The following is a 71,663-nucleotide window of genomic DNA, read 5'->3' as shown; positions in this document are numbered from 1 at the left end:
TTATAAGGCCAGAAGGGACTATTGTGACCATGTAGTCCATGATAACCTTATTTTGTGATCCCACCAAATGTCATAAGATAAACAATGCCTGACTGGATCAGTATTTGAATGGGAAACTCCACAGAACACCTTCAGTTATGCCAAGTAGTTTATCTGGAAAATGAAAACATTATAAAAAGAGAGCATTTCTATTGTAACAGGGGACAATGATTATAGTCAGATTTTTAAACACTGGCCTCAATTTTTGCAGGTGCAATTTTGCACACTTGATGGTTGTTCTGTCTTACCAAGAAGCCATGCCACTGCTCACTGAAGATTGACCCTTCCTTGAGGCCTTAACTTCCTTACTGAGGTACAGTGTATTGTGCTAGGAAGAGGGACAGCCTGCAAACCTACCAAAGACAGTAAAGACCTGACCTGAAGAAGAGCTCTCTGGAGCTCAGAAGCTTCTCTCTTTCACCAACGGAAGTTGGTCCTTTAAAAGATATCACCTCACCCACCTTGTCTCTCATATCCTGTGACCAACACAGCTACAACAACACTGCAAAGAAAAATAGAAAAAGGAATTTCTGGCTCCTGAGACTATTTGGAAAACCTAAAACTGGACACCACCATTATGATTAGAGGGCATATTCTTTCGATGGATGATAAGGTTGTGGCTTCACCCACTTCTTTAAAATGCTTCCATCTTCCCATAGGTATGTTATTGTTCTAATACTTATTCTACTTAATTTTAGGCCCTTAAAACCATATTAGGTCATATTAGGAATTATTCTTAATATATATACATTTAAGCCATATTGATATTAAAGAACTCCATTCATATTGGCCACAGTGAATTGTCTCTGCTCCTACATGAAAAAATAATACAGTAATCCTTTGTTTGTGTTCCCATTAGGCCTCCTCTCCACAATATGTTTATTAATAAACGTACAGTGGCTTCCTTTTTCACTATTGGTACCTTGAAGGACATAGTGACAGACAGATGGTCTCTTGTTTCTAGATCATTCCATTCTGTGAGTAATCGCCCATTTAAACTGAAAGGCTTGATACAAAATATTTTTTAAAGCTGACAAGGTTTGTTGACACAGTCATATCCTCCTACTTGTGTATTAATGCAACAAATTTTGTATTGTGGCCCATTATAAAAGGTCAGCCTTTGTCAACATTCCTGGTAAATTTGCCAAAGGCAAGGATGTACTTCTTAGCTTCTTATCAAAATCTAAAACCAGATCCAAGATAGATTCTAACTCATTGTAAAACATTTTGGAATACCTTGAGCACAAAAAGATCTGTATAAAATATACTCAATAAAATCAAATTAAATAAATAATAAATTCAATAAATTCAAAGAAAATCTAGTATATAGTATATCTTCTCCATTAGCACAGCTGGCAGAACTTCTTTAATCCAACTGATTAGCAATACAGACAGTTCCTTATTCAAATTACAGAACAAAAATTAGTGCTTGCAAAAGCAGGAATGCTGCTGACATCAATCTAACAAATATCGTGTGCTAATATTTTGTGTATACAGTATTTGTATTTGACATTGGAGTCAGGACTAAACCAACATATATTTCTATTGTTGTGTATTTGTAGTAATAATTAATGAAGAGTCCAAAAGTGAATTAAAAAGGTAATAATTATTAAGAGAAAGATTAATTATGCTAAGTTTAACTGAAGTGGCAGGAACAAGCTGGAAGAGAGAACCCTTACATTCCTCAGCTGAACAAACTCCTGTTGGCTGATCACATTTTGAATCATGATACTCTATTTAACTGCTTGTGGGAGCAACTAGTAACAAATTAACTCTTTTAAGCAGGTCACTGTAGCAGAGCAGCCGCCTCCTGAGTGCCCCATCAAGGCCAGGGGTGGCTCTGCAGCACCCTGCCTTTGTTACCCTCTCAGTGAGGTAGCAATATGTTCACTTTAACAGCCTATAGAGAGAACCCAAACACTCTGCATCAGCATCTCTTTAATGGTGCCTTCTGGAAAAGTACTTAAACAACAGTTTGCAGGCTCTTACCTCAGAGCCCAGGCTACATTTAGAAGCCCCTAAACAAAAACCTCTCTGAGTTGCAGCAACAGCTCCTTCTTGTGTAAGGACTCAGGCTTAGTCAGGGTCTCTTGGATACATTTACAGAGCAAGCAGAAACCAGCCACAGCAAGTCTCCGAGCCCAGGTCTACAGACTCAGGCTCATGGTGCTTGCCATACAGCACTAAAACCAGTTGTGCAGATGCTGTGGCTTGGGCAGGAGCTCAGGCTCTGAAGCCCACCCCCTCCCTGGGCTTCAGAGTCCAAGCCTGAATGTCTACATGGCTATTTTTAGAGCTCTTGGGAGACCCAGGAGTCTATAACCTGGCCTCTGAGACTTGCTGCTGCAGTTTTCTGCTTGCCGTGTAGACTCATCCTCACAGGCCTCCCTATCTGGAGACCTTTGTAATCCCTGCCTTCTGTTTGTTCAGAGTATCTCTGTCAGGCCTCCCCGCCTACAGAGCTCTATATCCCTTCTCTCGCCCTTTGGAGCTCCTTAAACATTCACCTATCCCACAACTATGAAGGAGGCATCAGAATTCTCCTTCAAGATACCCACCTCGTTTACTGAATAATTAATCAAGAAATATTTTGAAAAATATCTGGAAAAACTGAGATTATTTTTATTACAATGTAATTTGGATGTTGTAAAGTAATCCTATGGAAAACACCATGCAATTAAACCCTCAACATCCAAGTTATTTTTGAATAATGGCAGTATAACAATCTCTTTCAAGATAGTTTCAGAAAACTTGAGTGCTAATTCATTCTACTATTTTTGTAACAGAAGCACTGATTTGGTACCACTTGCCTAGAAGGATTTAAGCTGTGTAAACTCAAAAGCAGCAAAATATATATTTTCCCAGTGTCTGGTGTATGCAATTTAAAATAGAATAGTGTAACACTCTAGAAGATGCACTCTTCTTTCAATCTGTGTGCACACAATCCTGATGAAAGTTGTGTTCATGCATCAGGAGCAAATATAATCCACAATTTCAAAGAAATTTCTCCGTCCCTATTTTATGGACTAAAATATACTTACAGTTCAGTGGGACAGATATTGTGCATATTTGGCACACATTTTTATATTTTAAAAATATATTTTTTTTTCATATGAATGTATTATTGCTCTTTTTCTTCATATTTAGGCTCAGTTCTGCTACCATTGAACTCTGTGGCAAAACTTCAGTTTACTTCAGTGGGATCAAGATTGGGGCTTTATAAAGAAGAGAGCTGAAGTTTAATTATTATTAGGCTGTCCCCACTGCCTACTGTGTTATAGCTTGATATATATTGTGATGGGGCAAGGCCAGATGGCTATAGAAAAGTAGTGGGAAATATATTAGCTCCAGGCTAAACAAATCCCTGGTACCAGGATAAGTGAAATGGCAGCTGCTCCAGGTCAATTAAGACACCTGGGGCCACTTAAGAACTTTCCAGAAGGCAGGGAGAAGGCTAGGTTGATTGGGACACCTGAAGCCAATCAGGGGCTGGCTGAAACTAGTTAAAAGCCTCCCAGTTAGTCAGGTGGGGATGCATGTCAGAAGCTGTGGGAGGAAGTTGCGCTGTTGGAGAGGCTGAGTAGTACACACCATATCAGGCACAAGAAAGGAGGCCCTGAGGTAAGGGTGAAGTGGAGCTTGAGGAAGTGAGGGCTGCTGTGGGGGAAGTAGCCCAGGGAATTGTACGTCATGTTTCTAAGAGGTCAGCTACCATAGCTGATACTATTAGGGTCCCTGGGCTGGAGCTTGGAGTAGAGGGTGGGCCTGGGCTCCCTCCCCCACACCTTCACCCCCTGATTAATCACTGAGACTGGGAGACAACAGAGACTGTGCAAGAAAGGATAACTTCACCTCACCTCCCTCACTGGCTTATGATGAAAATGGCTCAGTAGACAGTGACCCTTGTCTCTAGAGAGAGAAGGGTTACATGCAGGGTCATGGTGAGCCTCTGAGGCTAGCGAAATCCGCCAGGAAATGTGGGACCCACGGCGGCAAGGACAGAGCTTTGTCACAATATATACAAGACATAACACTGCAGGCTATGGGGACTCTTTGAGCTTTGTATGGCTAATATGTAAAGAAGCAGTCCTTATTTTATTTATTATTGTAATAATTTATTATTTATTCAGTTCTTAGCATTGTGATGATGCCTAAGAATCCCAGTCATGGATTTGGGCCCCATATTGCCAGGCATTATATAAACACATAAAAAGATGGACCCAAAACAAAAAAAAATCTGTCTATCTGTATATATAAGAAAGAGTTTTTGGACAGATTTACGCATCTCCTCCAAAAAGAAACCACTTCTCTCAGCCTAGGTGAGACATTTAAGACTGGTGGTTGAATGAATCATGAGAATTGGTTATCTAAAGTAAGTCATTACAACTGAAAAATTATGTTTATATGTACATCTGGGATATAGACTAACTGAGGCATCATCTTTATATTTTTGTCTCCATATAAAGATACTTGTTGGAAACTACACATATGTATTGGAGAGTTATACCTAGTCTACCATATTAATACAAGTATAGAGCCAAATGCTGAAGTTTTTACTCCATCATTACTGAGTCCTTACTCTGGCAAAACTGGAGTTTTAACTACATAAAAATGTAGTAAGAACTTCAGGATTTGGGGCTCATAGCTTCTATTAAAATGAAGTAATAGATGGCACAAAGATGCCAGGATTTAAGCAGGTTAGTGACAAAACACCAGTGTACATTTTTACTGTAATTAAGATGATGATGTATTACAATTTTTTATCCCCCAATTATTTTTCAAGGTGCTATGTAGTAATTTTGAAATGAATACTGATTCACCCAGGTTGCCGAAGAATAAAACCTTGTAATGTGTTTGAGTTCTATTTTCAGAATAATAATATATTATCAATCTCAGGATCCAACATCGGAAATAAGGGCAAGATTATTCTCATACCATAATTGTTCACAGACATTACTTAATATAAGAAGAACAATCATGGCCCTCATTAATATATTAACCTATGGTCAGTCTAGCATCTAAGCAGGCATTGCAATGTGCTGTATGAGGCATTTAGGTTTAGAAGTGACCTTGAATTTCTCAGTTTCCTCATTAGTGTTGGTTGGGATCGTTCCATGGCTACATTCCCAGTCTGCATCCGAAGGGTGCTGGTCACATCAATCTTAAACACTGGTCCATAGAATAATGTTTCATGTTGGCTTTGAAGAAATCTAATCATTCTGCTTAATCACTTCTATTTCTTCCTGAAGTCTGGAAGCTAGTAGGCTGAGTCCTAGTTTTACATTCTTTTGAAATTTAGCCACAGTCTTTTTGTCTGGCATCAGAATCCCACACAAATATAGGGTGTCAGATACTCATGACATCCAATCAGATATGTTGTATCAAAATTCACTTTTAGCATGAACTAGGATAATTTCCATTTGCACTCAGGCCAACACTTCTAAAGAAAAATTAGAAGCAAGTTTATTTACATATTTAAATATGCAAATCAAACCTGACGACTATGTTGTTATTTGTCTCTTCAAGAGAGTGACTTTCTCGCTGAAATTCTTGCTGAAGGATGGGAGAAATTGAGCTCAGGTATGCAACATTAGGGTTGGAGTAGGAAAATTTTGCATCCTTCTCTGAATTGACAATAATAGAGATGTGCTTGTACTAAACTCTTAGAGTCTAACACCACTTCACCACTACCAACTCTGAAGAAGTTACGATCAAGTTCAGTATCTGAACCTTTCATCTCAGACCTCTCTAATAATAATAATTCTTGCACAGCACTTTTCATCTTCACGGTGCTTTGCAAAGATTGTCTAATCAATCCTTGCAATATTGCTATGAGGTAGGTAAATGCTATTATAACTATTTTACACAGGAGGAAATTGAACCAAGGAGGTTAAGTGACTTGCACACAGCAAGCCAGTAATAGAGTCAGGATTAGGATTCAAGTGTTCCTGGTCCTATGCTCAGGCTACTAGACCAAACTTCTATCAATATTGCAGTGGAAATGGGAGGAAACCATGATGAATTAACACAGCAGCTTTAACTAACACTGAACCAAATTCTGTGTTTTGTTCTATTTGTGTGGATGCCTAAGAAAGGAAATGAGTTCTGTATCTATATAGTTCACCCCTGGACAGATAACCTTTATCACTTGTGGCCACCTTCTGCTATACAAACAAATGTGTGTAAAGCATACAGACATAAATGTCCATACATATGCAGACCTCTCAAGTACGCAGGAATATTACACCTGACTGATGAAAGTTATTCCACCTGAAAGCTGGAATAACTCACATGTAGAACTCAGCATTAATTATGGGCATGGGAATGTTAAAATACCTCTTTGATCTTTGTACAGCTGACATGTAGAGGAGCACTCCTTATTTTATTTATTATTTATTCACTTCTTAGACCCCATTTTAACATTTTAAATTATTTATATTCTTTATGTCTTTTTCTTCCATTTTCTCAAGGGAAAGATCCCTGTTGACTTCAGTGGGCTTTGGATCAGACCCACGTACTGTACGGTTTAATCAAGATTCTGGAGTCAAGTTGATTGGAGAAAGGGCACAGCATTTTTATTAATGGCATGAACACTCCACTCAGTCTGAGTCTGCTCAGGCTTTCTGGGAATACGTAGTTCACACTGGGCATAAGAAACATAGGCTTAAACATAAGCATAAACAGCCAGCTCCATTCTTATTTGCATAGTCACTCCTATGCTGGTAGCATGATACTTACCCTTATATGTGTTTTTCTTATTTTCATTTTAAAAACAATTAGAGGGGTTATATTCATTAGATAACAGTGACTGTTACTGGTTTTCATTTATTTAATTAATGTATTCATTTCTGTTTATTCTTGAGTTTGCTTCCTCCCCCACTAAAAACTGCCATGTCAAAATTACAGCCATAGTTATAGTTTAATGAAAATAAGGACTGACACTGAGGGTGAAATTGGGGCAGAGAATGACATATCCTATGTTAAAATAAATATGTTTTACAAATATGGAGAGAGGACAGAGGGAAAAGGAAATGTCCCTTGTTAAATATTTACCACTTGAGCTCTTATGAAAACCACACTATAAGTGACAAAATAATATGATAAGTGTTCCCAGGGGTAGGTCAACTTTCAGCTTAGAGTTAAGTCTCCCAGAGAGGGAAGAATTATAGTTCTTGGCACGTACACATTAATTATATAAATTTCATAAAGGAAATGCAAAGTCCCATAATGTGAGATTCTGATTAATGAGGCTATCCTGATTTACTGTTGTGTGTTTTTGAACTGTGATATTTAAAAATCAGCTAATTTAAAAGCTAGTTTTTAGGTACAACCTTACTATTCCTACATAATTTCTCTTAATAAAGGAAAGTCATTCTGATTATACTTTTCCAGTTGCCCCATGTCACATATTAGATGATCTATTTATAGTTTGGGGCATAATAAAATAGAAATTGTAGTGGATTGGGGAAATGGGTTCCTACCTTCCTCCAACATATTTACGATTTTTGTCTGTCTTCTAACTATTCATAATAATACTGTGCATTTCTATAGCTCCTTCCTTCCAATGAAATAAAACAGTTTTATAAAGATTAATGAATTTAGATTCATAATGTACCTCATGCGGTAGGTAAAGTGCATTATCCCTTTTTTACACAGGAGGAAACTGCAGCACAGAAAAGTTAGATCACTTCTCCGAGGCTGCATAGGCAGCATGTGGCAGGGCTGGGAATAAGGCCATGGCTGAGATTTTCCAGAGTGACCATCAGTTTTGAGTACCTCAGTTTTCACTTATCTGACTAGAGAGACCTGTTTTTCAGGAAGTGCTGAGCATCCAGCCTCTGAAATCCAAAGTTCCGGGCAACCTTGACATACATTTAAAATATGTTATATTACTGTAGCACCTAGGTGCCCCAGTCGTGGGCCAGAGTCCCATTGTGCTAGGCACTGTACAAACAGAATAAAAAGACGGTTCCCACCCCAAGGATCTTACAATCTAAGTATAAGACAAGAGACTACAGATGGATGCACACAGAAGGGGCAGTGCAAGGAGTCAGCCTGATAGGCAGTGGTCTCAACACACCGACAGCCTAACTGTTGTCAGGAATAAAAGTTACAAAACAGAACCATTCAAAGCAGCCACACTTCTCTTTCCTTCTACCCTACCATACATCATTTAATCTCCAGTCATGTGACCCAGTTTAAAACCCCCATCACACTTTCCCATCACTGCCCACTGAAACAGACAGCGTTCATAGCACGTATAGGTCAACAAATTGAGCCTGTTTTGACACTTTATTTGGGGAGAGCATTCCAAAAGAAAGGGGCTCTTACACAGAATGCTCTGAGAGCATGACACAGGGACAGATGCAACCTCTTGAGAATGCAGGTAGCAAGCTAGGCAGCATGTGGATCCCATTGATAATATATGCTGCTATGAGAAGCTCTGGCTATTTAGATAATTTCATTCTGGCACAAATCCTTCAACTTAAATACTGTAGTTACTCTGACACAAAGTGGTACTCATGCATATTTAGAAAGAAGCAGCCCTTTTCCTCCACTAACGCTGCTTGAGCCTTTTCCTATGGTTAGAAATATTAAGAGGTTCACAATGACAAACTAAAAAAAGAGCCAACATCTACCTATCTTAGGTAATTACATGGCACCATCACCATGCCATCTGGTATGGTAGTCAGGAGAGAGTAGCAGAAGCCAAGGTAAAAGGAAAACTCTCCTTTTCTAGAGATCAATCTAAAAAAACAAAATCCACAAAAAGTTTCAGAGAAAGTTTACTGATGAAGAAGACCTCAATAGCAAGCACAAATACACAAGAACAACACATCTGTTAGAAGTCCTTTCCAATGAATCATGTCATCATGTCTCTGCTACTTGCTGTCTGTTGCTTGTGTCACTATCCATATGAAGTCCACCCCCAAAAATGCTCCCACAATTTGTAATGCTGCTCTGGTTGCTAATCTGAGCATGATGGTTAGAAAATATGATGGGTGCTTATGCATGGCAAGAAAGTTAGAAAGGGTAGTGAAACTACTAAGCACAAGGGAATTTTTAATCACTAGTAGTTCAATTTGCAAGGGACTGCCATATTGTCCATACCCTAATGCACTGTGAAATCTATATTCACTAGCAATAGAAGTTCATCAACAATAGTCATAAAACAATGATCCACAGCATTTTAGCAAAGTATTTGAAATATGTGCATCAATTTATTAGTTCAAGCATGCTGTCAGAGTTGTGCAAAACTAGTGAATTAGTTCATGAAAAAAATACTACTTTGTTTTATGCAATGTTAAACTTAATTGTTGTTGATGTTTGAATTTGTTTGAAATTTTGCTTTTTTTTAAATTCTGACAAGGTGGCTATTTTAGTTTTACAAACATAATTCCATTTTTTATTTTTATATATATATACATTGCCAAAGCTAAATGCCCATTTTCATTCAAATTTCTGAATGTAACATATCATTCAGTCAAAATATGCCTTCCAGACTTTGTATTGAAATATGAAGTAAGGAAAGGACTCAAATATTGAGTAGTTTTGCTTTCTCTGAGACTCTTTTGAGAGATGGCATAATCTGTGAGAGTAACTATTCATTGGAACACTTTACCGAGGGTCGTGGAGAATTCTCCATCACTGACAATTTTTAAATCAAGGTTAGATCTGTTTCTAAAAGATATGCCCGAGGAATTATTCTGGGAAAGTTCTATGGTCTCTGTTATACAGAAGGACAGACTGTATGATCACAATTTTGAGTCATTACTAGCCCCTGAATGCCAAAGCACGACAAGACAGAAGGAGGGTACAAATTTTAAAGAGATGGCTGGAAAAGGCATCAAATGTTTACTCATTCCTTATCAGCTATATTAGTCTAGCATCCCAGGCTTCTGGAATACAGATTATTGCCAGCAAAGCTACTAATAGGATGCAAATCGCATAGGAGTTTTGCATGCATGAGCAGAATAAGAATGAATTTGCGCATAAAAATATAGTTTAAAATATAACAAAGGAAATGCTTGACAAATCAACAGAACATCTTGTGCCACTGAAGGAGAAATGTATTATGCATAAAGGCCTTTCAATCTTGGAACAAGAGCGCTGCGTTCTGAAGCAAGTGTCACGTAGGACGTATGATGTAATGACTAAAAACGGGAAAATGCACAGAAGGGACAAAAATCATCTTCTGGAAATTAATGAGACATTAAAGTTTCAGCCAGAACTGGATACAAATATTCATTCAGCACTCGCCTGGACAAGACCTTATAGAGATGAGCCAGGAGTCCGGGTACAAAGAGTCCACTTGCAGGATACTTGCAAGGGATAAAAATAATACAAAGCTGGCAATTGGTCTTCTTGTTGGCAGTCTCAGCAGTGGCACCAAGGGCATGGATAGTGAACTCCTCTTTTATTCTCAGGCTCTCTCAAATTAGAAGAACAGGCCCCACATGTGGGGTTAGATAATGTCTAGATGGAACCTGAAATTCCTCTCCCACTTTTTTTATTTATAACCTTGAAAACAGAAAATGCAAGATTTCTGTAAAAGATTTCTTGCATGCCTGAATCAGTTCTAACTTAATAAGGTAACTAACAAAAAGCAGCAGGGTTTTCCCTGCAGCGATTCCACCCAACTACTGGGGCTGCTGTGTGTTGGAACCAAATGCAAAGATAATTGTCTCTCTTCCCCCAATGTCAGTTCTTTGCTGGAGCCCTGTAAGCCTGGAGAAAGCAGCCAGAAGGCTCGGGGACAGAGGCTCAGGAAGGAACAGCTGGGTAAAACAGAAGGCAGGGTCTGCGGGAGTGAATCCTCATTCAGGATACCCTACCCCTCCAGCTCCCCCACATAATCCTCTAGGCTCCAACCTCAAGTTTGCACTACCTCTTCCGTTATTAGAGACCTTCATTTTTCTGGTCTGTCCAAGCTGTGCCTTTCACTACTATTCAACCCATTTAAAAAGGGGGGTACAGAATGCTACCAGGCTGCTGCGGCCTGCCCCCGCCGCGACAAGGGCCACGAGCCACGCGCGACAGGCCCGCCCCGCTGCCCCCTCCCGGGCCGCCCCAGCAGGTGGCGCTGCTGCCCCAGGCCGCGGCCCAGCGCGCCGGAAGCGGGCGGCGGCTGCCTGGCCGAGATGGCGGCGCCCAGGCGGCGCGGAGCCTGACGGTGGGCCCGGCCGCGGGGAGCATGGCGCGGGCGGCAGGGGCCCGGGGTGGCCGCGGCGGGAGCCGGCAGCCGGGCAGGCTGCAGAAGCTGCGGCTGGCGGTGCGGGAGTTCGTACAGGCGGCCGGGGGCCTCTCCCCTCCTCAGCCCGGGGTCCAGCCCGCGGGGGGCCGGGGCAGGAGGAGCCGCCGCGAGCTGAGGAAGGAGAAGCGCAGGCTCAAGCGCAGCCGCCGCCGCCGCCTGCACCACCAGGAGCCGGCCGCCGGTGAGGGGCCGGGCGAGTCAGGGGCTGGCCGGGGCGGGCAGACGCAGGGCGTGGGGCAATGCCCCCTCCCCGGCGCGGCCCCGGCCTCGTCGCCCCGGGGCCACCAGCGCCGGCCGCGCCCCCGCGAGGCAGCGAAGCGGCTGCCCCAGAAGGGAGCCAGCGCCGCCGCGGCGGCCTCTGCGCGGAAACGGGCCTTGCTGGCGGCCAACGAGGAGGAGGAGAAGGAGATCCGGCGGCTGGAGCGGCGCCTGGGGCTCAGCAAGCGCAGGAAGGCGGGAGCCTCCTCCCTGCCGCAGAGCTTCGCCCGGGATGGGCTGGGCTACGTGCTGGGGGCCCTGGAGCCCGAGGCCACCCTCTGCGGCCTGTATGAGGAGAGCAGCGAGGAGGAGGAGGCGGCGGCTGATGAGGGGCCCCTAGATCTGGATGAGGGGAAGGATGAAGTTGATAAGGAGGATCTAGACCTGGAGTCCCTAGATGATGATCAGGAGGGGGAGCTAGATGGGGAGGAGGAAGAAGAGGAGGGGAGGATGGAGGACACTTTAGAAACCTCAGGGGAGGCCGATATGGAAGGAAACTGGGAGGATGAGCGGAAAGGAAGCAGAAAGTTGCCCATGTCTCTAGAGGATTGTGGCGACCATAAACCCTGCAAAGCCAAGACCTCCAGAGAAGAGCAGGTACGTTGGGGGCAGGTTTTGCATCAAATAGCTTCAGGCTTTTCAAATACAATTTTGCACCCTTCTCATGAAGTTTCACTTCGGATCTGAGTTTTGTAAGGGATTGGAAATTGTCCTGACGAAGACATGCTATGTTCAGTAGACTGATGAACTGAGGACAATTTTATGCTATGTATTACAGGGTGACGTTTCCTGATGCTATGGGGATAGGGCAGTGCCCTGAAGCATGAGCATTGATAAACCTTGAAATGTATATGGAGGTTCTTGTTATGATTTTGCTATCATAGTTTCAGCATACCAGTAGGCCTACAGAAGCTAGCAATGGAAAAGACCTATCAGACCATTTATCCCATTGCTGACGGAGGATGTATCAGATACAGTATTGAATTGTGCATTTGTGAACACAGATGGTACATTTGGGGCCCAAGCACGCTTTTTGGAAGGCTTGCATAATTTCCATTGAGTTCTTGGAGAATTGGGACCTTGATTTGAGTTGATCCTAAGTGATAAGCTGGTGCATGTTTCTTTTTTGGATGCTGTTCAAGTTAGCTCCTTTAGCCTAATTTTGTACTATGGGTGTTGCATTACAATTACAAAAGCTTCATAGTGATTAGAAATAAACCTATGGTATACTTAATAATCCCATTTCTTATATTTAATTAAAAGATACTTTCAAATGAATATGAATTTATTTTTAAATAAGATTTTTTTTTTGTAACACGCTGCCCTATTTTCATGTTTTTCTCTTTTGATAAGAGTCTTTGCCATAGAGCTATGATGTATGTTCCCCCTCCAGCGAGAAGAGTTGATGAGACAATGGATGACAAAAAGAGGGAAGAACTGGGAAGACTGAAGAAAACCGTGAAAGGACTAATTAACAGGTAATATAACACATTAAAGTTGTTTAATTATTAGGCTGTGTTTACAGCAGCCACTGCTGAAGCCAGAGAGGGGAGTGGGTATGAGTTCTTTCTTGCAAACTGATTTTTTAAAATAAAAGTCAAATTTTGTGCATGCCATCTTTGACAGTATCTTTTTTTATTCTCAATTATTTTGAAGTACATTTATAGAAGTTGAAAAATCTATCAAAGAAGATATGTATTGATTGATAAGTGAATTTAAAACTTTGAGTTGAATTCCACAAATACTATTAGGTGTTGTAGGCCAAACATAATTCCATGGACATCAGTGGGACTATGTGTGGTTTAAAAAAAAAAATTGTAGAATCAGGCCCTTAATTTGTACAATCTGCACATGAACGAAGTAAGAGCATTAAAAAAAATACTATTAAAATTGCTGAGCCTTGAATCTCAGGAGAAGTGTGTATCTTATACTACTGAAGAATAGGTTTATAGCAATAATTGTGCATTACCATATATTTAATTGTGGCTTTTATATAAAAACATTCAGTTGACATTAATTTTAGTCTGTGCCTGTGGTTCTCAGGCTGGTACGCAGGCTATGATCCATTGGTATGCAGAATAAGAATTCATTATAACTACACTGAATATATTACAAACATGAGGATGAGTACTTTTAGATTTTAGATATGGTATGTTATGGTCTTTTGTGCATCTGACAGTCTTTTGCTCATCACCGCTTAGCATCATCAACTTTTTGCAAATACTACTACTTCATTTTTATATACAGTATCTCCTGAGAAGATGTGAACTAAATATTTGGGTATCTGAATTATTCTGATGAACAGGAAAGATCCAAAATCTGTTTCAAATATTTGTCCCTTTTTTCTTTTTGAGCTACTAGTTGAATAAAAGATTAAAACATTAAAAATAAAACATTTGTTGTTTTGGATTAAAAGCAATATTAAATTGAAAAAAAAGTGGGGATATATACTCAGAAAGAAGAAATGGAAAGCTAAAGCAAACACTGAATTTTATTTCCCAATAGGTTGAGTGAACCAAATTTGGCCTCCATAAGTGGACAGTTGGAAGAGCTATACATGACTAACAGTAGAAAGGACATGAATGAAACTCTAACAGATGTTCTTATGAATGCTTGTGTTACTGCAGCCGTAATGCCAGTTAGATTGATGATGGAGCATGTCCTTTTGGTCAGCATTCTTCATCATACTGTGGGAATTGAGGTAACTTTTTGCCTGGGCTTGTTTTATTTTCTAATCACGTTGCACAGTACTTTCTATGGTGCTTTATCCAGGTTCTTTTCTGAATGTGTGGTTTCTGAAATTGTTAGAACGTAAGTATATGGTGTCCCTGAAATTACACCTCACTATATAGCAATATGGGCTGACTTGTGGTTGCAGTTATGGTTTAGTAGGCTCTCGCAAGTGACAAGCACTTATGCTTGTTACTGCATCTGAATGAGTAATTTCTTCTATAAATTATTGGTCACCTTTATAAAGTGTAACATATCTCATTGAGACCATTAGTGCCTTATATTCCTACCTGCATCTATCTGTATGTTGAAAAATTTCTTAAAGCTACTATTTTTTCTATCTTTAACTACAATTATCCAGTCCTGTTCTATGGCTACTTTAGAACATCATTCTTGAGTCCTATATATCCAACTACAGAATTCATTAAAACCATTTTAGAGTAAAAAAATCCACCTGCATCTGAGGAACCCCACTAAAGCCCGATCCTACATACACTTACGCATGCATGTGAGTAGTCCCACTGAAGTCAGTGGGTTGGCTTGCAGCTATAAGTGTTTGCAGGATCAGGGCATTTGACACACACCAAGCAACTTTTTGAGGATTGGTTGTATTTTCAGGCTTGACAATATCGGGTCAAAATAAACTTAAGCTTTGTCTGCTAATATGAAGGACATGTTGGAACAGGTAATGTCAAAGGGAAGTTATTGCAGGAGTTTAGATAATTTCACTGAAACTTTTGCCAAGAGACAATGAGCTGTTTCAGGATGCTGTTCCCATAAAGCTTTATTCTGATTCTGTAATGCAGAAACATAATTGAAAGAACTCATATAAAAGATATATTCAAGTAGTTCTTGCGTCTGTAATGTGTTGACCTTGATGAGGTGGAAATATTTCTGTATTAGCTGTTCTAAAAAACAAACTAAATATCAGAGGGGCACAATCATGTTAACTTTTCTATGTGCAACCTTTGCATTATAGTAAATTTATTTTTACTCCTTTTGTTCCTTTAAAGGGTGGTTCTTAACCCACATTTGACTTGAAAATTTTGGCACTGTTTTAATAGTAACCCCCATCTTTTTATAAGTTTAAAATTATTAAGTGTAGTCAACCAGTTTCTAGACTCTCACGTAGACCATTGACTTAGCTTCTGAAGTCTACATCACAACTAATTGGGACTACTTGAATGCATTATTAAGCACTCAAGTTTGTTCTTTGAAAAAGATACAGGATATTAAATGCACAAAACTGTGATAAGGTAACATTAAGGTTGCAGTTAAAATTGATTCAGAAAATGCAAAAATTAAGGTCTTGTAGCAATGTTTGTATGCTATGCAGCATATACATAATACTCCTGTTCATTCTTGTTGAACATGCAGCTTGACATATCAGTGTGCCATAAAATGTACGCCTTAAACCATTCTGGCAGTGTAATGCAACCATGTCAGCATTGCTGATGAAACCGTAACTTTTACACATTTCCTGACTGATTTTAGCTGCAACATTAACGTTATAACAATTTTTTTAATTGTATAACTCAATTTTAAAAAATGAATATTTGACAGGTGATCAGTCCACAATTTAAATGTATATTTTTGGCACACTTTTTTGTAGGCTCAGTTTTCTGTAGATAAATATAAAGAGGTCTGTCATTTTCTGGGTAATTTTTCCCATATTGTATCTGTTTGGCAAGTTGACTCTGACTCTTATCTCCAGTAGGAAGACAAGCAGTCGTGCTAAGTACTAAGTGCTAAGTTTAACCAGGAGCTGGAAAAAAGTGCTTTTCTTGTTATCAGGCTTTTCCTGGCCAATAATGTTTTTAATCTAAAAAGTGAATCTTTACCCATATATGGTTTATTTTTGTATGGCGCATAAGATGTTTCCTAGTATGAAAATGACTGAGTAAGGCTGCAAGTTTGTCACGGAAGTCACGTATTCCGTAACTTTCCATGACTTCTGCAGCGGTCTGTGCTGGGGCAGTCTCGGGCTACTGCGCCCCCTTTTCCTCCCCTCACCCCAACCCCCGCAGCAACAGAGTTTGGGTGTGGGAGCGGGCAGGGGGTTGGCTGGGACACGGCCAATGGGAGCTTTAGGGGCGGTGCCTCCAGGAGGAGGCACCACGCAGAGCTGCCTGTCCATGCTTCCGCCTAGCAGCTGAGCGAGGGGGATGTCGCCGCTTCCAGGGAGCCCCACAGGTAAGCGCCAACCAGAGCCCTCCTCACCTCGTCCCAGCCCCAACCACTTTCCCACACCCAAACTCTGCTGCTGCTGCGGGGGAGGAGGCGCAGAGCCAGGTAGGGAGCCTGCTGGCCCCACCAACCCCCCTAGCACCAGCAGAGATCCTCCGCCATGCACTGCTGCCTGTGCCCCCCCTGCACCAGCGGGTTTCCGAGGCCACATGCCGCCACCCTCCCCCAGCACCAGCGGGTTTCCGGGCAAATTATCTTCTTCCCCACCCCCAAGTTTTAGTCAGGGGTATATGGTAAAAGTCATGGACAGGTCAGAGGCTGTGAATTTTTGTTTACTGCCTGTGACCTGTCTGTGACTTTTACTAAAAATACCCATGACTAAAACGTAGCCTGAACGTAGTGATAATGAGTAGCATTAGTCTGCCATGCTCCCAGCTGCCAATCTATGTTGCATTGAGAAATGTTTCCAGTTTTCGTTGTCTAAACAAATCTTTTCTAGTAAGTCATTAGCTTGATTTCATCAAGCCTACTTTTACTACCAAATAAAGGTATAAAAAGATAACTGGATTATATATGTAAATACATAATTTCAAGTAAAGTGAAATGGATACCAGGCAAATAATATGTTTCTTAAAAAATATGTATGGAACTGATAGCTTAGAGTTCATATAGAAAATCAATGTTGGGAACAACAGTTTTCCTATAAGTTAATTTTTGTTTGTTTCCCATTGCTTATGCTTTTTGCAGATAAAATTGCGGGGGGGGGGAGGGTCTACATATGCAAAATGCTTAATTGGTTTCTAATATTCTTTTTCTTTTCATACAACTGTTGCCAGGTTGGTGCTCACTTTTTGGAGGCTGTGGTGAGGAAATCTGATGAATTTTACAAAAGTGACACTGAAGGGAAAGAATGCGATAACCTGTTTGCCTTGATTGGCCATCTGTATAACTTTCACGTAGTGCATTCGCTGCTGATCTTTGATATTCTCAAGACACTTGTTAGCACTTTTACAGAAAAGGACATTGAACTGATTTTGCTCCTTCTGAAAAATGTGGGCTTTTCCTTGAGAAAAGATGATGCTTTGGCCCTGAAGGATCTGATTAGTGAGTCCCAGAACAAAGCAAATGCTGTGGGGAAGAAATTTCAGGACCAGTCTAGAGTATGTATGCATTTTGAATACGTTTGGGCACAAACTTCCCAGCGTGAACAGAATTCATCTGGGACTTGGTTGAATCTGTTAATTTGCCAAATTGTTTAATTTTTGTATTAAGTTTATCTATTAAAATTGTTTCATGCGATAGTCTGATTAGACCTTAAGATAGTGTTAGCATCCAATTAGATTATTGTTGCATTAGCTTACTTAACATATAGAAAATAATGAGCACTTAAAAGTTTGTTCTCAGAGCATAGACACCAGCATGCCCTGAAATAGTTGTCTGCTTTGTGTGTTATGCAAATGATGATGCATCTACTTCATGGAATAATACAGTTTGTACACTTAAAAGTCCAAAATAATTCAACAGCTGTAGTATTGTTTAGCAAAATTAGATTTGAATCTAAACTTAGCACAAATACATGTAGTGGGAATTAAAATGAATATTGGTTTTTAGCTAGTATTCTTTATTTGTGAGGTCATAATCTAGATTCCAGAATGTATTGCTAGGTGAGATGCTTATGCATGCGCAGTAATACGTTCAAGATACATTTTCCACTTGTTAAATAACATTTTTTTCCAGCACGTCTGCCATACTGTTGTTTCTTTTACCCACAGATTCGCTTTATGCTAGAGACGATGCTGGCACTAAAAAACAATGACATGCGGAAAATCCCAGGTTATGACCCTGAGCCAGTTGAGAAGTTGCGCAAGCTGCAGAGAACACTGGTAAAAATGTTGTATTTTAGTATGTTAGTGGGCGCTGTTACTTCTCCTAAATCATACTTTTGGAAGTAATTGCAAGATCCTTTTTTAAGCTACTAGTAAAATACTGTAGACCAGATGACTTGCTAATATTACTTTGGAATTTGTGTAACAGCGCAGGTTGAACAATACATTGTGAAAAGTGCCTTTTGTCCCCAAGAATTTCAAATGACTTTACGGACTGTATACAGAGAACACCACTGAAATGCAGCCATCTCTGGATGTTAGTCAGCACCCATCACAGTGCAAAACATTTAGAGAGAGACACTTTTTTTATCCAAGGACACTGAGACAGATCCCTGTGCTTACAGACAGTCTTGTGGGATCTTTTGATGTTTGTGTAGAGCAGACCAAGATATCATCCCTGGTGTTGAGTTCCTGCAACTCCCATTGACTTCAGCAGGATTTGTGAATGCTCAGCCTTTGAGAATCAGGCCATTCATTTTTAAGATCTTACCTGAAAAACCCCACACAGTAAAATATGTACCTCTGCAGATTGAGAAGCTGCTATTCTCCTCAGGATTTTAGTTTGGTTCTAGAGAGTCCATGTATCTTAGATATGAGGCTTACACCATTAAGTCACTCTTCTGGTTCACTGTTGGGCTTTTTTTTCTGAAATTTGTGTAAATACAGAACACAGATGTCAGGAATTTAATACAGTAAGCTAGAGCCAGACATGTTGCAGGCAGGTGCTATAGAACCTTTTACACAGCTCTGCTAGTGCACTTGTAACATCTCTTCCCTTCCACTCGTTTCTTGATCAAGTATTAACTGTACAGAACTTTTGGTGATTTTATGTGAACAAAAATGTCCATTAGAAAATCGGACATTACAGTTTATTTTTAATTTACAACTCTAGATTAGAATTTGAACAAAGTTGTTGAGTTTGTGGATGGAGATAACCCACTGGCTTTGTCTTTTTGGTTGGAATTCATTTTTCTTTTTTAAATGCCACGAGCTCCTGGATTTAGGCACGCTCTTGTGTTGTAAATCAAAATAAATGAGAGTGTGTTGATTTTGGCAGATCTTGTTTGGAGAGAGAGGTTGTGGGGAGAAAATCTGAGAGCATAGTCGGGAAATGTGTTAAATTATGCCGTGATCTAAACCCTTTGTTAGGGGAAAATAAGTCTCTTTGAAACTGAAAACATTTTATTGTTATAAAAGGTTCACAACAGTGGCTCTGGAAGAGAGACTCAACTTCGTGTGTCATTGGAATCTCTCCTCAATGCTGACCGGGTTGGCCGTTGGTGGATAGTAGGGTCATCTTGGAGCGGAGCACCAATGATTGATGGTACTAGCAGCAAGACTCAGCACAAATTGCCTGTTGGAAAGGTAAATATGAAGATTGCTATTAATCATTGAAAGTGCCAAGGCAATTTTGTCTTTGAGAAACATGAACAAATATCCTTGTGATACTGCGGTTAGTATTTGGACTTACGCTTGCCCTGGCCCTGAAATTCTCTCTTCCACCTTGTGGATTTGTAAACGACTTTGTGGTGCACTGTCATGTGAAATGGAAAAGGCAGACTCCAAATTGGAAATGGATTCCACAGTCTGTAGCCTTATAGGTAGGGCCAGCTGTACCCCTAGAAATCATATGGGTGAACTGTTTTTAAAAGTGCATGGTGAGAAGGGCATGGCCACTTAGAAAAGGACTGCTCATTTCATCACTTCCAGTCCAGTTTTGCTGGTCAGTTATCTGATCTCACTGCATGGAGGCCAAGTCCTGATACTCCTTATGTTCATCTCCAGTGGTAAGGTCACTAGGTCTTTGGACTGTTGCTTCACAACTCATTCCAGGTATGTATATATAATCCATATCAGAAAAGTTTCACTGAAATAGGTTTCCTATAGCAAGTAAATGTTATCGTTAGTAAATGTTTCTTTAAACGTGTTTCTTTTCAGTTGAGTTCAAAGATACTGGAGCTTGCTCGTAAGCAGCGAATGAACACGGACATCAGGAGAAATATATTTTGTGTCTTGATGAGTAGTGAAGACTTTTTGGATGCATTTGAAAAACTTTTGAAGTAAGTACACACCAGGATCCTGTTGAAATCCAGGGACAAATAGAAGTGCTATCTGGGTTGGAAACTTTTCAGGTTGCCTGGTTGCCACTCAGGGAGAGCAGGGGAAGTTGTGCACAGGGTAAGTGACGTCAGGCAGAGCAGCATAGAACTTCTAGTCTCGCCAGATGGGAAGGTGCCCAGAGGGACTAAGTGAGAATGGAGCAAAGAAAACTGATCTGGCTCAGGAGTAAGGAGTGGAGAAGGGGCCAAGCAGTGCAGCAGAACTGAGCTGCTAATCAGATGGGGGATAATGGGCCAAGATGTTGTCAGCCATAGGAATGATGCCATGGAAGAAAGCAGTGCAATCAGGGAGAAGTTAAAACTGAACCTCATTTTGAATGTGTCGTCTGTTACAGCTCTGATCAGAGGTCTGTGGTGACTGGTAAGGGAGAGATTGGGTCTGGGCTTTGTTGTGACTGTTATATAAATCAAAGGGAGTAACCTTTGCCAGAATGGCAAGCAACAGCTTAATTTGCAAATCAAATCAAAATAGGCTTTTTGGTAAAGTCAACTATAATTCCATTACGCTGTTTCTGTAAAATACAACTTTATTTTTAGACTGAGATGGAGTCTTTTTGGTACTTCGGTACAGCCTTTTCTATTGCAAAAACTTAGCTGTTACCACAGCAGAGGTCTGGCAGTTTTATTTGGAAATCAGTCCTTGACTTAGTACTGGCTATTTAAACACGTGTGTACAAAGTGATGTACACACAGACTTGGATGATGTAAAAACTATTTGAAAAATACCTAGAATACATTACACTAGCCTGTTTGGTGTGTGTGTGTTTTTTGTTTTGTTTTGTTTTGTTTTTGCAGAGGTATGTGTTAATACCAACTGAAGGCCCTTGTAATCAGAAAGAATGTGGCATAGAAGAATATGCTAAAATAAGGATTATGATAAACATAAACATGTTTTCCAGAATTATAGAAATCTAAATTTCCTTGTCGGTCAGTCTTTTAGGGAAGTGTCTGAGAAATCCATACAGAAAGCTGTGCTTATTATCATGCTTGCTGATAGAGCCACTGACAGATCCATCAGCTAGACTACAATGGGTGTACAATAGATTTGTGCAGGATGGAAAAGTTCTAGCTCTCTTTGACATAGTAGACTTTCTGATGCTGTCACATAGAAAATTAAAACATTTTAGGAATTGTGATACTCAAGATACAGTAAAAGCTGTGTTTTCTAGCACTTTATAAACCAAAAAACTCTAGAAACTGGCATTTTGGGGTGCTGGATCCAGGCAGCGCTCACCTTGGCAGCTCCCCACAACCAGCGACCTGTCCCTGCTGCTCCTAGGTGGAGGCGTGGCCAGGCGGCTCTGCGCACTGCTTCCACCTGCAGGCACCACCCCCACAGCTCGAATTGGCCACGGTCCCCAGCCAGTGGGAGCTGTAGAGCCAGCGCTTGGGGCAGTGTGGGGTCAACGCGTGGACCCACCTGACCGCGCCTCCACCTAGGAGCAGCAGGGACATGTTGCCGCTTGCGGGAAGCCGCACGAGGTGAGCACTGCCCAGATCTGCCTCCCCAAAACTTCTCCCGTGCCCCTGCCCCGAGCCCCCTTCCTCACCCAAACTTCCTCCCAGAGTCTGTGCCCCACACCCCCTCCCACACCCAGACCCCAGTCTTGAGCCCTCTTAGTTATCCAGACTTTTTGCCTAACCAGCAACCCTGATTTCCCCAACATGCCAGATAACACAGCTTTTACTGTAATATAACTCAGAAACTTTCTGGCCAGAATTTAGGTGAAGCAGCAGTGAATATAGGCTGTTTTAAACTTGGCCTGCACACCACTTAGATAAAGTATCATGTTGTTGTGCACTGCATTAATCACAACTTTAGTCTCGTAGTTCTGAATATCAAAAAAGACCATCCTTGTGTTTTAAAAGTGAATTTATTTTGAAATATATTTTCAAATTTTTTCAAATTTTGTTTACTATTTGCTAATGCCTTTTGGGAGTTAATCTCAAGCTTTTGCTGCTGCTAATTGTGAGCTACTTCAGCAGTATCTTCCCGGGACTCTAGGTTTCTATGGTGGAATCATAGAAATATAGGGGTGAAAGGGACTTTGAGAGGTCAACTAGTTCAGCCCCCTGCACTGAGGCAGATCCAAGCATACCTAGACCATCCCTGACTGGCGTTTGTTTGACCTCTTATTAAAAACTTCCAGTGATGGGGATTCCACAGCCTTTCTTGGAAGCCCATTCCAATGCTTAACTACCTTATCATTAGAAAGTTTTTCCTACTATCTAACCTAAATCTTCCTTGCTGCAGATTAAGCCCACTACTTATTGTCCTAAGTGTACATGGAGACCTATTGGTCAGTGTCTTCTTTATAACAGCCTTTAACACACTTGAATACTGTTGTCAGGTCCCCTCTCAGTCTTCTTTTCTTAAGACGTAAAATGCCCAGTTTTTTAAACCTTTCCTTATAGGTCACGTTCTTATCATTTCGGTTGCTCTCCAATTTGTCCATTGTTTCTAAAAGTGTGGCCCCAAAACTGGATACGGTACTCCAGCTGAGGCCTCTTCAGTACTGAGAAAAGTGGGACAATTACCTCTCATGTCTTACATACTGCAGTTGTGTTAATAGACCCCAGAATGATATTAGCCTTTTTTGCAGCTGCATCATATTGTTCACTCTCATTCATTTTGCGATTGCTATTACTCCTAGATCCTTTTCAGCAGTACTACTGCCCAGCCAGTTATTCCCCATTTTGTAGTTGTGCAATTGATTTTCTTCCTTAGTGAAGTACTTTGCACTTGTCTTTATTGAATTTAATCTTGTTAATTTCAGACCAGTTCTCCAATTTGTCAAGTTCATTTTGATTTCTCATCCTGTCCTCCACAGTGGCAGATCTCTTGAAGTACACAACCATCTAAGATTACTTAGATCCTTACTAACTAAACTTTGGTTGCACTGTATTGTGCACTGTGTGGAAGACCCAGCGGAGCTTATATTCTAAAACTAGGCAGACAGGACAGTTCAGTCATATGAATGCCAGATGAAAGTCCAATTTCAAAGTGATACAAATAATTTTTGTGACTGACACTCTTTATATTGTAACACTAAGCATTTTTCTTTTAAATTGGTTTTAGTGCTGCCAAATGTTTGACAGCACTCAGGACTAAATCATATTTATTTGCAGAACAGGTGCAGCACAAAGTACTGTTATTTGCCAGTGGGTCTGAATCCTCTTTTAGTTGTGCCAGCTGTACGAGCGAGAAGGCAATTCAGTCATTGGTCTTTCTACTGAGGCAGCCAATGAGTGTGCCAATAAGTGCAGATTGTGTTTTTGTAATTATTGTTGGTGTTCTTATAGTAGACATTTTCTATTAGGAACTGGACTGAACCCACCAAACTCATTTCACTTAGATAACCCAGCCACCATCTAATCACTATTTTCAATTCACTATCTGGAGTAGATTTGATTTGGTGACCAAGAGATAAAAAAGTTCATATCATCAACCAAAAAAGGTTTTAAAGATGTATTCTTTCTCATTCATAGCTTTTTCCTAGAACTTAAGGGCTCCGGGTCCTGTCTGTTCCCATTAACCCTGGCAAGGATGTATATAAAAGCAGCTATTTCCTCCCAAAATCATAGTAAAGAATATTAGCCAATCTGAGTGGGGATCCCAAGACTTTTAGCTCACTCCTTATCTTCTTCCCTATACAGTTCATCTCAGTTCTCCAGGCCTCAGCTCTTGCCACAGTAATACGACTCCTCCTGAAGATGGGAGGACAGATTAGCTATCCATGATTGCAGTGCCACTGCTTATCACTTTCTGACAGGAAGTGCAAATATGGAAAGTCACCTTCATTTTGCTCCACAGAAGCTGATAGAATGTCTGTCATTCTCCTCTTGCCCAGGATTGTTTGGGTCACTCGGTCATGCTGCATACATAATGTTATTCTCCATGACAAAACTGCTGTCCTATACTGCTGACAACTTATTTCAATTTAAACCTTTAAGGATTCCATTTCAGTTGCAATAGAATAGTCGTCTTAGTTTAGAGAAATTGCCGGTGGCTCTTACTTTAAGGCAGTTAGATTTTGTTTAAACTCAGTTAATTATTTTTTACTGTTATTGATATTGCAGGCTTGGACTTAAAGATCAGCAAGAGAGAGAGATTGTTCATGTTCTCGTTGATTGTTGCCTACAGGAGAAGACATATAACCCCTTCTATGCATATTTGGCTAACAAGTTTTGTGAATACGATAGAAGATTTCAGGTAAACTAAGATCTGTTCCTACCTCATTGTGGTACTGTTTAAGTTGAGACTCTTTTGGGATTTCTGTTATTAGAGGTTTGTCACTGTGGTTGTACAGATTTATTCCATCACATAATACCACAGAAAAAGTCTCTCTGCCTACGCAACCATTATAAATAAATAAATTAAAATCTGGTGACTAGCTCATCACTTAAGGAAGCTTATTGAGCCACTTCTGGCCAGAAGGTAGTAGTTTAGCTAGGAGTGGAAATTTGGGTGGGCCCCAGCTTGTGGTGGTGGGCAGTGAACAAAGGTCTGACATCACAGCAATTCATTTATATTGTATATTATTATATTGCGGATTTGACTATGGCTACCCATCCCTCCATGTCTAGGGGAAAGGCATGTTGCATCTCTGCCAATGCAGAGGCAGTAACCAGAGGCACTTGGGAGCCCCTCCCCTGTATCCAGAGCCCATCCCCTGAGTGAGTGACCAAGAGGTGGTAGGGCCAAGAAGTGGCATTGCGACCTGACATATGGCCTTCTGCTCCCAGTCCTGGGCTTTGCTCCATTCCCCATCAACGCAATCCATCTCCATCTCACACCACTCAGCTCTGGTTACTTCCTTCCCATTGCCAGAGGTATGCCTTCCACGCTGGGGGTGAGTGCTGGCCAGAACCTGATTGGCTGTTAGTTTTGGAACTGAGAGCCAATGGGGACCAGTAACGGGGGTGGGAGTAAAATCTGAGCCTGTGTTGAGAACGGAGCAATATGAGACAGCAGCAGCTTTACTAAAAGACTGCACCTCTTAGCAATCTGGTTCCATCTTTTTTTTTTTTTTTAAATCAGATTTGGGTGGGACTGGGTGTTAATCAGGGGAGCTGTGGCCCACCTGTGTCTACGCCCCTGACAGGAGGATAGGTAGGTATGTTGCAATGGGCCTTTGGGAAGGATCTAAAGTAAGGAAACTGCGTGATGGAAAAGAAAGATGTAAATATCCTGAAAAAAAAAAATCCCTTGCACCCAGAATAAACCCCTGCTGCATTTCAGTGGTAGGATTGTAAAAACTGAACCATTCAAAAGTGTTTCTCTCTTTCTATTGCAGTTACAAGACTGCTATTATTCTTAATGGAAAAAAAACCATGAATCAAAACTGTCACTATAAATATCTGTTACACAGAGTAGGGCCTTTTGGTATTTTGACAAAGAACATAGGAAGAAAATAAAACTGGTGAATATTCTTGTGCATGTTTGCTTTTTCAGCAAAAATATCCTGTTTTATATGTATAAAGTTCCAAAATGTTGTTTAACCAATAAAATATACTAGTTTTGCAAGAGTTTAGTGTTAGAGACATACTTTAATGTGACTAGATTAACAAAATATGTAACTGCTGCAGTTTGTATTGCCTTTGTGGACATGGTAGTCAGAAAAAATGAGCCTTAAAATCTTAAAACCTAAAATGGGCCTAATCCCTAATATATATAAATCAAGTGAAGACCCCTACCCTGAGGGACTGAGAGTAGACCCCTGTAACCACACAGAGCCCCGTTTAAGTAAGGGCTTAAGCAGGTATTTGTCCATGGAATTTGTGTAAATAGGATAAATTATCTATTGCGGCTAGCATGTCTATCTTGGTGTCTTCCAAAACATGTTGCTTGTGGTGTGGAGGAGTTATATATAAGAGGTTTGGTAGTGTTTTTACAACAATGAAAAAAATAATAAAATGCATATGTTAAGTGTGCTTCATTTTCAGTAGGCTTTTATGTAAACTGGTTTGACCACTTGCATGTTTTTCTTTTGGATTTACATATATTTTAATTCTGTGATTGCTAAACACTACCTGTATCATCTTCAAGCTACAGAGCAGCTTCTAAGTTTGCTGCTCCTTTGAGTAGTGTCCCTACTTGCACTTGAGGTGTGCATGTGCCTTCAAGCCAAGATTTTTCAGTAGCAGTGCCCATTCAACTTACACATGCACCCTATGGATCTTCATGCCCCATACTTGAAGATATATAGGGCTGTGCTGATGAACCGCCCTCCATTCCTTTTCAGCTGCCTCAGCCTGAGATGGAGCAATTCGTTGTGCCTACCTAAGTGCAGCTTCTACCTTTCTTGTCAATTTTAGACCTTTGCTTACTTTATTTTATTATTCTTTAGTTATTTTACATTATTTTGTTCCTGGTTTTTTGAGTGGGGATATTCCTTTTTTGTTTTTGCTGGGTTTGGGCTTGCCTACCCCTCGTCCTCAGCAAGGTCCTTCCTTAGGAATCCTCTCTTTTTTTTGGGGGGGGGGGGGAGGGCTATATCTAGATCCCCAGGCTTCAAAACATTGCCTGACTTGCCAGGAACCCTCCCCAGTGAGTGACAGCCATTTGTACTGGATCCGCTGCCTCAGGGATACGCATGTATCATCTAAGTGAAAAATTTGCACTAGCTTCAAGAGCTGCTCAAAGAAGTACACAGAAAAAGCTCCAGCTCCTTATGATGGAGTGCTCTGTTCATCCTACATCAGATCAGGGCTCGGAACCACACACACACACACGCCTCTGAATGACCACAGTGCCCCATCAGCTTCTGTGGCTTGCTCACTCCCAGGTCCTCTAGGGACAGATCTGCAAGTGAATCTGAAAAACCTGCCTCCAAGATGAGTGCCAGGTCTCCTCAGAAAGATCACTCAAAAAGGTTTACCCTGCCGGAGACCCTCCATTCTGCGAAAGTGTCTGCAGAGGTCTCTGTACTGAGGAATTCTCTATGCCTAAGTCTTTGCTTCCACTGTCCATGATACCGAAGCCTTGGTACCATTGAAACTTGGGCAAGAGACTACCAAAACTATGCACTCTACGAAGAAGACAGTGCACTCTTCATCTTTCACTGCCTCACTGGTACCTAGATCATCAGTAGAGCAAGTACCAGAACAGTAAGTACAACCCTCAGTACTTCTACGACTGGGTCTCACCAGGTCTTCACACAAGCTCACTCAGTACTGCAAGAGTTCAGGTTCTCAAAGAATCTGCTTGTTTCCAAGGAGCCTGAGTCTCCTCTGTTGCGTTTGGGACTCCCAATACCACAACCAGTATTATCTGTGGTATCCCACCTTTTGCCAGTACCAACATGTTCTGAAAGATGGCCAGTTACTCCTTCATAGATTCCAAGGACAGAAGAGACCGTTCTGATCATCTAGTCTGACCTCTTGTATAACACAGGCCAGAGAATATTCCCAAAATAATTCCTAGAGCATTTCTTTTAGAAAAAAAATCCTATCTTGGTTTAAAAATTGTCAGTGATGGAGAATCCATCACAACCTTTGGTAAGTTGTTCCAATAATTAATTACTCTCACTGTTAAAAAGTTACACCTTATGTCCAGTCTGAATTTGTCTAGTTTCAGCTTCCAGCAGTTGAATCATGTTATACCGTTCTCTTTTTGATTTGAAGAGCCCATTTTATTTGTTCCCCATGTTGACACTTATAGACTGTAATCAAGTCATCCCTTAACCTTCTCTTTGTTAAGCTTGAGCTCCTGAAACTCAATCACCATCTGCCCCTCCACCAGGCTATGAAGGGGAGAGTTCTTCAGACTCCCAGGTTTATGTGCAGTGCTCTGCTGACCATCTGCCTGTGTTGACTAACTGGAACCTGCACTGTTGAGGGACATTTCCAGGCTTCTACCATCAAAGCCTGCCAAACATCCCACCCGTTATAATCAACCCTGCATGCCCCCTCCATTCCTGTGTGATCCTTCCAGTGGACATACTGGGATCCTTGGCTGCTTACCAACAAGAGTTTTTTCTGAAATGCTCAGTACTCATGTAAATCATCCCTTGATGACATTCTTCAGCTCCTTCTTTTCCTCCACAGCAATCTTTAAGGCAGGAGGATACATTCAAGGACCAGGAAAGGAGAGCTGATGAGGCAGCTAAGCCACAGTCTAATATTTCTTCTTCCTCTCCAGGTGAAGCTATCATCCCCCCTGTCTCACATTGATGATTTCAAAGTTTCAAGATCTGATGAAGAGGGTGACAGACACCCTTCAGATCCAATTAAAAGAAGTGCAGGAGACACAGCACCAATTGCTTGACATTGTGCACACACCGTCATCAGCACGAGTTGCCCTTCCTATAAATGAAGGACTATTAGAGTCTGGCAAGTCCATTTGGCAGACTCCTACTACTGCCCTCCCTCCCAGCAAAAAGACCAGATAAAAAGTATTATGTCCCAACTAGGGGCTCAGAGCTTTTTATTTTCCCACCCCACACCAAATTCTGCGTCCATGACTAGAGTAAATGAGTATCATAGTCAACATCATTCAAAGCCTATGCCCCTTGACAAGGAGCACAAGCGCTTGGATCTTTTGGGGATCAAGAGTTGTTCCTCTGTGACCCTACAGTTCCCAACTGCTAACTGTCAGGAGAGTCCGAAAAAATACAATCACATTAATATGAAGTTTGGCTCTTTTATTGAACATCTACCACAAAAGCACAAAGAACCGTTTCAAGCCATCATTGCAGAAGGGCAGCTCTTGGCTAGAACAACCCTGCAAACTTCTCCGGATTCAGCTGATAGGGCAGCTCATTCCATTGCTACAACCGTAGTCATGTACAGGGTGTGACAAAGTGAGACACTTTTGTAATATTTTTATGATGATGTGTGCCTCAGTTTCCCTCTGTACTTTTCATTGTTACCCAGTGGTTGCAGAACAGTTAAATCTACTCTTGGGGCAGAGCAAGAGACATGAGGTGCTGTGTTCTATAACTGTCTGGGGTGGAATCTATGGGTTGTTAAAAGGACTGGCTAAAACTGATCCATATCAATGAAGAATTCTGAAAGACAGTGGGAACCCCAGGGGGCCAGGACATTCATACCTAGCAACCAATAATCAAGAGGAAGGAGATTTTCCCCCACCTCTCAGCAGGGAAGCAGAGCAAAGGCCCCAGCTCAAGATCAATGGACCGAAAGGTGTCGGGATACTAAAATAAAAGTTGGCTTATGGTAGTGAGTCAGCAGCTCTCACCTGGGACTGATGGAGAGAAATGGAGAACTAGAGGCAGAAAATGATTCTATGGCAGCTTGGCTGGGTGGAACACTGGCTTGGCCAGAATGAAGTATGTATTAATCTTTGTTTCTCTATGCCAGTGGTTCTCAACCTATTTATGAGGCCCACAATGTGTTATGTGGGCTGCAGGTTGAGAACCACAGCACCCCACCCAGAGACCCCTCTGCAGAGCAGGGCCAGGAGTTGAGCCGGGCACGAGCAGCCAGACCCCGCCGGGTTGGGCAGCTAGGACCCGAGGCATGGGGCCAGGAGCAGAGCCCCACATAAACCATGGGGGTGCTGTAGCACCCGTGCAAACCCCTAATCCTGCCCCCCTGTAGTACTCACCAGCCCCTTGCTGGCAGAAGCACTCCAGCAGGGCTGTCACACGCTGTCTCTCCCTCAGCCAGCCCCGCCCCCTGCCAGACCAGAGCTGTGCATTTTTATTTATTTATTTATTTTATTTTAAGCATACAACTGAGCTGCAGCCTGCGTGTAGCCTGCAGGTTGAGAACCACTGATCTGTGCTAATGTAAGCTCTTCTTTATCGTCTGTGTTCAACTGACTAATAAATCCCACTCTGTTTTGAAAAGGCTCCCTGGTGTCACTGCAAATACTTGCTAAGTTGCAGAGGTCCCTGAAGAATGTAAAAGTCTCAGACCTAGGAATTTATCTCAGGTGGACTTGCTGGGCAGAGCTCACAGTGTGAAGCAGGAGTGCTGGATCCCAGAGGCTAACTGTTGGATTCACTGAGGCTGGGTGGGCTACCTGTTAGAAAGAATCGAACCTCTTGGACATCTGGCACAGTGAAGGAGTTCCTCTGTTTAAAAGCTGGGACATAGCACAGATCCTGTGGATCTGTGACACAGGGCATCATGGCTTCAGTCCTCAGGATTTCCCTGTGAAGTCCAGAACACAGTAGAGGACCTCACTTTCGATGGTCTAAAGTTATTCGGTGACGCTATGGATGATTTGCTGCCTGCTTAAAGGACTCCAGAGTGATCCTTCATTCGCTGGGCATATATATGCCTGCAAATAAAAAGAGGTTTAGTCAATTTCAGATGGTGCAGAGATTATGCCTTCCCAAGTCTCCATTTTCCACAGACCACCAGAGCCACCTAGAAAAAAACCCACATTTCAAAAGGGAAAATTTAAACTGCTACAGCAACTTTGATCAGCAGCCTATGATGGCCAAACGTTCCTTTTGACTCCTCAGTTGAGAGCCATGAACATTTCTCTGATCCAGACCTGCTGCTGCACCATCTTACCTCACTCAATTTTCTACTTTTTGGTGATCGTCTCTCCCATTTTCACACCTCATGGATGCAGATTATCTCCAACAGATGGGCTTTGGAGGTTATAATTTTGATGTACTCCATTCAGTTCTACTCCATCCCCCCATTCCATTTCATGGACCCCTCTGATGAATCTGTTTTGAAGTAAGAGGTTCAGTGCCTTTTCCGTTTTGGAGCAGTGGATCCAGTTCCCACTCAACACAAGAGGGTTTTATTCCAAATACGTTTTGGTTCCCCATAAAGAAGGGTGAATGGAAACCAGTTCTAGATCTATGGATGCTGAATACCTTTGTCAAGGTACAGAAATTCAAGATAGTGACACTGTTCTTTCTCTAGATCTACTACTTTACAACCCTTAACCTTCAGGATGTGTATTTTCATATCACAGTACACCCTTATTTCATATCACAGTACACAGTACATGACAGAGGGTACCCTTCTCATGCTTCATGCTCAGCTGCACCTGCATTGCTTCCAAGCCTGCTTCAGGTCAGTTTATACACCCAATAGGGACAGTCTAAACAAACTGCTCTTTATCCCCTGTCATTATTCTAGTTTCCCTCGAATGGTGAAAGAATCCAGACAAAGCATATTCCCAGAGGTCCCCTTCAACCACCCCCAACCCATTTACATTTTAGTTTCCGACATGTCCCTCCTCAGATGGGGAGCTCATCTTCAGGACCATAATTTCCAGGGCAGATGGTCTGCCCAAGAATCCACCTTACACATCAATGTTCTGGAACGCAGAGCTGTCAGACATGCCTGTCTGCACTTCCTATCCAGGATTCAAGGACAATCATTTCACTTAACGACAGAAAATAGGGCCAGTATGTATTATATAAATTGGCAAAGGGTAGCAAGAGCCCTTTCCCTCTCTGCAGAGGCCGTGAACTGTGCATAGCCCACAATATCCTGATCTGGGCAATCTACCTACCCAGTCTCCAAAACACCATAGCTAACAGCTTCAGCAGATGCTTCGCTCAAAATCATGAGTGAGAACTAGACAAATCTGTACTCAAACAATTCTTAAACTGGGGATATCCAAAAGCAGATCTTTTCGTCACCACAGATGATTGGAAACGCACACATTTCTGTTCAAGGGGAGGCTTGGGTTGCCACTTCTCTGGTGGGATGCTTTTCTCATCTCCTGGGCGAAGAATCTCCTATACACATTTGCTTTGCACTCGCTGATCCTCAAGATCCTAAACAAAGTCAAGCAGGACAAAGCCACGGTCATCTTGATTGCACCAACCTGGCAAATCTTTCTTTTTGACTGGCCATCGATCTTCCACTGACACCCAGTCTTCTCACACAGGACTCAGGGAATGTCCTTAGCCCAATCTGACTACATTGCGGCTCAAGGCCTAGCCCCCCATGGTTCTCAGTGCTAGAAGAATCTTGCTCCACAGCAGTTCAGGAGGTTCTGCTGAATGGTAGAAAAGATTCTACCAGAAAGACTTACCTTTAGAAATGGAAAAGGTTTTACCACTAGCATACTCACCATAGTTTTGTCTGCTAGTGCCTCTCTTATCTCCGAGGTGTTAGAATACTTACTTACTTTGAAGAAAGCACAGTTCGGTTAAAGTTCACCAAGCTGCCATCACAGCATTCCATTCTCCAGTAAAAGGTTTCTAGGTATTTGCTGCCCTTGTAACACTGAGATATATAAAGGGTCTGTAAAACCTCTTCCCTAATGTTAGACACCCTATTCCCATTTGGAACTTTTAATTTAGTTCTCAGAGCTTTGAAGAAGCAACACTTTTAACTGTTAACTTGCTCACTTATGAGCCTCTCCATGAAAACCGCATTCCTAATGGCTATTACCTCTGCCTGAAGGGTTGCAGAACTGGAAGCTTTAATGACTGACTGTCCTTATACAGTCTTTTTCAAAGATAAAGTTTTTCTCTTCAACCACATCCACCTTTTTTACCCAAGCTTACTTCAGCTTTTCATATCAATCTATCATTTATCTTCTGGTATTCTACCCCAAGCCTAATCGGTCAAAACAGGAAGCTGTCCTTCATAACTTGGATATCAGGAGAGTGTTGGCTTATTATCAGGACAGGACTAGGCCTGAGACTGGTTGTTTTTATGGTGGACAGAACTAAAGGGGTTCCAGGGACTATCCAAAGGCTTTCTAAGTGGGTTTCTGGTTGCATACTCTCCTGTTATGTGGCTAATGGACCTTACCCCTCTAAGGTTGTTGCTCATTCCGTGAGTTCGTACTGTGTCTGTAGCCATGCTAAAGGATGTCTGTTAATGGAAAAAAGCAAGGCTAATACATGGGCTTTGATTCACACTTTCTCCAGGCACGAAGCCTTCCTGGGCAGGTGCTCCCTTTGGCTTTTCAGTCCTACACACAGCCTTAGACTGAGTTCTGAAGCCCCCACCTTCTTTAGGGATACTGCTAATGAGTCACCTCTCATAGAGCACCCGTAGGGACACTACTCGAAGAATGAGAGGTTACTTCCTTGTATAATAACTGGAATTCTTAAAGATGTTTGCCCCTGTCAGTGCTCCACAACCTACCCTCCATCTGATCTTCCTGGGGCTTTGAGGAGCAGAAAAAATTGAGGGCAGTTTGCCCATGCAGCCCTATATATCCTTGGTATGAAGCATGAGAATACATAGGGTGCATGTGCAAACTGAAAGGGCACTGCTGCTAAAAATCTCCAATGGAAGGCAAGTACACACCCCCAGCAGAGGACCCAGAAGGATACACATCTCAAAGTACTCCAGTTACTGTACAAGGTAAGTAATGTCTCCTTCATTTTGGCTTCCAATGCATTGCAAATGATCAAACAACCTTATTAAATAAGTTTAATAATGTGTTTTGTACTTAATAGCTGAATGGAAAGGGTGCCAAGGTAGCTTTGAGAGCCTGTTGTGATCTAACATATTGATTATTTGACTTGAACTTCAATTTTTATTTTGTGTTTTGTTTTTGTTTTGACACCTAGATGACATTCCAGTTCAGTATATGGGACAAAATCCGAGATTTGGGAAACCTGTCAACCACCACTTTCTCCAACCTGGTTTCTCTGTTGGCCCACTTGCTAAAGACAAAATCACTCTCCCTATCAGTCTTCAAGGTCAGCATAGTCTCTATTAAAGTACTTGTGCGCTTCCACCTCATTTGTTAGTTTTGTGGTAAATGTGTGTGTGTGTTCCTTGTTATCTAATCTGTATTACAGTTGCTTATTCAGTTTTGAAACAAATTATTCCAAACTTCCTAGCTAAGGTGAACTTTACTTGCCTGTTTTCTAAAACTGCCCCAAACGTAGGGATCTGATTTAGTTTCATACAAGTGGTTTTAATGGCCAAACAGATTAGATTAATTTACTTTTTATTTATTTATTTTTAAAAGAACTGTGGCCCAGTGGTTAGGGTGCTAGTCTGGGACTTGCAACACCCAGGTTAAATTCCCTGCCCTGCCACGGATTTCCTGTGCAACCCTGGACAAGTCACTTAATCTCTCTATCCTACGGTTTCCATCTGTACAATGTGGATAGTAGCACTTCCCTGCCTCACAGAGGTGTTGTGAGGTTAAGTTAATTAAAACAGATTGTGAGGCGCTCAGGTACCCTGGTAATGGGAGTCACAGAAGTACTTAAGATGGCTATCCAGAAGATAAACAGAATTTGGGCTGTTGCAGACAACAGTAAATTATTTATTGTTCCTTTTTTAAAAGAGAATCTGAATTTAAAGAAATACACATCTTCCCCCACCCCCATTCCTATCTTTACTGGTGGCATTTCAGCCTCTTTCATGTATTGGATGTGCTGATGGAGTTGCTACCAGACAGACACATGCTCCTTATTGCTGCTGAAAGCCAGCAGTGAAGTTTGGGGCTATTACTGATAAGGATTGTTGTTGCTTTCCTTTGGGGGGGGCAGGATGCCAGACCATTTAAACAGTGGTTAAGACCTTGCTCCAAAAACCATCACTTGATACTCATGACCTTGATAATTACTTCCTTATCTTGAACCTTCCTGTTTTGAGGAGGGCTGTGGGTGGAACCCAGGTTCCACTGATTTCATCAGCCTCCCCTACATGCAGCTTTTGTAGTGGTGTGACTGTCAGCTGGGGGCAGGGGAGTGATGGTTTTTCTGAAAGCTATCTCAGTGCAACCCCCAGCATGGTTGCAGTTTTACTGGTATAAAGATGCCTTAAACTGGTGTAACTTAGGGCACATCTTTACTAGCAATGTGTGTAGTCATGGCATCGCGCTGGGAAAGAGCTCTCCCAGTGCTAGTAAAAAAAAACAAACACCTCCATGAGGGAAATAGCTACCAGCGCTGGGAGCACAACTCCCAGAGCTGGTGCACTGTCCATACTGGCACGTTACAGCACTGAAACTTGCAGCGCTCGGGGGTGTTTTTTCACACCCCTGAGCAAGAAAGTTGCAGCACTGTAAAGTGCCAGTGTAGACAAGCCCTTATTCCACTTCCCTTACAGGAACAAGCTCTACTGGAAAAACAGCATCCACACTAAGGGAGTTGTACCACTTTAACTGTACCAATATAGTTAAAGAAGTCCAACTTTTGTGTAGACGAGCCCTAAGCTCCTAATTCATTCAGTCTGGGTATGGTATAGCCACTGCATTAATATTCTTAATATGGACAGAAGTGTGGTGCCTATGCTGATTTTTAGTGCATCTGTCCGCAGCCTTTGGGGGCACTCAGATATGGCAGTGATAGTGTTGTAATGTCTATAAATAAATATATTTAAAAATACTGCTGTGCGTTAAGTGTGTCTTGGATTCACCTTTGGGGCCACTCTGCCTTAAATACTTTGAAGATACCTATCTCCTTGGTATCTGGTTGCCTTAGTATATCAGGTAGAGGTGACCAGGTTGTTTTTCAGTGGCTTCATTCCTTCCTGCGATGTTTTAGAAGGCAGTGTTGGACAATTGCCATGCAATCCGAGTGCACTCTCATGCCAGATTCCACAAGGTTCTGTTGTGTTGCCACTCTTCTTCAATATCTATGTGAGGTCATGATTAGTCTTAGCTTTTCCTCTCTCAACTGTCAAATTATGCAAGGCATATTTTTTTGATTTATAATTTATTTTTTATCATCCCTGGTCCTGTTAACTAGGTAGTTGAATTCAGTGAACTAGATAAACCCAAAGTCCACTTCTTGCGGCAAGTGTTATATATACTATTAATAAAAACAGACTTGGAAGAACTTACCAGCATTTTTGGAAGGTAAGTGATCATTGATCTTCCCAGAGAACATTTGGTGAGTAGTGATTGGACACACAAAAGGGATTTGCTTATTTTATTTATTTTAATTATCCATTGCTTACACAAAGCCCTTGACACCTCACTTCTTACAATACAAGCTTTTTTGTGAAAGGTCCATCTCTTCTTATACGTTCATACAGCACCTGGCACAATGCTGCCCTGGTTTTAATTGTGGTCTGTAGGTGCTACTGCATTATAAATATATTATGGAATTTTACACACAACATTAATACAAATTTTGAAATAATCAGTACATCAACTATCGCTATCAAGCAAGAACAATAAAACTGTTGATGCACAAAGCAGACCTACCAACCACCCCAAAAATCTTTGTGTGGAACTAGAATTCAGTCACACAGCAGAGTTGTTCTTGCTACAACATTTCCCTGTTGTAGAAAGGAAATAATGGAATTTATCGGGGGAAAGTTCACTCTCTAGCATTGCAGATCTTATCTAGAAATCTCTATTCTTCATATTAAAGGTGCAAGGGTTATTAAGTGAACACCTTTTAGAGGTAATCAGAGGAAATGTCTTAATCACGCTGAAGCAGCTAAAATTTAGACCTGATTCTTTCACTTACACGCAGCCGTCCATTGTGGGTATACAAGTGTCTATGACATTAATTTGGTTACAGTCGGAATGCTTTTAAGATCTCATCCACTCTACATATTGGAACAATGCTCAATAAGGGTCACAGGTAATCTGGTCTCCTGACATGTTGTATATTTGTACTGCAGTCAGGGCCTTAGTTTGTAAGCTATTCCATGAAGCAACTTTGCTTTTTTAGTTTGTTTTTAAAGAGCCATGGAAATGGTGCTATATAAATATTTAATAATGGAAGAGATAATAGTGTTTATTCTGTGGAATTAGATCTGCCAAAAATACTAAAGTAATAAAAGACAATGTTTACATTGGTAGAACTACACATAAAGTGGAAAGTCTGTATTGCCATGTACTGTCTTTCAAATTCTATTCTATCCATTAAAATGTGGGGGAGGTTTGCCACATGTTGCTTACATTTTTTACTATGCCCTAACTAATATTTTAAGTCAAGTCTCTTAAAAAATACTTTAAAATTCCAAACTACCTTTTGAGAAACAGATTGCATGTGAAGTATGTTCAACTGTTTGCCAAACCAGTGTAGGCCTGTACTTGTTAATATTAAATTTAAAAAAAGTTGGGATTTTCCTGATAAATGTTCAGTTTGGTTCTTCTCAAAACCTGACAGCATAGCAAAAGAGACTTTATAACATTGTAGGAAAGTAGGAAACTGGAATTATTTCTGATTTGTGTGTCTGTCTTTTTCAGGTTAACTGACAACCCAAAATTAGGAATGTTGCGTGAAGGTTTGAAGCTTTTCCTTTCCCACTTTTTCCTGAAGAATGTACAAGCACACAAAAGTGCTGAAGAAGCCAGCTTACTAAAAGAAAGAGTTGAACTAGTAAGCAGGACTTTGCAAGCCAGAGAATCCAGATTAAAACTGTAGTTTTATTTTCAAATGAGCTTGCATGGAAAATAAGGACTGCATGGAAAATAAGGACTTCATGAAAGCACAAAGCTAATCTTGACAATGTTTTTCACAGACCAAAGACTTGAGATGCTGAGCAGGATTGTAATGCTACAAAGGACCCCATGTTTTGAGGTGATGTAGGATTGTACACTCCTAAAAAACGGTTTCAACTTTGGGGGAAAATAGAAACATAGAATACTGAAGAAGGAAAAAAGTATATATATCTTTATACGTTGTTCATTGCTTTAAAAAGTATTGTCGTCCCCCATCCACCTTCACTTTGTATACCTCATGTTGCCAGTTATCATCAGGCAAGATAACTGAGTTTCCTTTAAAGTTTAGTTAATACCACTTAATCAGTCAGCAAGTGGTAGTGTTCAGCAACCCCAAGGTTCTAGCCTTCCTAATTCCTGTAAGATCATGGCGTAAGATTGGGTTTGATATTCAGACCTGTTCACTTTTTTACAGAATAAATAAAATCGAATTTTGTTTCTGTGCTATATTATGGTCTGAGTTTAATGTGAAAACTTTTTAATAACATAATCATATTATCTGTTGTAAAACAGGTCACTAGATGGTGCAGTCATTGGGGAGTAAGTCTTGTAACTACTCCCCAATTTTAAATAAAATTGAATCATAGAAGATATGGGTTGGAAGAGATATATTGATTAACTCTGTGCCTTGTTCACCTGCATCTCTATCAGAAAAAGATCTTTTGATGTTTCCATTATAAACCTTGGTGGACTGACTGAAGGCCTAACTTCCTCAGTTATATTGGGTTTAAATATCACAGCATAATTTATGCTAATACTTTAACCTAATTGCCTAGTGCAATTTTATTGTGCTTGTTTTGCTGCCTTCTAGTTTTAAAATTTTGCCAGCTGTTTACTGTTTGAGATGTAATGAAACTCTTAAATTCAGATTTTACTATTAATAGAGAGCAAGTGGTAGTTTGAAAGCCATCAGTTCAGTATCAGGCTATCTTCCAAAAGAGAATACTTCAGTTAATACCTACTCTAATATCCATCCAGCTGTTTGAAGGTCCCTATAATTTTCTTTGCATAACAGCTCATCGTGGACTGGGTGAAGTCAGTTATTTATATGTTGTTCGTTTGCAATGTTATACCCATGTTGGTCCCACGATACTAGAGAGACAAGATGGTGAGCTAATATATTTTAATGGACCAACTTATGTTGTTCCAGTAAAGCTTTCAAGCTACACAGAACCCTTCTTCAGGTCTGAGAAGGGTACTCAGAGCTAAATACAAAGTAGAACAGACCAGGACTCACCAACTCAGTGTCATCAGACCCTGCCATAACAGATGCAAAACCAACAGACATCTCAGCTGCTACAATGATCAATACCACGCCCCCAATACACCTTTCAATATCCATGGGTCCTACACATGCTTATCACAACATGTAGTTTACCTTATCCAGTGCAGCAAATGCTCCAATGACAAGTATGTGGGTGAAACCAGACAATTACTATGCTCTCAAATGAATTCTCAGAAAAATAAGACAAAAACATCCTACCACTTGCTGAACACTTTTCACAAAACGATCACTCTTTATCTGACCTCTCAGTCCTTCTTGTCAAAGGAAACCTGCACAACACTTTGAAAAGATGAGTATAGGAGCTTAAATTCATAAATTTGCTAGACATAAAAAATCATGGTCTTAATATTAAGACACTGGATTTATGGTTTATTACAACAATCTGTAACCCCCAACTCCCTTTTTTGTCCTATCACTGCAAAGGTGTTAACTGGCGACTTCACCTGGAATGATCTCTCACAATATGTATTAATTATTTATGATAAACAATCTGTTCTATCTTGTGGTTAGCTGTGACACTGAAAAGAGCTCTGTGTAGCTCGAAAGCTTGTCTCTTTCACCAGCAGAAGCTGGTCCAATAAAAATATTACCTGACCCACCTTGTCTTGCTTATATTGGATAAAACCATAGTTTCATGATTGTTTTTGCCACCTGTAGTAAATTTCTTCATTGTTTTTGCCAAAAAACAAAGATTATTCTGATATCATTAGGCCACATCAATGGCTTAGTGATCTAAACATACGTTTGAAATACTCTCCTTGAAACCATAGGTTCATGCCCCCAGATGCCATACCAATGCATACGCAATAAATCCCAGCGGGGTAACCTAACTCATCTTCCTACAGGTGTAAACAAAGAATGCATTATGACATTTATATTGTTGATTAATTATTCTGAATACCAATAGTGCCTGGTGCTATAAGGAGACAGTCCCTGCCCCCAAGGAGCCTACTGTCTAAATACACCAACAAACCATTTCAGGTACATAGAGGGTGATGGTGTTTGAAGGTGCACTCTCTCTACTCTATGGATGTTAAAAGATACCATAGCCCTTTTTTTGGAAGGACTGGGCCTACTCATAAAAAATGCACTTTTTTCCCGCTCTCCTGGAAATACAAACTTAGTTGTTTCTTTGGTGCTTGATAAAGTGCTTTGGGATCCATGACACAATATTTTAGTTACTGCTTAGTCACTTGGATTTCTGTGTTTTGATATCAGTGTGTGAGGCTCCCTCAAATTTGCCTCTGTCCAAAGAATTTGTTTCTAGCTAAGAACCCAGCAATAGATGTGTTTCATTGCAGTCAGTTCCCAATAAAGTCTCAATTCATTGGACAGTAGAAATGGTTGAAAACAAGAAAATGGTGAATTTCTTTTTTTCATTGTTTGTCAGTCTTGTTGAAAAATAAAATTAAAAAAATAAAATTTTGGAAGAAATTCTCCCCAGCTCAACTGAACAGTAGCATTCAGGCCCAGCAAAAGTGATGCCACCCAGAATGGCCATTAGGGCCATAAGTGAGGTTGTTATTGCCTTCGTTTGGGAAGGGCAAGATGCATGGAGCAGTGGACAAAGAAAATAAGACACAATCAACTTAAAATTCTCAGCTCTAACTGAAAATATTGTGACAGGTAACACCTACCATCGGAGAAAGAGAGAAATGTTTTTGCTTTCTTCAGTTTACTTTAGGCTATTGGCAGTACTTTGTATAGAGATTTCCTGTATAATCAGTCCATTTCCTCTTTTGTTAGTGTGGGTCTTTCACGCAATAACAGATGAGAGAGGAAAAAAATGTTAAACCAGGAAGATGTAACTGAAGCCACAAAATTGTCAGGGAAACTTTGAGCCACTGAAGTACCTTAACCTACTTGTTTACTTGATTTAAAGCTGAGGGCACCCCTTTAACACAGCCACACTGTCAAATGCTGGGATGCAGATAGTTCCCTGGGGAGTAACTGTGCCAAGCCTCAAATCCGCATTCCTGCAGCTGGAGTTACACTGACATAAACCTGCTGTAACTGTATAGAGATTCAGGCTGCTGTGAAATGAATGGAACCGAGCTAAGTACAAAAGCACTCAATTTAGGCCACAGCAATTGCCTATTACTTTCTTTGCTTTTGGGGTGGGCTGAGAGGAAAGTGAGACTGCGGGATGCTATTTTAACATATTTGTGGTTTAATATGTAATGAATCAAGACATGTAAACACACATTATTCCAGCTGGAGTTTGCCACAAAGGCAGGGACAACCTTGTTCTTGAAGAAAATTAAAATGTCCCCCTTCAAAATAATCAAAATGTGACAGGCTGTTACTTCCTTGTCCAATTGCTTCCATTTGTAGTCAAAAGGGAATATCCTCTATTACCAATGGAAATTCTGCCTAGCGTTTTATGGTTCTGAATACATTAATTTGCTGCAGTTGCCAGAGGCACAGTTACTACTGCAATTAAGGGTGCTGGCTTTAACCTTACAGTTTAAAGTTACAATCAGTTTTTATTCTTTTTATAACTGAGACTTGCCTTTCCTGCTGTGTTTGCCTCTGACATACAACATAGCTACTGCTTCTGTTTCCAGCAAGAATCAATTTTGCCTATGACTTTTGTCAAAAAACATATTGATGTGGCATATTCTAAGAATCTTTTGAGAATATGAATTTGCAGGGGAAGTTGCTGAAATATGGTGCTGTTCCACATTGCAATGCTCAGAGAGCAACAAAAGTTGCCTTCAGAGAATTTGACCAAAGACGCTGAACTGGTGAAAGAGATTAACTGAGATTGAAAGTTCTAGGATATAGATCTGATATCTTAAATTCTGTTTCAGAGTAGCAGCTGTGTTAGTCTGTGTCTGCAAAAAGAACAGGAGGACTTGTGGCACCTTAGAGACTAAAAAATTTATTTGAGCATAAGCTTTCGTGAGCTTCAGCGGATGCATTCAGTGTGTTGCGTGCAGTTTAAACGATGGTTTTGCATGGTCCCCAAGGCAAGACTGGTATGACCTGCTGGGGGTGAGTAACTTTGGGGATGTCTTATTTGCATTTCGAGGAATGTACACATTCATTTACCTGCTGCATGCTGCCAATTCTGTGTTGTGGTACTGTCCCAAGTATGGAATGAAATTTTGAAAAGGAAAACATTGGACAACAATAAATTGAACACCTTTTTCTTCCCAGTAAAGCTTACTGTGCCAAGGCACCTCTTCTTCCTAACAGGGTTGTCTGTGGTGTTACTGCAGAAAGAAAGTGGCCTTCTCCAAAACTGGACACCAGCAGGAGTTTGCTATGGAAGTTACACGTCCTTCAGGACTTTCCTTCCACTTTGTGCATCACAGAATACAGCTTCGCTCATTTTTAAATATTACAATATTTAACACCTGCTGGCCTTTTTTCATCTCTAGAGTAAAAACTGAAACATGTTTCCTGCTCATTTGAATGAAACAAAATTGCTTTTTTATAAAATGGCAAAAATCCTTTCTGAGGGGCTAGGGTTTTTATTATTCCATGAATATAATATGATTTTCAGAGTAATGGAAAATACAATATATTGGAAAACCATACAGCTATTGTAATTCAGGCTCTTACAGCTGAAAAACTAATGGAAAATACTGGGAGATTTGCTTTAGATTGAGTCGAACCATAAGCATGATGTTTCACTGGTAGATATATTGCAGAATATTTCAGTCCTTCAACCTAGGTAGTACAGTCCACACAGATCTATTATCACGATTGCAGGGCCCGGCCCGGCCCCCCCTTTTTTTTAGTAGACAATGCGGTTTTAAACCCTTTCCTGGTTTTTGTATCAAAATTAACAGGGCAATAAAGTCTGTTTTCCCGCTTTGGCTGGAGTGTTGCACTGATAAATCATCCGCAAATCCCTCTGGCAGGTTTTAACACTATACCTGAATGGCCCAAGTTTCTGCAGGCTTTTCAACTTTCTGTTTTTCCATTGTCATGTGCAAGGGGGATGATAGCTGATATCAATTCTGTTCTGAAATCACAAGCCTGGCTGTCGTATCTGTCTTTGGCAAAGGTATGCAACTCAATACTCCACTTAAAACACATCTGGCATGGTTTGATTTGTATTGTTCTTCAAGTGAACTTCATATGTTAAAGGTTACTGCCTGGGAGGAAAAGTAGGCCAAATACATTTCTTTTGTGACAGGGCTTTCAAGCTAAATAAATATACAACTGACAACTGTTGTTCTAACATTTTATTGCACGCAATGCAGTATAGCTTAATGGCTGACTACATCCCTTGTGTATATAAACCAATATGGGATCTTTTGATATTGGGGATGACTGGAGTCTAGTCCTCTGTTTTAATGAGATAATCTGACCTTTATGGTAGGTTTTCCAAAGGCTGGGTCTAGTTTAATCTAGGTCTATTTTTCTGGGGTTTTTTTGGGTTTTTTTGCATTGACCTATCAGGAAATTGTAGATGGAGGTATCTGACTTCTACCATGTGTCACTTTTTGTGATTCATCTCCTGAAGGAACTTTCTCTTTCCCTCCAATAAAGTTTAGTTTACCTCAAGGCCTAGAGGCATACAAATCACAGCTGCCCCTATAAAACAGCTGTTCTGTACCTAAAACCTGTTGCAGTCTGCATTCTTACTTTAAAAATATGTGAATTACAGAAGCCTTCCACTGATGGATTCATGCACAAGTCAGGGTCTGGTATTACTTGGCTTCCTTAAGCTCATTTAAGTTATAGAAAGAAATGTAACAACCACCCAAGGGCAAGGAGTTTAAGAATGGGTAGCTGACAGCAAATCCTATTATGCACTTTAAATATATTTATTAGGACCTTTGTCCTTGGATTGTCAAACTCCTAACTTTATTTAAATCTGTTTCAAGGGCTTCAACCAGTATAACTTAAGTAAGTAAATAAATAGTAAATACTAAAAACTTGTCTGAGATCCTAAATCATGACTGAAACAAAAAGGTAGGTGTTAAAAATCACAAATAAATGCCTTTGATGAACAGGTATTTTAAAATTATTTCCTCTTTTACCTAAATGCCAGAACCTGAGTTCAGGCTTTGCTGCTTCTACAAAGATTGAGATCCCTGAAGTTTAGCCAGGGCCTGGATCCTGTTGTCAACGGCAAGGTTCCACCTGGCCTTGTCTACAAAGAGAATTCTATCCATCCATGTGTGAAATACACAGTGAAGGAAGCTGTCAGTCCATTTAGGAAAATGAGTAATATTAAAAAGGTCAAACATTTAATCAAATTACACACACACACAAAAAGTTAAGAACAGCCTTGAGCAGCCTCCTTCCCCTACAGCTGTAGCAGCGCCCATCATAATGAGAGTCTGGGCACTCTACTGAGGGACAGCAGGTTGGAGGGAGCCTCCTGTTTCCCTGCCTCTTTCACCATTGTGCCGTTCTGAAGTGAGAGTGGAGCTTTTCAGGATGCATGTGTGGATCATTAGCCAAGCTGGAACCAATCACTGGCCCAGCCCACTGGGACAAGGCAAATGTAGATATTGCTAATTTGAATTTCCTGCAAAAAGGGGGAGGGGAGCACAGCATTGTCCATGACAATTTTAATGAAAATTTCATCCCATTTTGCACCCAAAAACATTTTCAAAATATGAAATGAGAGAAAATTTTAATGATTGATTTTTCCCCAAAAAGTTATGTACAACTGTCATTACCAAAAGGTTCTGAAAATGACTGTCTGCATCCCTCACCCACCTCTGGATACGCCATCACTAATATTTTTATAGATTTAAAAAAATAGATGTTATAAACTCATAATAAAACCAACATTTTTCTGCTGGATTATCTTCACCTATTGCTATGCCATATTTTAATGCACCTGTTCTGGAGGGCAGAGGTGTACGGGGAACTGTGGCCTAGGTACTTTGTTGTTCTGCTGCATCAAGAATTGGAAAAAGTGCTGTGTGTGAAAATACAACACAGCCATTCTACAAAACAATACAGAGCTGTGATATGAACATATTGAACCATTGCAGAGACAATGGTGGTAGGAAGGCTTAGCTGGATGGAACAGTGCATTTGGCTAATGTAAATGGAGCCAGAGAAGTTAAGACATTTACCCAAAGTCACAGCGCAAGGAAGAGCGCACAGATCTCCCACATCCTAGTCCTGTGCTTTAATCACAAGATCATATTTCCTCCTGCTTCAGAATTTTACAGCATTTTTGGATTAATTTTTGTGTGTGTAGTTCAGTTCACCTATTTTATTTTAGTTTTGTTTCTCTCACCCAAGTTGAATGGTTTGTTTTTATGAAGCGGAGTAGGCAGGTGTGATTGGGTCATTTGGTTTTGGTTTTAAATGCGGTCTGGGGTAGTTTGAGTGCAGGGGCCAGGCAGCAAAGGTTAGGAAGCAGGAGATTGCTTTTTACTCAATCATGAGTTCCAAGCATTGCCTACAATGATAAAAGCTTTTGAGTGGAGCTCCTGGGAGCTGTTCACCAAAGATTCAGACTGGTGGCCTGCTCAGAAAAACTTGCAAACTCCTTGCCACTCAGTAAGTTGAACGTGACAAGAAGGCTTGAAAGCTGCCACTATTTATGTATTTGGTTCAATTGTTTTATCTGAGGTTTGAAACCAGCAAGAAAGAAGGAGCTACAGCAACACTGGAGTTGTACCACTGCCTTCAGTGGGGCCAGGATTTCACCTCCTGTGAGCCATCAACAAAAATGGTGTATTTACCTGCTTATATATTTCCTTCAAAAATTATCCCCAGGTCTGCAAGTTAAAGCGCTCTTTTTAAGAGCACAAAGGCCTGATTTGCAAACCCATATTTACACTGAGTGATACCTTGGGCCCAGATCCACAAAGATACTTAGGCGCTTAAACCCTAGAGTTAGCCACTCCGAAAACCCACTTGGCAGCCCTCCAACTCTGGGGTGTCTCACCTCACTTAGGCTATGTCTGCAATACTCCACAGCTTTCCACAGCTTATTCTGTAGGGGTGTTAAGACCAGTCTACCCTAAAGTGCTGCACTATAACCCACCCCCATGTGGATATTGCATACACAAACTAAAAAGGTTCCTAGTTCACATTAGTGTTGTCCTGTTGAAGAGAACTACATTAATGTGAACTAGGAACCTCTTAGTTTGTGCCTGCAGTGTCCACAGGGGGGAGTTACAGCGCAACACTTTGGGGCATGCTGTAATTTACACCCCTGGAGTCCAAACTGCGGTACAGTGTAGACAAGCCTTTAGTGTCTCAGCTTTTGTAATAAAAGTTCTCCAGGCTTCCATGTTTCTGCCTCAGATCACGTGCACTACTGCCTCACTCTAGGCATCCAGGTGCCCATCTCCCCCTGAGCCCCAGAGCAATCCACAAATTGGGGGAAGGTAGGTTTTCCTCTGCCTATCTCACCCATGGGACCCAATTGGGTAGGGTGCTCAGAGACCACCAGTTGGGATCCAAGTCAAAATCTGGCAGGGTGAGAGGAAGATGGTGGTGCCACCGCCCACCTTATAACTTTTAGCCTAGTCGTTAGCACTCCCCAGAGATGTGGGAGACCCAAATTCAATTCCCCTCTGTCTGAGGGGGTGAGAAAGGATTTAAACAAGGGTCTCCCACCATTCAGGAGACTGCTCTAACCATTGAGCTATGGGATATCATAACATGAGTCTCCCTCAGTGTCTCCTGTTGAAGCTGTTCCACTTTGGATAATACTTGAGTCATTGGTCCAGAGAAAGAAAGCAAGGAAGAAAATGATTCTACAGTCTAGGGGTTAGAGCACTGCAGTGGTGGAGTGGCCTCCCATTAGCCAGAGGGGGAAGAATCATTTCCTGAACCCAGGTGGGTGGAGCCAGGCCATGCTCACCCCTCCCATTAGAAGTTAAGAGGCAGGACAGGAAGTATAAAGGGGGGGGTCCTGGAGCTCAGCTGGAATGCAGCCACCAGAGAAGATAAACTCCTTCTGCTCGCTCCTGAGGCTGGAGACTGGAGGGGAGACTTGCCATGCTGAGGCAAACACAGGACAGTACTGTGTTAAGTGTAAATTATTAAAAATATAAGGGGAAAATTTAAAAAAAAGATTTGACAAGGGAAGGAAACTGTTTCTGTGCTTGTTTCGTTTAAATTAAGATGCTTAAAAGCAGCATTTTTCTTCTGCAAAGTAAAGTTTCAAAGCTGTATTAAGTCAATGTTCTGTTGTAAACTTTTGAAAGAACAACCATAATGTTTTGTTCAGAGTTACGAACAACCTCCATTCCCAAGATGTTCGTAACTGAGGTTCTGTCATTATTCATACACAATATCATGTACATAAGTTAGTCCTGGAAGAAATTTAGCCTTTTCCTACTTACACTTTGTTATTATTATAATTAAATATTTATATTACGACTGGGTTCCTACTATGCTAGGTGATGAATAAACACACACAAGAGAAAATTACCCCCCCAAAGGGTTTACAGGAATTTTTCCCTATATTTACTCATTTCACATTATAAATCTATATCCATTCATATTAAGTCTTTCTAAATTCACTTTATTCCCCCCACCAAAGATGGAGCTGATCACAATGGATCAAGTTGGCAAGAGCAAATGGGACAAATGCCCACTTTTGTCAAAAAAGTGGGGTGCAGTGCGGAGCAACATGCAGGGGGCAAGCAGAGATGCCAGCCCCCTGCAGAGGGGAGACTGGGCTGAAGGGGTGAGGGGTGGGAGGAAGGGTTCCAGTGCATGGGGGTCTGCCATGGTTCAAGCGACCAGTGACAACCTCAAGTGAGGGACCAGCAGGGTTTCAACTACCAATGAGTAGTGACAGCCTCAAGTGGGGGGCCCGTGGCAGGGTTCGAGTGACCAGTGACAGCCTCGAGCGGAGGCCCAGTAGGGTTTGAGTGACCAGTGACAGTCTGGGGGGCGGGGCACCTCAGGCAAGCAGCTGGGTCCAGCCCTGCAGGGGACTCGGGCAAGTGGCTGGGGCCAGCTCCACGTGGTGGCCTGTTTACGGTAACCCTACTCAGACTTGATAGAAAACAGACAAATCAGTAGTTACAATAAAGGTAAGTTTTGAAAATGGACCTAAGTCCAAGATTTCATTGCTGGATGCCTCTTTAGCTTGGTTTTGGGGGTGGGGAATTTGATGTTTTCACAACCAAACAACAAAATCAACACTTCCTTCCACAGAATGCTCTGGCATTTCTCGGTTTATACCAAAGGGGTTGGAGGATTGCAAGTGACTTCTAGTATTGGTGATGCCACAGAAAGATGCATTCTGGGCAGTGGTTAAAGAAATTAAATTGAAACAGGAAGGGTAGGTCTCCCTCCATTAGCCAAAGAGGATGGGGAGCTCTGAAGGAAGGCTGCTTACCCCAAGCCAAGCAGGGGAAGCGGAGATTTCCCTCTGCTTTTAGCAGAGAAGGGGGAGCCGCTGCAGTCCTCTCTACTCCCCTACACTTGAACCCCTGATTCGGACACCTTTACCAAAACAAAGAAATTCATGGAGAAAGAAAAGGATTTTAATATTGAAAAGATTTGTTACGTCTTTGCTGCATTCCCCCCACAGCCCTGTTAGTAAAGGATGTTCTTTGCATCAGTTCTCGGTTGCAGCACAGGTTCCTTGGGTTTACATTTAGCTTTGCAGCTCACCTATAATAATTAGATAGAACCCTTTTCACACTATGGGGGTCTATTATTCCTGTGCTAGAGTCCATCAGCTTTTCCAAGACAATTTTCCATCACTCTGCTGCAAAAATTCACTCCATTCCAAAACTTGATTTATACATTCTTAGCCCACAAGTTAATTGCAGCATTTTAAGTCAGTTCAGCAATTCTAAAGTTAGGAGATCGGGAAAATAACTTTTAGGTGTTTTTTCAATTATTCAGTTGCTAACCAGCTTTGTTTTCTAAAGCTGATGATATAAACTGCTGGTCTATAATATAGAAATGGCGTTGCCACAATCTGTGCTCCCCACTTCCAGCTTTCTTTAGCTGATCCTCTTCTAAGTAAACCCCTCATCTCCCCACCTCCCAACATATCATGGAACTAACATGCCATTTGCTGCCATCACATGGTTTACTCTGCTTGTGTGTTCTACCCATTCTCCCACTGTGTGTGTCTGTCTTGACTATTTAGATTGTAAGCTCTTTGGAGCAGGAACAGTCTGCCATGCTGTTTGTACAGTACCTGGCACAATGGGGCCCTGTTCTTGGCTGGGCCTTCAGCACTACTGTAATAATGATAATAATAGTAAGAGACAGTCCTTGTCCTAAAGAACTTACAGGCTAAACAGATAAAACAGACAAAGGGAGTATTATTATCACTATTTTATAGATGGGGGAACGGAGAGTTTAAGTAACTTCCCCAAGATCACACAGGAAATACGTGGGAAAGCCAGGAATTCAACACAGGTCCTGCGTCCTAGTCCAGCACCTTAAGCACAAAAATCCTCCTTCCTCTCTAATCATCAGTGTGTGAATGATCTGTTATGGACCTTCATTTCAAACCTCCACCACATTAAGCAGTGTCTGAATATGGACTTCAAAGACAGATACAGGTGAAAATACACATTTTTCAATTGCCAAAATATGTATCTACATTGTTACCACTACACATTTATCAGTTCTATTTCAACTCTATCTACTAAATAGTATTAACAACAAAACTTTGTACTTATATTGCCTTCATCTGAGGCTCTCAAAGCACTAGACATAGGTGAACAAGTATTATCTCCACTGTGAAGTGCAAACCAAGACAGAGAGAGGTTAAATGACTTGCTCAAACTCTCATAGTAACCGTGTAGAAGAACCAGGATTAAAAGCAATCATGTGCTACAGGGGATTCTTGTCCCTGGAATGTCAGGTTGAAATTCTGCCGCCAAACTGAAGAGATGGTTGGACTGCACTGATAGGCACTCCTGGCTTAAAAGGGCTATGGCATCCCTGCCAGAGATGAGTTATCCCTGGGACTCATACACACACTTATGAAGAGCAATATCTTTTGCCTTTGAAATGGGCCAGATTGCACCAAATGGCAGCTGTTTCAAAATAGTGTTGTGCAGGACAATACCCCCGGACAACTTACAATACCTTCCCCCACCCTTTTAAATGACACAAGTGGAATGCTGGGCTCCACCATTGGTATATTTATCTATGTGATCATCTATAAATTCCTGATTGGTTTGGAACACTGAGCTTCAGAGGTTAAAGGAGATGGAAACAGGAGGGGAAGCTCTCCCTACACCAACCAAGGAACAGGAGGATGATGGGGAAAAGGCTGCTCAGCCAAGCCACGAAGAGAAGGGAGCTTTCTCCGCTTTCAGAAGAGGAGGGAGAGTAGTGATATCAGGCCCATCACGGACACAATTCCCACTGAAGTCAATGGACTTTGGATCAGGCCCTGCCTGAGAGTGACACCTGTGCCCCATTACAGTTTTCATACCTGGGTAGAAAGATTAGATTAGAGCAGAGGATCTCAAACTGTGGTCCACAAGCTCCATTGAGGTGGCCCACGGATAGTTTCCTCTAAGGTGTGTGCCTGGGTGGCCACACACAAGAGAATGAAGGGCCACCCACCTAATTAGTGGGAATAAGGGGTAGGTGGGAGGGGGCAATGGGGTGAGAAGAGGGGGTGGGGGAATTTGGGATGCGCAGGGCTGTGGCGGTCAGAGAAAGAGGAGACTTTCCCCAGCTCCAGAGCTGCAGCTACCGAGGAGAGACAGTCCTCCTTCCCAGCTCCAGCTCGCGGGCTGCTGTGGCGGGGGGGAAGAGATCACATCTATCGCATTAGAGAGGTAAGATTACGGATATTAAAATGTGAGTTGTGTGTTTTTATTTATAGAACAAAAAAAGTTAATTATTATTTTGTTTTTTATATAGCGCTTTTATCCAAAGCACTTTACAATAGTTAGCTAATGGTACAAACAACATTTGGAAAGAGCATTAAGTGGTCCACCGAGACCCTCAGCAATTTTCAAGTGGTCCGCGAAAAAAAAATGTTTGAGAACTACTGGATTGGAGGGTCTTCCCCGCAACTCCTATTTTGAATCACACCACAAGCAGCACTTGAGCATTCTCATCAGAGGGTCCTGCATCTGGAACTCGCTCCTCTTGATAGTCTTCCAGATCCAATCCATCCAGATTCATATGAACTTCAGAGAAAGACATACTCTGAGATGCTCTCATATGGTTTAACCTATTTGATTCCTGTTTTGACTATTCCTGGCAAAAGGTTAGTGACTGTGGACAACCTTATGTAATTACTCATTAACAGTTATAAAATAGCACTTACCTGCTATATCGCTACTTGCTTTAAAAATAAACAAACGACTAAAACCACCATACTCATTTCACATAAGCCTTTGAATAACTAACAAATAGCTACATTCCTGCACTGTCAACTGTGGCTGGAACTAAGGCAATGACCCAGAGGTGAAGGGTTCCATATCCCCTTGCCATGCATCTGAACAATCCAGCCACCCTAAGAGAGACAATATTGTGACTGAAGGCTGAAACTTTACCCTTTGCACTAGTTCTTGTGCCTGTGACACAATACTGTTGGAATTCAAAAAGTGGTCCAAAGAGATACCATATGTGCAGCAACAGCTATGCACAACTGGGGAATTAAAAATGGATTTGTTTCCATTTTTACTTTGGTTTTCCTTTGAGTTTTAATAAAACATTTAACATCTTGAATTTCATAACAGCTACTGTGAATGCTGGGTGATGACACTGCAAGCATTATCTTCACAGAGTTGGCTCATCATGCAATCATAGAAATCAGAGTTGGGAAAGACCTATTAGGTCACCCAGTTCAAGTGTCTCTTAACCTTTAACATACCAGGACTCGCTGGTAGTCCATTCCCATCTACAAGGGATCTACTTCCCCTCCCCCTTCAGCAATATGGAAAAGGCAGGGTGACTGTGACCCACTGAGTGCCACACCAACCCCTAAATTGAGAACCTATGATCTAATCCATAACCCCTCCACATAGTAAGGCCCCAGTCCAGCAACTGAATTAACAGAAGTGGTCCTTCAATAGAATCCACTCGGGTGCAAGGGCCTGCACAAATCCAAACGCAGGAATGGAACCTATGTTGTGATCCCTTAAGCTTAAAGGGAAAGGGTTATAAGAGAAAAAAGATTAAATATATTTAAAGTGTCTTTTTGAGAACTAGGTGAAAACAAGAAATAGATAATAAACTGTTACAGTCTTGGTGGAGTATAAAAATTGAAATTTCAGAAATAATCCATATTCCTTTAACTGATAAAGTACTTTGTTCATGTAGGTTTCATGGCAGGATGGCATAGATTATATATATGATTTCCCACTTGGAAGACTTTTAGCAAGGTTACCTAGAACATATGGATTCTATTTTCACTGTTTTGTTATAGCACTTAATTTGTATGAAATTGTTGGTTAATGACATCCATGCCTAAACGGTGTTGTTTAAAATAAAACGTCCATGAAAGGTCTTTGTTCATATTCAAGTACAGCAATGAAAATTTTAAGAGTCGTGTTGCCTATCCTGTCTTAGATGGTGACTGATCGAAAAATGAAATTAAACCCAGAGAGGGGTAGGACTAGAGGCCGCCTGTGTCTCTACCTCACCGGCCCTGCGTGCAGGGCGGGATTGTAGCTCTAGCCAGAGGTGGGCCTGAATCACAAGCCCGGTGGAAACCCGCAGGCTTTGGGGAAGCGCGAAGTTCCCAGCTGGCCCTGCACCCCCAAACCGAGACCCTGGAGCCAAACTTCCCCGCACTCTGTAGCGACTCAGGGCTGGAGCCCGCCCGGGCCTGGGGCTAGACTCCAGTTGCAATGTCAAAATAACACCCAGGGGAGGGCCAGGCCGGGAGGCAAAGGAAGCGCAGCGGCGGGTGTCCCCGTTAGCGCTACGGCCTGGCTTCCTCCCACGGGGGCCGCCCCAGGCCCTGCCCCTGGAGGTCACGCAGGCCGGCTGCCGCCAGGGCCCAGCCCTCTCGCCTCGGGGAGTTGGGAACCCTTCTCTGGGCCCGCGTTGACCCGCCAAGGGGGGAGCTGCGGCGACAAGACGCCGCAGGCAGCGCGGCCCAGCTGGCTAAAGCAGCCGCGGCCCGCTGCAGCCGCCCAAGCCCTAACTCGCCCCGCGCCTCGGGGCAAGCGCCGGGGCCCCCCCTACCGGTGCAAGCAGCGCTGCACGGTCCCCGCCCGCGAGAGCCGTTCGGAGCCGGCGCTGCCCCGTCTGCCCCCGCCGGGGGACGGGCGTCCGCTGCCCAGGCCTCCGGCGCCGCCCGGGCCTCGCGCAAATCCGCAGCGCCGAACGCGTGCAGCGCAGCGGGCCGCGCCCCGCGCCGCGCCGGGCGGGCACCCCGGGCTCGCGGGGACGAGCATCGGGCCAGGCTGCCGATCGCTTTCCCGATTTGGGGCCGCCGCTGCTTCCCTAGGCACCGGTGGCTCCTGTCGTGCGGCTGCTCGGTCCAGCGGGACCGTTTAAGGCCAGGATAGCGGAGCGTGGCGCATTTGTTAATGCATTCACTGTTAATCGCTCGGAGGCTTTCATCACACCGCACATGGGGATAAGGATTGTTACCCTGAAGCCAGGCCGGGGAAATCTTTAATAAAAGCCATTTCTCTCCTGTTGGGAGCAACACGTTCACTGAACCCCTTCCCAATGACAGTGCAAATTCACACACCCACCGAAACCCTTCGATACGTATTTTACGTAGGTTTAACTCCCCCCTCCCCCGCACGTCCAGTTTTGGAAACACCTGGAAAGCTGTAAAATGATTTACGAAGTGAAAGTGTTAAATGAGGCCACCAGCTGTAAGTCTGACAGAGCTTTATGGGTTTTATTAGGTGCCCTATTATGGAAAATAAACTTTAATCCGTCCATAAAAACAGAATCTGAAAAACATATTTGCCCTTGTAGTCTGGAACACTGAAGGTATTCTTGTGAGACGCTGGAGCTTTACAAAGAAAAGGAGTACTTGTGGCACCTTAGAGACTAAAGAGATTAGTTTTATTGAGAAAGACACAATACACCAGTAGGACTTTGATACATAGTCCATGAATAGCTGCCTGTAGCGTGCTAGGCTATTTTTTATACTCTTGAAACACATTTGGACACACACCTCTTAGGCAAACAGTAAATTTCTGCCTCAATCAGTTTTATTTTCCTGTTTAATTATCACGTATTTAACTATAAATTAATGTCATGGGGATGGAAATTTTCATATGCTAAACTCGCAACTCATCGGTTGTTCGTTCTTTGGAATTATTCTGTTATGTGTGTTTTGGAAAAGTTTGTATTTGTTTGGGTTTTTATCTATAAACATAAAGACAAATTCTACTGCTAATTTATGTCTTGACTACCCTCATAGACTTCCTGGAGTGTAAAAATCAGACACACACACATATACATACGCACACACAAATATTGATATGGTGAGTATATAAAATTAAGAAATATATTCCTAAATCCAGTGTGTCTATAAATTCTGTAAATCCCACTGCCTGGAGCATAGAGAATGCTATAAAATACGTGTGCAAACTGGAGTCATATTCTATATTCTGGAACCCATTAAAATACTTCCATATTTGTATGTAAGGAGGTTGTGCATTGAACAGATTTCTATTTTATTGAGTTATGTATATGGCAGAGTGTAATACTTATTTAATATCCCTCCAATGCAGCGAGGGTGCTGGAGTGCCCAGCTAATACATAAACGATATGCTTTATAGATTATATTTCGACGTAGCAACACCTGAAGAGCTCGGTGACCTAAAACTGTTTTTCTTATTATCATTAGTAACAACCTCATCCATGCATCAGACTGTATTTCACACGCCTTGTATGGCCAAATCTTTATAGAAGTAATTTATATGGGCCATATTGTTTTCATTTGAAAGGTTAACACGGGTTTGTAAAAAAATCACTTTTAAAAAGGTGTACGGGAGTGGAGACACTCCATATTTTATAGGCTATTATTCTTCCGTGCAACCTGGGATATACTTGAGAGTAATAATTTTGTGACCGAATTTACATATTCAGATACAGTTAAAAACTCTACGATGGTGCGAGTCTCTGGGTAAGAAGCAAAAAATAGCAAGATCGCCAAGATGTCATGTTTGCTGAGCAGTTCTGTCTGCAACCTCAGGCTGGAGGGGCTGTGCGCCTGAGCAGGGTTTGCTGGCACCAGATGATAGGATGAATGCTGCTCAGACGACCTGTTTTGTCTTTTCCATTCCTGGGGAAAGGTGGGGGGGAAGAAAGAACAAAGACCTGGTGAGCCAGTCCTCCTTACCTTACTGAAATCACGGGGCTTGATTCTGAGCTGTGTAAACCGGGAGTAACTACATTAAAATCAGTGGAGTTACACCAGTGTAAACGAGACCACAATCGGGGTCCTATGGGGAGAAAAGCAAGCAGGATCCATAAAACTACTTTTACTCTACTCTGATCCTGGGTAAACAAAACTTCCCTAGACATATTCTCTTCTTCGTTACCCTAATGTAAAAATTCGGAGTTACTCTACTGAATTCGGCAGAGTTACTCCAGATGTAAAGCAGGGTGACGGAGAGCAGGATTCGGCCTAATGGGAAATGTAGAATCTAGTCTAGGGTAGTTAGTTACCTTTCTGTAATCCACTGGTCGCTACCCCGCGTGCTCAGGTGCTAATATTCTTTTTGCGTCTCTAAACTGCCCGTGGAGGATGGTATCAGACTAAAAACAGGGAAGAGACGCACAGTAATTCATTAGTGGGAATGAATTGTTAGATGTGGCCCCGAGTTAGTTAGGATGAGCCAGTGATTATATTTAAATTTGCTATAATTGATTTGGGGAAGAGCTGCGGTGACAAGAACGAATTGATCATTAAATTTATGAGAGAGATAAATTCCGCCGCTATTAAGGAGTGTGAATGAGGACAGTTATGCTGACTCCACCAGAAATCTGCCGGGAGGCTCCCAAACGCAGCACTATTCTAACAGGCGGGCTCTAAGTGGGAAGCTTAAATAGCAAATAACGTTCTACCTTTTTCATTATTCAATAGTTAAAGACAATTTAGTGGGAATGAGTTTCATAATGAAATCTCTTGAAAGGGCTGTTTCGGCCGGTCATTTTATTCCTTTCCACTTTGCTTGCCGGGGCTAACAACAACTTTCCCCATTGTTAGTCCTTGAATTAAGACAATGCCTGTAAATTAGCACCGCTTTCTAATTTCCTGCGCCGGGGCTTTCAGACGGTTGGGTTTTAATTTTTCCCACTTGAACACTAATAACCCAATTGCTTCCTTTTAACTGGGGGCAGTTCACAATGGAATTGGTACTTCAATCCGGCTCGCTGCAGGGCCGCATCTCTGTCTTTTCGCTATCGTTCCCACGCCTTGCTGTTGTACTGTACGTGGCAATATACCGGGAAGGAGAGTCATTCGGCGCTGATTTATATGTGCTGGGTATGGGATGGAGCAAATAAGATATGGGCCCGGATTTGGGTTAGATGTGTGCATTTAAAATAGTGAAGGGAGGGAAGGGTAAGATAAAGCAAAATGGCTTCATAGCAAAATCATAGTCAGCTGTTGATCGAAGGAAGGTTGATCTCCATCTCACACGATAGTCAATATTTATCATTTTAAAGTCTATGTGAACATCCTTATTTCCTCAATATAAACCGTGCTTATAATGCAGGGGTGTATAATAAAGTTAACTATCCAGTATAAATAGTGGTTCCATTGAAGGAATGAAGATTTCGCCTCTTTCGTCCATTCACATAAATGATGCATGTCGCAGAGAGAATAAGTTTTAAAAGCGACCATGAAAACAGCAGGTTTCGTTCAGCACGTTTGTCAGCCCTGCCTGTGTGCCCGTTTTTAAAATATGCAATAGCTGCGTTGAGCAGTAGGTGCATAAATCCCCCAGTTTAGTCTAGCAAGGATCCTGCGCTGCAGATTTGCTCCGGAGGGTGCATGTCTCCTGCTAAGCACGCTTGGGTGAAAAGCTACCCCGGATATGCAGAAGATTGCTCGGTCCTCTCTGTCCCCAGCCCTTAGGATTCCTTCCTCCATGTGTAGGGCACATGCTCACAGCTTCTGCAGCTTGCTGATTGATGAGCCACATTGCAGAGGTTTATTAATCCACAGCCACTGCAGCTCTCCTGTGAAATGTTTCCGCAGTTTGACTCTCTTCTAATGTTTGCTCGGCTGTACATTTGCACAGATCCGAGAGAGCCATTACCAGCTGGCCGTAGGGCCGGGCCAAGTCGGCTGAATTGCATGGCAGGGAGGAATCAAAGTCAAAAGGGAAGAGTATTTAGCATCAAGCAATCAGAAACAGAGTTGGATTCACAATGCAGCTAGGGAGAGATCAGAAAGCCACTCTATTTAAAACACAGCAGCAGTCCCCTTGCATGAATCCCTCTCCTCTTATTGTCTGCTTAATAAAAAAACAAACTGGAACGGTTTCTGTAAATCCAGTATCCAGTCCAGACCTTAATGGAATTATCGCAGATTTACACCGAGATCTGAATCTGGCCCAACAGGCAAAAACGAGGAAGAAAATAGATATGTTTTCAATAAAAGTTGTCCTCATAAGTGTATTTTTAGGTGTAAGTATGAGGAAACCACTCGATGTTCTGAGAACTGTTGATTTAGTAGAATGTTAGAGTATTTAGATCGAATTAAATTTAGTTCGGAAAACAATCTGGCAAAAGCCTCTTTCATGGGAAATTGTACAACGTCTAGTGGATTTATTTAACTATACATCTGGGGTCCTTCCTCCAGCCCCTATCAGGTAGTGTATGGATTCAGAGACATCCTTTCGTTCCAGTTTTTTCCATGAAATATGCATATTAACGTGTACAATAAAGTGACAGATTATATGATTCCGGGCGCGTTATAAACTCCAGACCCTGGGAGCCAGTCCTATTCCTTTACAAAAAAAAAATTGTACATAAGGCTCAAGTACAAAATGTTTATTTTACATACCATCATGGCCGATGGAGAAGCTGAATAATAATTTAGCATGCATAAGTAGAGGTGCCCCTTTTTATAAATACAATATACAAAAATAAAGACAGTCCAGTCTTGAGATTTCCAGCAGTTTTAACGTTCATGGCAAACAGGTTTCCAGATATATAATAAGCACAAAACATTTTCAATACTCAGCAAAAGAATAGGGTTTCCATGGGTAAGGTTCAAGTTTTTAAAATGTCTCTTAACACTGTGGTGAACTGTAAATCTTCTCTACCATGTGTAGGAAGAAGAATCCTTTTGTCAATGTACCTCAAAAAAAAAAATCCAAACCTTACCAAAAGCTGCTCACCTCTAATATTACCTGCTTGGTTTCTCTGTTTGTTTGTTACATGACAGCTGAAATGCTGACACCAAAGAGCAATGATGGATCTGGGCTCCTGCGCAGCTGAAGACCGAATACTTCCCATGTAGGAATAAAAGGTACTGGTATAAGATTAGCTGTTCCTCCTCCAGTGCAGGAAGATGGCTGCATTTGGGACTCATTTCACTGACACCAAAGGCTGCAGAGATGGAGGAAAAGCAGATGTGTAGGGTCGGGGCAGAGGAGTACGTGTTGTTGATGGTGGCATGGGGCAGTGGGCAGATGTGTGTCACTAGGAGGGGAGTAGGGGATGGTGGAGAAAAGAGGGGAGGAGGAGTCGAGAGGAAAGGTGAGCAGTCTGGGGAAGGGTAGGATGGGGTGGGTAGAGGTGTGTGAGGTGTTTGGGGCGGGGGTGGGCAGAGAAGTGTGTGTTTGTCTGGAGGTGGCTGGGGCAGGGGTGGGCAGAGGGGGCTGTCAGGAGGTGTCTGAGGTAGAGGGGTCTGTCTGGAGGTGGCTGGGGTGGGGGTGAGCAGAGGGGTCTGTCTGGAAGGTGGCTGGGGTAGGGACGGGCAGAGGGGTCTGTCTGGAGGTGTTGGGGTAGGGGTGGACAGAAGGGTTTGTCTGGAGGTGGCTGGGATAGGGGTGGGCAGAGGGCTCTGTCTGGAGGTGGCTGGGGTAATGGTGAGCAGGGGGCTTTGTCTGGAGGTGGTTGGGGTGGGCAGAGGGGTCTGTCTGGAGGTGGCTGGGGTAATGGTGAGCAGAGGAGTCTGGTGGCTGGGGTGGGCAGAGTGTTCTGTCTGGGGTTGCTGGGGTGGGGGTGGGCAGGCTGGTGTAGGGCTAAAAGGTCTGGGACCGGATAGCAGCAGCAGGGAGAAGGGGAGCCCGCCTGCTGGCTCACTGGGGCTGGCCGGGGGGCGGCTGCAGCGGGGAGGCGTGCCTGCTGCGGGGCTGTGTCTCCTCCTCGTCACCCTCGGAGCAGTCGGAGGAGTTGTAAGGGCAGCAGTGTCCGGCTTCCTCCTCCTCTGGGTCGCTGTCCCTGAGCTCCCGCAGGCGGCGGCCGCTGCTCTTCTCCGGGGCCGGCAGCAGCAGCTCCTCGTCCGCCTTGTCCTCCCCGCCCAGCCCGCTCTTCTGCTTCTCGGCCTCCTGCGCCGCCTGCTCCTTGGCCTTTTTACTCCGCTTCCACTTCATGCGCCGGTTCTGGAACCAGATTTTCACCTGCGGAGCAAGAGAGGGGCTGAGGGGGGATCGCAGGCCCAGGGACACACACACACACACACACACACACACACACAACAGTCTCACGCTGCACCCCCCCCCCCCACTCCGCACACACACACACACGTCTCTGCCCCCGGACCTGCTGCCCAACACCTCTGCCGTACCGAGGCCACCCCTCCTGCCTGCAGCCCCCGCTGCCCCCAGCCAGCCTCCACCCCCCACTGGCCTGGTTAGAAGGGATCCCACCGCTCCGGGGTAACACGGGGCTGCGAACCCCCGGTGCAGCTGGCCCTGGCTGGAAACACGCCGAGCGGCCCGCAGCCTCCTCGCGCCGAGGGTCGCCAGGCAGAGCCCAGGGGCCGTGGGGGCAGGCTTTGCGGCCATGGGGGGAGCCCGGGAGGGGGCAGGCTTTGCGGCCGCCGGGAGGGAGCTGGGAAGCCCACCCTGGTGGCCCGGGCCGGGCTGGGACTGCGCGGAGCGAGCCTGCTTTCCTGAGCCCGCAGAGCCCCGGGCCGCTGGTTCTAAGCGCCGGGCCCCTTCCCCGGAGCGGCCGCTGCAGCCGCCACCCACCTGGGTCTCCGTGAGCATGAGGGACGTGGCCACCTCGAAGCGTTTGGGCCTGGAGAGGTATTTGTTCAGTTTGAACTGATGCTCCAGCTCCAGCAGCTGCTGGCTGGTGAAGGCGGTGCGGGGCCGCCGGCACTTCCCCAGCAGGTTGGACTGCGCCTGGGCTGGAGACAAAACGGCGCATCAGCACAACGCGGGCAGCCGGAGGGGAGCAGCCTGAGCCCCGCCACCCCCCCCCCCAAGGCAGCCGGCTCTCACGGGCCGGAGCTGAGACAGCCGGGGCCCAGCTCCCGTCAGCATTAAAGAGGATCCTTCTAGTGTCCCTGGCTGCGTCCACCTGCCCCCATGGGGGGCAAGTTAGATCCAATGGGAAAGGAAGAGAACTGCTGGTCCCCTGCGAGGGAGAGAAGAGGGGAGGCAGCCTGGGGGCGAGGGGTTAGAAAAAATACATCAGTGCGAAATTCCTATTTAAAAAGATGGAGACAAGGGAAGAGGAACAAGTGATTAAAAGCTCCCCGCCGCATGCATTCTTCCGCTAGCTAACCCCAGTGGTGACCTTTCTACATGCCACAATGAAAAACTACCCAAACGGTGACCACTTCCAATTAGTACCGCATCTCCGCACTCCTGGCTTCAGACCGGTATCTATCACACACACAGCCCCGAGCCGGCCGTGCTCGGGGACAAGTCTCCGTCGGGCCCGCCCTCACAACGAAGGCAAATGTACTGGCACCTCGGAGTAACATCCTGGGGAATTTTTCTGCAGTGGAGTAGAGTGATCTGATAATAGTGCAGTCCTTGGGCCGCTGTTTGGAAAGAGCTGCTGGATCGGCCCCTCGGACCGCTCACCTGGTTTAAGGAAACCCTCCCGTCCTCACATTGTTACTATTGCACCATTAAAGGCACTTTAAAGTAAACATTCTCGTTCCCTAAATTAGACACCTCAAGACTCGCCTGATGGCAATAGGAGATGGACGTCTCTATTTACATAATTTCACATAGATTCACCACAGGGAAATTTATGGCCAAAGAGGGACTTCTTGATTTCCCAAGAGCCTGACAAGTGCTAGACAATAAAAGGAACCCGGGACCACGGTGAAATGATATCAGTCTCTCAGGGGACCAGCAATTTGCTTCATTTCACTTTAACGCCCCCTGCTTTAGTTAAACAAGTCTCCCGAATTCCCAGCTTGACCATACATTAGAACTTTAATTAAAACAGACTCCAAAGTGACTTTGGGAAAATGTGCAGTGGGAAGCTTGGCCAAAGCAATGCCCCCTCCCCCGCCCCCCGGCAGATTAGAGAAAAAGGTTTCTCTCCAATCAGTTCCATTTGTTTGTATTTATTTTATTTCATTATCTCAGCTGGCAAGTCTATTATGTTTGCAGACAATGGGAGACAAATGTGACATGAAACATGACGTGAAATACTGTTCCTATTCGCGCGAGGTAACTATATATAGGAAATATCCATTTTTAACAATGTTTTCGAACTATAAAATTCGATGTTATAATCTCCGCACGTTTTCTGGATTCAAAGATCAGGACTGCGTCAAAAATTACTCGGTTGAGAGTTACAAGTAAAGAGAACTGATGGGGAGATTGTTCTCCTAAAATATTGCCGTCATATTTAATGGACACATAAAAGAGAACATCAATTTGGAAGCATGCGAGCTGAAATCCTTCTTAAACAACCAATTCAGTCTCCGTAGCTGCAGATGATATATATGCTCCTTCTAAGAGGCAACACAATCATTTTGAATGTGATTATAACATACGATTTGTGATTTCTTGGACATTCTCTCATCTTTGTTGTTGTTGTTGTTTGCTTTAGAAACTAAAAAGCCTGTAAAAGAGAGGGGAGGAGGAGCCTGCCTTTACTACCTCATTTGGAGCAAACCTGCTAAAATGACCTGAATAAAAAAAGACAGTGGCCGGCATACAAACAGTAACACAGATGAGATTTTCTCACTACTGTGTGATTTTCCAGGCCTCTATTATCTTTTCTCTTGGCTATTTATTCACTAGTGCGTTTTGTTTGAAAGGGCAAGAATTCGGACAGCTTTTCTAATTATTTTTCTTCTTGAATGTCCTAGTCTAAACAAACCTATTTAAGAGAAAACAATGGACTTTTTTGTCTGTATGTGTGTGGAGTGTATGAAAAAAAACCCAAACTCCTAATTCTTTTCTGGCATGATTTAAGTAAAACTACACCTAACGTATTGTTAAGCCAGTAATTCCCACAGAGCGCTAACACCTAAGAAAATGATCTTTGCCTAATACAAAGATGCAAGAAATGTCCCCATCTCCATTGAGGCCTAGCGGCCCAACTGCTGTTAGGACAGGTCAGTGTTTCTGCTATTTAAAGCGGTTTTTTAAAATGCTCAAATATAGGTGATTGCAATTATTTAGCTGCCTTATTTCAATGACACCAAATAAACATTTAATTATAGCAAAGAATGTTCACTGGAACCATCCAAGGGAGGAGTGTGCTCTGATTACCATCAACTCTTTCCTGAGGAAGTGATCTGTGAAATTTGCCTGGATGACAGGATCTGACTAAGCATCATTCTGCGTGAAATTGACAGAGCCCTGTAAAGTTGTACCTCATACTCTTTATACCGTAATATTAACAAATATCAGCAGGATCGCTCTGCCATCCAGAAGAAAAATAAGCAAACAAAAAAATTACCGTCAGTTTTTATAGATTTTCATATACACCGGTATTTGGTTCTCATTCATTATTTAGCACGACTCCCCCCACGGAACAGTGTGAATTAGAACTTAGAACGCAATGAATGATTTGTCACCTTTACATTTCACTTCCCAAGAAAGATCAGTCTATTACTTACTGCTAAACTGCTGGCCACAATGAGCTGCAACACATTCCAGCTTCCCATTGTTAATCGCGATTTCCGCCCCCGTGCTAATATTACCAAATAAAACGTATATATTATTACACACGCCGCCGGCTGAAGTCTTGACCGAATCCTGTCAGGCGCTAGCTGAATGGCGTGGGACATTAACAACGAGGAAAGACTGGGAGAATCAGCGTACCCTTGCCGTAGGCCCCTGGACCGCTACAGCCTGGCTCGGGCAATGCCGAGGGGCAGGTGGGGAAGCGGCGAGGATACGCGCAAAGGAAAATGACAGATCGTAACAAACCCAGCGCCCCCAAGACCGGGGCTTGGCCAGGAGATACTCACAGTTAAAGTCCGGCATTTTCGGGAGGATCATGCCCGCTGTGGATGCTCGTAACCACTGATCCAGCTGAAAAGTCCCGGCACTGAGTTTGATGGGGTCTGCGGCAGGGTGAGAAGGGTGAGCCCCTTGCACCTGGGAGTAGGAGTAAGACAAAGCGGGGTGCTGCCCGGCCAGAGCGGCTGCCGAATAGCTGTACATGGGGTGCCCGTAGAGGGCGGCCTGGGTGGGGATGCCCGCTCCCCCCTGGTGCAGTCCCAAGGCCATGCCCCCGGCGGAGTGGTGGTGGTGGTGATGGCTGCTGGCGCTGCTGGTGCTGGTCAGGAAGCCGGGCTTGGGCACCAGCCCGCAATGCGCGGCGAGGATCCGCGGCGGCGAAGGGCTCTCGGTCCGCAGGCAGTCCGAGGAGCCGCCGCTGTGGCGCTCGGAGGAGGACGGGGGGCTGCAGCTGCTGCTGTTACTGCTGCTGCTGCTGCTGTGGCCAGATGTGTTGGCGAGGGAGGTGACCAAGGCCAGCGGCGAGGTCTGCGCGGAGGCGGCGGCGGCGGCTTTGGGAGGGTCGACTGCTAGGAGAGCATCGATCCGGAAATTTTTGGATTTTTCCATCTGATTGTTTCTAAAAACACACACCTCCCTTCGCCTATAAAATAAGCCTAACAAACAGCCCCCGCCCGACCCCGCAGCGCCCCGTGGAGCGTCTGCGCCCCCCTCCCACTCCCACTCCCAGCGCCGGGGCTCTGCCGAGACCGGAGGACCAGCCCCCCAGGCCAAGCACAGCAAAATGTCTCTCGGCAGATAGTAAGCACCTCAGCTCCAAACTCTACTCACTTGAAGGCTCAGATCCGGCTCCCATTGGCCCCGAGGCTGGAGGAAATACTATTGGTGGCCGGCACTAGGGTTCGGCAGCCGCGATTGGCCCTGCAGCACACCTGTCAACGCGTCGGGAATGGGGCCTGCCCACTTCATTTCTTTGCCCTCTGGAGCAGGTTGAAGGGAAAGGGCTGGGTGGGTGTGGGTGTGTGATGACCAACACAGAGGAAGGAAAGTGACTTGAGAAGCTTCTGTATTTACCTCCCCCGACCCACAAAAAAACAAAACCAAAAATAAATGCCTCGGTTGTGCCAGGTTTTGAAAGACTGAAGATAAAATTCAGCCAGGAAGAATGTGCAGTAATCGCAAGGCAAACATATTCTGCTTGAACATCATCAGCAACGATGCGTTAGTCGTCCCACATTCATACCCTGGTACGAAGAGTCTTGGGCCACAGCAAATATGTCTGTGCGTGTGTGTGTTTGTGTGTGCGAGCGAGCATCTGGACAGCGGCACAATGTACAGTTGGAAGGATTCTTTCCACTTGTGTCTGTCTAGCCCGTTCTGCAGTGAACGTGATGTTACCTTAATCGGTGTAAGATTAAAGTGTAAAATGTGTAAGATTTAAGTGAGATGTTCGCACGGTTCGTTTGGGTGGTTTAAGGAATCTATCCCCCACCAAGCGGCCTGTAGTCTTTTTGTTGTGATGAAAGGCCCGGGCACGGAAAAATAAGATGAAATATGTTCTCAGACACTTACATACGGTGTATCCATAGTCTACAGAACACATCTGGAATGACAGGTTGGATAATATCCATCTCTAGCTGAGTATGGATTGATCTGATAGGTCTTTCCAGATGTGATCCACATCTATACTCAGTTTCTAACCTAATGTATCAATTTGGTGCCCACAAAACAGGACCTGGATGAAATTTATTTCAACTCTTTAAATAACAACAAACATAATAAACCTGCGTTTGCTCCTGACCCCAGGCTTTTCACGCAGATGTCTGACCTGTATCATCAGCCCACCGGTGAACAGTGCATTTTTATTTTCAGTTATGCCACAAAAATTCAGCTCCGCCAAGAGCCTTACTCTATTCCCGGTATGCTTACAACACTGTGTATGTGTATAATTACATATAATTATACATATACATATATGTATAATGTATATTATAATATATACATTAATACATATGTATTACTTATATGTATTAATACATAATTAAATACATATAATTACAACACGACTAGCCAGTGATAATATAACAGGCAAGGCTTTTTCTAAGCCTTGTTAAATGGCATCGCTTTGGCGATCACATTTGCAAAATTAATAGCAATTGCTACGTACTTTCAGAGAAGAAGGCTCCAGCTGCCGCTTAAATAAAAGCACGATATTTTATAGTGATTTTCTATTATTAAGTGACAAATCAGCGGTCACACAATGTGCCAATGAGAAGGCAACAATGTTTTATACACCCCGTATGCCTACACAGACCACAGCTTTTGCCTTCCACACTATTCATTTGGCAACTTGCCTTACAATAAAAGACCATGTAAAATAAAAATACAAAAGGGGGGAAGGGGGAACTCTCCAATTCTTTGTGCCTGGGTGGGACACGTCAGCACTGTTTTTTTTAATCAGAATGAAAAATATTGTTTCACATAGACCAAAAAAAACCACAGTGTTAATTATTGCAGCTTGGCTAATACCCATTAATGGGGACTCAGTTCTTCACCTTAACGCCCTACACATATGGTTGCCTCTATCGAAAGTCCAAGCTGTGGTATGCAGTGTATTAAACTTCAGTTTTCTATCATTCCTGGACACTTCAAATATTTACAGTATATGCGCTGCCAACAGACTTTTAACGAGTTGGAAAGAATAAACATCTGTAAGTCAGGAAGTCAAGCCTGCCACCAAAATTCGGTTTTGTCAATAGTGTTATTAGACCTACTTATCTTACACAAATACACCGAAATATAAAAGGAAAAGCAAGAGGGAGGCAGGTTTCCAGTCTTTTGCAAAGTAAGAATTTCCTGACGCTCTAGAAGGGGGTTAGGAGAGAAAAGAGGCAGAACGCAAATGGGAATGTGAACAGAAGGTCAGGCCGTTACAAGAAAGAGTCACAAAGTAAACACATTCTCCCTTCAAAAGCTTTTGCAAGAGCTGGTGATAATATGTCTGACTTTGTACCTACACAGGACTTAATTTCCATATAATTGCAGCTCGGGATTGTGAAATTACTCTGTTTCCAAGGGACAGGTATTTATTAAATATTTGCTTCACCTGTTAGGTTTTTTTTTTTTTCAGATCCGAAAGCACCTGATACCAGAGATCGTAGGAAGGCCAGGATAGCCCCAAAGCCACTTAATGTCAACCCATGCAGGTATGAAGCATTTTAAAAATACATCAGGTTGTATTCACATTATCATACATCGAACTCTCCCCCGCAGGCTGCTTCAGAATGACCTCTCCAGGGAAGTGTCATCATCGCTTATTTAAATCAAAACACTAACAAGTGTCCACAGGGAACAGTTTTGCACTGGCAGGGAGATGGTCTACATGACCGAACAGATCCTGCCAGTGTCTCTAGCTTTCGCTCCTCCTCGGTTTAATACTCCTAACAAGGGCAACGTCCTTTACCAGGAAATTCAGATTTTTGTCCTGAGAGAGATGTTTTTCCCATCCCCATGCACTTCCCAGGGAGCAGGGTACTGGGCAAATGAAGTAGCTACTTTAAAAGTAAAATAAAATTGTATAAGCAATTGTTATAGAGCTGACTTCTCTCTCTCTTTTCCCTGGGTGTGATGCAGTCTGAACACGATCTAGTAACCAGACGTGCAGATCAATGTGTGTGTGCAGAGTACTGGGAACAGCGACTGACGGAAAATGTCAGTATAACCACCCCAATTCCAAACTCCCCCCACCCCGCCAAGCTAATTAATTGTATCCATCCCATTAATAGTGGTGGTGTACATAGCTATTGGAAATTGCCAGCCACTGAGATCCAGTTTGGGTAGATCTCCTGTGTTCAAGGATTTGTTGATGTCCGTGGAGATTCCCCATGCACTGGGTTTATTTCTGCGGAGCTGTGGGTGGAAACCCTGCAAGTCGATTTAAGAAATGGCACGTCGATAACTCAAGTTACAGTTACACCTGTACAGTACAAGGCAAGGCCCTATTGGGCTATCCCTTCCCTTCACACCCCCTAGTAACTATGGCGGACTATGCTGCACACCACTTAAGCAACTGAGCGTTGTGGCTTCTGGGAGTGGTATTTTGAGGCAGGTTTCACTCTGCCGTTTTGTGATTTCCACTTGCCCCCCGCACGCCCTCCTCGCACACACTGTACCAGGGAGCTCAGAAAATTAAAACCCTTTAAATCATTCCTGCATTCATGTGATCCTGTGTGAGCCAAAGACCTCTTAAACGAGAAAATCCAGCCTGTTGTGGTCCATGTACCTATTACCTGGCAATGCCCTGTGTGAAATGGCTAGCTGGGTATCGGAAGCGTGTTGGCTCGGTGTCTGGATTGCAAGGTTTGTGAATAACACCTTAATGCTCAGGAGTCCAACGGCATCAGAATTCTTCTCATGCCTCCCAGGCCGGGCTGCATGTGAAGGATTGGATTATGGGTATCTTTGACACAGGCATGTAAATTATTGGTCTGTAAAACATACTGGTTCATTTGTATAATGTACTCCCTTTCTTACGGGCCATATTTTATTTGGGGGTTATGTTGCTTGTGTATGTGCGGTTCAGAGCATTTTGAATATGGAAATAACATGGATTGGATGAAGCCAGAGACACATGCAAACTACTACAAATCACCAACTATTACTGCCCATATGGGGATCAGTCAAGTATTAAAGGCCACTGTGATGCCCAGGCAGGGTAAATACATTTAAGGGAAGCCCACAGGCCAGATAGCCCTCCAAGGGGAGGGATGGGGCAGGGGAGGAATTACCGGGAGGGGACAGGAGGTCCCGATCCTGTAATGGGCCTCCTCTCTTGCATAAAAGCTGCATCTCGCCCCTCAGATTTATCAGGTTGTTGTATTTGCATTAGTGTGGAGGATACACGTGTTGGGGGGCGGGGAGGGGAATGTTTCCAAGCTAAACACCAGAATCTCCTCTCCGTTCCCAAACTCAGAGGCCGGGCATCCCTGAGAGTCCATTTCCCTTTTTCCAAGACGGAGCAGTTTGTTTGGGAGTTTTGCTCTGCGTCTTTACTGCCTGCTTCCGACCTGCTACTTTCTGGTGCTTTATTTTTGAAGCAAAGCCCATTGAAGCCAGTGGGGGTCTCTCCCTTAGCTTCAAAGGGCTTGGGATCCGGGCCTCCCCTGCAGCAAACGCACCACCAGCAGCCTGAACCCCCCAGTTGCCCTTCCTCCTCCTGACAGAGCTGGGATCAGTCCCCTGCCTGGTGGGCTATCTGAGCTGGGTCCTCCATGGCTGTTACTTTGGCCCATCTGTGCCTGACATAGGGAGGCTTGTAGCGGTTGCTTAGAAACATAAACAGAGATTGTTGCCTAAATCTGAGACAAATGGGGGTGGGCGAATAGCTAAAAGCCACCGTTTGCCAAACAGCACCCAGGGCCCCTTCCCCCCTCCCATGAAGCCTCTTTTGCCACTCAGCTAGGAGCTAGGGCATTAAGGACAGGGAATTGGGAAAGCCCTGGTAAGGCTTTGCCCGAAGCACGGGGGACGCCTCGTTCAAGCCTCTGCATGCAGGAGTCTTGTGGCTCAGTGGGCTGCAGAGGCAGGCTTGTCAACTGTCATTTTAAGGAACCTTATCGCTCCCTCTTTACGACAGGTCTCACCTAGTCCGGGTGGTTCTGCCGGGCCAGCCTAATCACTACCACGGGATCGGGCCGGACCCTGAACGTCTGAGGGGCAAATTCTTCATCCCAAGAAGGGGCAGGATTGCCAGAGCCGAGCCATGCCCCAAATGTTCCGGACCCCCCCCCCCCTAGAATCTGGGTGTGCCCCATGCACACCCAGGGACACAAACCTGACACAAGGCACGGAAATCCGCCAACTATCACCAGCACACGAGCTCGGCAGAACAGACTCTTCCAACGCCCCTTGCAGCCCTGACTCAGGCCAATCTACCCTTGACTTCTACTAGAGCTTTCCTTCACTAAGGACTGCACAACCTCGCGGTGGCTGCCTTTGCCGGTTCACTTCTGCACGGGGTTTGTAAACTGTTAACTGTCAGCCTGGTCTAGTTGGTGGAAGGGTTCAAATCCGAATAAATGACAGTTGGGCTTTCACTGACATATTCCCTACCCAGTGTCCATGCGAGGCGCGGATGGCATAGCAAGCGAACGGTTTCTCTGTCTCGGGAAGATGTACGAGCTCAGAAGAGAACAACACGAGGACGGGAGTGGACCAGGGGTACCCGAATGGTAACGTTCAGAGTGGGGTACTAGATTCCACGGAGGCAATAAAAACTGCATGGTTTCTTTCTCTTCACGTCATTAGCAATCACTTTTAACGTGAAACGTTGTCGATTGGGGGAAATATCAAGACATCCGTTGCCCTACATATTGACAGACTGTTTCCAGTGTCAGACATTGTTCCACTGAATACTAAAGGGGCCACATAACGGAGTATAGAAAGGGTCGCTTTGAGAGGAGTGGTACACCCAGCCGATTTTCCACTGGAAATTAACACGGTATAAACGCACCCCAGAAATATTTTAGCCTTTTGGGGTAAGATGTATTCATATGTAACACCACTTTTCCACCTCATTGTCCAGTTTTGCATTTCTTTTTGATCGGATCTAGTTACTATGTGAAACGGATAAGTTCTCTTGTTTCCAATTTCTGCAGGGCTGACACGACTCTAATTTAACTCGCTAAGCAGTCCGTAATATTATTACGGAGGCTGTTGAAGGACAGAGTATTGCTCTGGCAACTAATGTTTGAAATGAGGAATCTGGAGATTTCGCAATGTGAAATCACCTGCAGTGAAATCTTTTCTCAGCGCAGAGTTAGGGCTTGCACCAGGCATGGTAGTAGTCTCCAGCTGAGTGTTGTAAAATGAAAATTAATTCACAACATGGTTTGTTTTGCAGATATGGGCATCATGTTGCGGTGACACTTTATGGCCTTTTTCCTGATTTGAAAAAGGTGGAAAGCTGCGGGCGAGTTCACTTAGCGTAAAAATTGAAAATATGATTTTACAGCCACACTCAGGTTATTGTCTCGAGGGCTTCAAAACGAATGGCACCAATGCCTAACCCAGATCCGTCAGACAGAACAGGTTTTACAGAAACCGCAGTAAATTACAAGATCTCTGCAAAACACCATCAATCAGGTGCGGCAGAAAAGCATCGAACATTTTGATGGCTTTAATTTATGTGACCGAATGCCAAGCAATTAAAACAGTTCAATCCCCCCCCCCCCCGCGATTAGCCTCGTTTCCGTTCAGGGGTATCCTTTGGAGAGGTATCTAATATGTATGTCCAGCATAGGTCTCTTTGGCTACCTATAAAGTACATATTTCCAACTCTATACACGAGGAAGGATGGCCCAGTGGTCCGAGCGCTGGGCGAGGCGAGGAGAGACTGGGGTTCCTTTCAGTCCCTGCTCTGCCCACGTACTTACAGCGCGGCTTTTGGTCAAGGGCACCGCAGTTCCCCCAGCTAGAAAACCGGCCTAGAGTGGAGGTGGTTGGCAACCCAGGTACTAAGAAAAAAACGCCAACAAAAGTCAGCCCTTCACGGCCACGGAAAAAGAAAAATATTCAGATACTTTCATACCATGTAGCCGTCGTCTACATAACACACCTGGGAAGAGGAATTGGGTCCTGTTCCTCTCTAGCTGGGTATCTGATATGCCTTTCCAGATGTGATAGTATCTATATTCAGTTTCCAATTTAACGAATCAACATACATAGCCGGCTGCAGGAACTGAACTTCGGGCCTATTCTGGTACACGAACAGTAGCACTAAAATGTTTCAATCAAGGCGGATAATGACAGGGAGTTTCAGTTAATTGGTATATTTAGCTGTGCTGATGTGGCAGAAAGGGCAGCTGTCGGGCTAGGAAAAGGGAATCCAGACACAGCCTCCTTCGAGGCATCTTGCAATACAATACAATCGCCACAAACATCTTCCAATTTACAGGACCTGGACCCCTAATGAACGTCTCCCCTGTGGGTTTTTCCTCCCTTTCATTGTATTGCCACCTCCCTCTATGGACATTATCCAGTCCCTGGCTGGCTTATATCTGGGGGTAGCTAAATTGTCCTGTCCAGCTTTCTAGAAGGAGTTTTTTAAACTACTTTTCCCTTCTAAGTGCGCCCTCCTGTTTGCTTCCAGTTCCTAGAACCAGTGCAGAAAGTTCAGCGGCCTGCCCCTCTCCGAGCTGCAGGCAGAGATAATCTGGCTAATGAACTCGTTAAAGGGTCCCCTGTGACCCCTGGCAGCTCTTCGGCTCAGCTGGGAAATCAGCTGGGAAAGGGCCTTGGAGTTCAGCTGCCTTCTGTCAGGTTCCTGTGGGGGCAGCTCCCCCATTTAAACAATGCGCCCTTTG

At 43.3% G+C, this 71,663-nt stretch overlaps 2 protein-coding genes and 1 long non-coding RNA gene across 4 annotated transcripts; 1 reads left to right on the top strand and 2 right to left on the bottom strand.

Annotated features, from left to right (window-relative positions):
• Positions 1-11,158: 11,158 nt before the first annotated feature.
• NOM1 (nucleolar protein with MIF4G domain 1) lies at positions 11,159-39,682 on the top strand. 2 transcript variants are annotated; one of them, XM_073334555.1, is made up of 11 exons: positions 11,176-12,148; positions 12,905-13,029; positions 14,057-14,252; positions 17,305-17,628; positions 18,241-18,351; positions 19,552-19,719; positions 20,293-20,414; positions 24,555-24,687; positions 33,953-34,084; positions 36,092-36,201; positions 37,549-39,682. In XM_073334555.1, the coding sequence occupies exons 1-11, from the start codon at positions 11,234-11,236 to the stop codon at positions 37,724-37,726; spliced, it is 2,514 nt and encodes an 837-aa protein (XP_073190656.1). In that variant the 5' UTR covers positions 11,176-11,233; the 3' UTR covers positions 37,727-39,682. The 2 variants fall into 2 exon arrangements, with proteins under 2 accessions (XP_073190657.1, XP_073190656.1); XM_073334556.1 differs by lacking the exon at positions 36,092-36,201 and having other exon boundaries at positions 11,159-12,148; positions 37,549-37,634.
• On the bottom strand, positions 29,118-53,251 carry LOC140907785 (uncharacterized). Its single transcript, XR_012157622.1, has 3 exons — positions 53,168-53,251; positions 32,078-32,194; positions 29,118-30,726 (listed from the first exon to the last, which is right to left on the bottom strand). It is a non-coding gene; the product is annotated as an uncharacterized lncRNA (long non-coding RNA).
• A 5,960-nt stretch (positions 53,252-59,211) lies between these two features.
• MNX1 (motor neuron and pancreas homeobox 1) lies at positions 59,212-63,909 on the bottom strand. The gene is made up of 3 exons (XM_073329586.1): positions 63,309-63,909; positions 60,106-60,266; positions 59,212-59,532 (listed from the first exon to the last, which is right to left on the bottom strand). The coding sequence occupies exons 1-3, from the start codon at positions 63,907-63,909 to the stop codon at positions 59,212-59,214; spliced, it is 1,083 nt and encodes a 360-aa protein (XP_073185687.1).
• Between the last annotated feature and the right edge of the window lie 7,754 nt (positions 63,910-71,663).

This window comes from Lepidochelys kempii, chromosome 2 (genome assembly GCF_965140265.1).
Source record: "Lepidochelys kempii isolate rLepKem1 chromosome 2, rLepKem1.hap2, whole genome shotgun sequence".
Classification (NCBI taxonomy): Eukaryota; Metazoa; Chordata; order Testudines; family Cheloniidae; genus Lepidochelys; species Lepidochelys kempii.
The sequence above is the reverse complement of the archived record's forward strand: the minus strand, read 5'-3'. Positions and strand labels throughout refer to the sequence as shown.

What these genes read in the sequence shown, in the direction of transcription:
- NOM1 (XM_073334555.1), top strand. Translation starts at nt 11,234, where the DNA reads ATGGCGCGGGCGGCAGGGGCCCGGGGTGGCCGCGGCGGGAGCCGGCAG. An exon ending in AATTTCAGGACCAGTCTAGA is followed by an intron (nt 17,629 to 18,240) that starts GTATGTATGCAT and finishes TTTTACCCACAG; the next exon opens with ATTCGCTTTATGCTAGAGAC. An exon ending in GCAAGCTGCAGAGAACACTG is followed by an intron (nt 18,352 to 19,551) that starts GTAAAAATGTTG and finishes TTGTTATAAAAG; the next exon opens with GTTCACAACAGTGGCTCTGG.
- MNX1 (XM_073329586.1), bottom strand. Translation starts at nt 63,909, where the DNA reads ATGGAAAAATCCAAAAATTTCCGGATCGATGCTCTCCTAGCAGTCGAC. An exon ending in GAAAATGCCGGACTTTAACT is followed by an intron (nt 60,267 to 63,308) that starts GTGAGTATCTCC and finishes TTTTGTCTCCAG; the next exon opens with CCCAGGCGCAGTCCAACCTG. An exon ending in TCATGCTCACGGAGACCCAG is followed by an intron (nt 59,533 to 60,105) that starts GTGGGTGGCGGC and finishes CTTGCTCCGCAG; the next exon opens with GTGAAAATCTGGTTCCAGAA.